Here is a 72,089-nt window from a genome sequence, read left to right as displayed (position 1 = left end):
AAAAAAAAAAAAAAAAAAAAAAAAAAAAAAGCCACCAACTTCCCTGTGTGGTTACTTTTTCACAATCCCTAGGTGTTGTAGATGGTTTTCCCTCTCCAGTTTTATTAAGGCATAAATAATGAATAACTCTTATTTCTAATTATAGAATCCAGTGTGATGTTTTGAAATATGTGTGCATTGTGTAACAAATAACCCAAACTCCTTAGTCGCCTCACACAGTTATTTCCTATGGCACTTTCAAACATGCAGCACAGCATTATCTCAGCCCGAGTCACAATGGTGGATATTCAGAAATAGATCATTCTAGCAGAATATCTTTACATTTAAACCAACTTCTTCTGTTTCCACTTCCCAATCATCTTTATTTCTACGTGGTACAACACTGCATTTACTGCTTTTAATGGACATGCCTTCTTTGGAGTCTATGTATTTTGAGATTATCAGTATTAACCTTTGTGCCTCTTTAAACACAAGTACATCAACAACCCCTATTAGGCATATTATTACAAAAAAGAATGCCCTCCCCCTTAAAAAAGCTGAAGAACATTCAATTTTGCCTGTATGTTAGTGTGTGTATGCATACAGGTCACTCAACTGTCAATAAGCACTTATATTTTTGTATTGATTATTATAAGTGCTGCTGCAAGGAAAATGGGAAGAAATTATTTGCATACGACACTGTCATTTCCTCAGGCTGCATTCGTTGTGCAAAAAGGAATCTTGTTTCATTATATGGTAACTCTAATTTAATCCATCTCTCCCTCTCTCCTTTCTTCTTTCTTCCAAAACTGTAGTCAATGCCTTACTAGGTGAGTGCCTTATTCCCAAGCTACATAAAACCACAATTTGATAATTTGAGGATGTGTCATACATTTCTTCTGTAAAGGCTACCCTAATCTATATGCATACCAACACTTTAAAGATAGATATATTTTCACATCCATTCTGAACTTTATGATAAAAAACTTTTTATCAGTATAAAGTGATATTTCACTTTTATTTTAAAGTTCACTCCTTGATATTGAGTGGTTTTCAGCTTTTCCAGATATCTGTTTGTATTTTGTTTGGTTTTAATGCTAGATTATAAACAGACTTTCATAAATTTTCTTAATATTATCTATTAATATATTCCAATAATATAATTTATGTTTTTTCTGTTTCCTTTTTCAGATAGTACTGACATACATACTAATGGGAGGAGCAAATCACTCTGTTGTGTCAGAGTTTGTATTTGTTGGACTCACCAACTCCTGGGACATCCAGCTTCTTGTCTTTGTCTTCTCCTCTATGTTTTTTATGGCAAGCATGATGGGAAACTCCCTGATCATTTTTACTGTGGCTTCTGACCCTCACTTACACTCTCCCATGTACTTTCTGTTGGCCAATCTCTCCTTCATTGACCTAGGTGTCTCATGTGTCACTTCCCCCAAGATGATTTATGACTTGTTCAGAAAGCACAAAGTCATCTCCTTTAGAGGTTGCATCACTCAGATCTTCTTCATCCATGTCATTGGTGGTATGGAGATGGTTTTACTCATAGCCATGGCCTTTGATAGATATGTAGCCATCTGTAAACCTCTCCATTACCTGACTATTATGGGTCCAAGAATGTGTCTCTTCTTTGTAGTGATTGCCTGGTTAGTTGGCCTTATACACTCTCTGGTTCAACTGGCTTTTGTCATAAACTTACCATTCTGTGGACCAAATGTGTTGGACAGCTTCTACTGTGACCTTCCCCGATTCATCAAGCTAGCTTGCACAGACATCCATAAGCTGGAATTCATGGTCACAGCCAACAGTGGGTTCATCTCTGTGGGCTCCTTCATCATACTGATCATTTCCTATATTGTCATCATAACCACTGTTCAAAAACACTCTTCAAGTGGCTCCTCTAAAGCCCTGTCCACACTTTCAGCTCATATTTCTGTTGTGGTCTTATTCTTTGGTCCTTTGATATTTGTCTATACATGGCCAGCTCCCTTCATAAACCTGGATAAATTTCTGGCCATATTTGATGCAGTTATCACTCCCTTTCTGAATCCTGTGATCTATACATTCAGGAATCAAGAAATGAAGACATCAATGAAGAGAGTATTCAAGCAGCTACTGAGTTATAGAAAGATATCCTAAGTGCTTGCCTTGTGAACATAAAAGTGCATTTTGACTAATATCGGTGAGAAATCTGCCTTTCTACACTTTGTCTATATACATCAATATTTATTCTATTTTTCTACTCAGAAAGGTAGTAAATTCCTTCTGAAAATAGAGAAGGAATTATGAAATCTTTACAAAGTAAAGATTATAATAATACTGACCCTCAATTCCCAAGGAATATTTTTGATCTAAAATTTTAGATATAAATAACCTGAAAACCTATACTAAGAAATTTAAAACAAAGAAAACCAGAATTAAAAAAAATTACATTTAGGAAATTCGGGTAGTATTTACTGGTGATACTTGTTTGTTTTTAAAATCTATAATTTTTTTTTTACTGTTGAGAATTTCACACATGTATTCAAGGAAATATGATCTTATCCCTGCTTCAACTTTTCAAGAGGATTTCTTCTCAATTTTGTTTATTTTTGATAACCTATTAGGTCATGTTAATGCTGTCCATATGTATAGGTATAGGGCCATCTACTATAAAATGGGAAGCCCTACAATGGTAACATTCTCAAAACAACAACAACAACAACAACAACAACAAAAAACCCAAACCAAACCAAACCAAAAAAACCAAACCATACTTCCACATTTCCTAGGAGCTACCAAGTGTCAATAGCTTCTCAATAAGCAGTGAGTCCTGATATGTATCCCTTCCATGTATTCTTGAGTTTTGTTGGCTTGCTCTCTTGTACAACATGTGCAAGTAACCGGTAGGAAGTCATGAGTGTGAGATTTATGTCATTCCAGAAGATAGCATTCCCAAGTAACTGGTAGGAAGTCATGAGTGTGAGATTTATGTCATTCCAGAAGATAGCATTCCATTGACTCTTCCCCATCCTTCTGATCTTACAGTAATTTGGCCTCTATCTCCATAATCTTTTTTGAGCCTTGGCAGTGGGATGGATATTGAGAATTATGCTCCATTTAGAGATGAATTCTTACACTCACATTATTGCCACTTTGACAAGTCTTGCATCTTACAATTGACTTGCCCACTGCAAAAGGATACTTCTCTGACCAGTCTGTATCTATGGATATAGAGATAACTATTTAGAATGCAATGTGAATGTATAAGCATTGAGAAGAACAAAATAGCCAGCTGTACTCTAGAACTCATGAGCACCCTAAGCATGAGTTGTTGATGAGGATTATGCTATCATGCATGCATATAAATTTCTTGTGTGGAAGTGGCATCCATCAGGGGGCCATTAGTTACCCATACAACAGCAGTGTCACTATAACACCAGTGCCTGGCATGTCATTATTAGAATATTCAAGGTCAACACTAGTTAAAACCATTGCTTTTTCTTTTAATTTCTACAAGCCTACATAACCCCTTCTCGCATTGTAAAATCTAGCTCTCAAGAGAGTTTCCTGGTCAGTTCAAGATTGATTCCTCTATACACTTGAACCAAAGTATTTGATGTCTTCAGCAATATGGCTCTTACCATATAGCTGTGGAGGGTAACCAAAGGCAATGACTATAGCCTTGTTTTGGAGTTCATTCATTTTGAGAGTTCTGTTTATTATTATCAACCTACATGAACACTTATGTATAACCCCTTAAATAGAGTGTAATATATCTTCCCAGATCTCAACCAGTTCCTTATAGCATCTGAAAAATTGTGGAGAGAATGTGCAGCGATCTACATTAAAAACAAAACAAAACAAAACAAATACATATAATCTAAAGCACAAGAAATGTCTGGAAGAATATATACGGCACAACCCTTTTCACTATAGAAAGATGCAGGGGACATGGATTAAAGGCTATGATCAGCTGGACAGTGGTGGCGCATGCCTTTAATCCCAGCACTTGGGAGGCAGAAGCAGGCGAATTGCTGTGAGTTTGAGGCCAACTTGGTCTATAAAGCTAGTCCAGGACAATCAAGGCTACACAGAGAAACCCTGTCTTGGAAAACAAAAATAAAAAAATAAAAAAACAACAAAAAAGGCATCTTTGTGGGGGGTTCCAAGATAGTGTCGACCAGTATGCACCATATCTGATCTACTATGAGGAGGCCAGGGACTTGAATGGAGCCACAGACTGCTAGATCTTGAGAACTGTAGGTGAGTGGGGTCCCAAACTCCGCAGACGACCGGTGGGCCTAACCCCGGGACGTGCAACAGCCTGGAGGTGCTAAACACACTCCCCAGACTCTGGAGTGGAATCCACATGTGAGCTGCAGCCGGCATATAAAGCACAAACTCGCTGTGTGGGGAGGCGGTTCTCCAGAGCCCCCGGCCTGGGGAGTCTCAGGGAATAGGGCAAAACTGCACTTGGATCCCTCCACCCACTCCATGCCAAACTGCAGAGGTCACCCATCCAGGTCGAGTGGAAACACAGGCAGGGGGCCCACCAAAAACAGCTAGAAAGAGCATGCAGCTCGCGGGCGGTCCTGAGCCCAATCTAAAGCCAGACACAACGATCTGAGCCTGCAAACAGGGGCAGTTAGAAACCAGCTTGGACTGCTCCTACAGGCCCAGCAGGATCTCCCACGCTTTCGGGAGATGTGGGTTGTGCCCGTAGTGTCTGAGCATCCCGGCTTACAAGGGCGTGAAAAGTGCTGCTACTTTGGATCCTGCCAGTGGCCTGAATCCATATTGCCTCTGGCCCTGCACTCTACAGCAGACAGAACCTAGCTGGTTCACCTCCCACAGGCCTGGCAATATCTCCCATGTTCCCCGGGGAGGCTGGACACTTCTACAGGGTCCCCTGCCTGTGTTTCCACTCGGCCTGGATGGATGACCTCTGCAGTTTGGCATGGAGTGGGTGGAGGGATCCAAGTGCAGTTTTACCCTATTCCCTGAGACTCCCCAGGCCGGGGGCTCTGGAGAACCGCCTCCCCACACAGCGAGTTTGTGCTTTATATGCCGGCTGCAGCTCACATGTGGATTCCACTCCAGAGTCTGGGGAGTGTGTTTAGCACCTCCAGGCTATTGCACGTCCCGGGGTTAGGCCCACCGGTCGTCTGCGGAGTTTGGGACCCCACTCACCTACAGTTCTCAAGATCTAGCAGTCTGTGGCTACAAAGTGACAGGAAGGATAGGCAGCTGGGACCATCTTACCCAACCAGAGTGCTTGTGTGCTGTCCTTGTTCTAGGTCCCCAAACTGCTGATCTGAATTACAGCAGTAAGGTGAAAGGGTCCAAATGGAAACCTACTTTGGCTGACTCAGTCTGGAGCCTAAGGTGTAGAGAAAAATCTCCAGGAGTGGAAACCAGATCACCTGCCTGTTCCAGGGAAAGACTCCCTGATCCCCACAGGCAAGGGCACCTGACCTATAATCAGTCACTAACTATCCACTCTCAACCAGTGAATGTCACTAGAAGCTGCCTCCCAACATCAGAGACACCAAAATGACAAGAGGACAGTGAAAGAATGCTTCCAAAAACCAAAACAATTTGGCATTTCCAGGTCCCAGCAGTCCCAATGAAAACAACTTAGAGAACCCAAAAACAATCGATATACAAGAAAATGACCTCAAGTCCTTAGTAAGGGAGGTGATAATGGAAGAAACAAATAAAATCTGTAAACAACTGCAGGAGGAGGCAAACAAGAGGGCTGGAGATTTAAAAGTCATATAAAGAGGAACTTGAAGAATTTAAGAAAAATACAAATAACCAGATGAAGGAACTCATTAAAACAGTTCAACCCCTGAAGATAAAAATGGAAGCTATAATAAAGGAACACACAGAAGAAAAACGTGATCGAGAGGCTTCAGAGAAGAAAGCAAGCATCTCAGAGGTGACCTTATCTAACAGAATGCAAGATATGGAGGAACGAATATCGGGACTTGAAGATACATAGAACTTGAGACAACCATCAAAGAAAATGCTAGATCTGAAAAGTTCCTGACACATACCATTCAAGAAATCAAGGACACCATGAAAAGATGAAACTTGAGAATAATAGGTATTGAGGAAAGAGAGGACAACCAAATCCACAGCCCAGAAAATATCTTTAATAGAATCATAGAAGAAAATTTCCCCAATTTGAAGAAGGAGATGCATATGAACATACAAGAGGCCTACAGAACACCAAACAGAATAGACCAGAAAAGAAAATCTTCCTGCCACATAATAATAAAAACACAAAATATACAGAACAAGGAAAAAAAATCTTAAAAGCGGTAAGAGAAAAAGGCTGAGTAATGTACGATGGCAAACCTATCAGAATTACTCCCAACTTTTCAGCAGAAACAATGAAAGCCAGAAGGGCCTGGACAGAGGTCTTGCAAATCCTAAGAGAACACAGATGCCAGGCAAGATTACTATATCCGGTGAAACTATCAATAACCATTGATGGAGAAAACATGATATTCCATGACAAAAACAAATTCAAATAGTACCTAGCCACAAAATCCGGCTTTACAGAAGTTACTAGAAGGAAAACTCCACCCGAAAGGGTCAAACTACAACCAAAACTACATAGGAAATAGATAACTACACCACCGCAAAATCACAACCTCACAAAATCTCGACTGTAACAAATAGCAAAAATGAAGGGACTTAGCAGTCACTGATCATTAATATCTCTTAACATTTATGGTCTCAATTCTCCAATAAAAAGACACAGACTAGCTGAGTGGATGCATAAACATGACCCAACATTTTTCTGCATTCAAAAAACACATCTCAACCACAAGGACAGACATTGCCTCAGAGTAAAAGGTTGGGGGAAAATTTTCAAGCAAATGGTCACAAGAATCAAGCTGGGGTAGTCATTCTAATATCTAATAAAATAGATTTTCAACCAAAATTAATCAAAAGGGATGAGGAGGGACACTTCATATGCATCAAAGGTAAAGTCAACCAAGAAAACATCACAATTTTGAACATCTATGCTCCTAATACAAGGGCACCCACATTTGTAAAAGAGCTATTAACAAAGCTTAAACCACTCATCGATATCCACACATTAATAGTGGGAGACTTTAACACCCAACTTTCACTCAAGGATAGGTCTTTGAATAAAAAACTAAGCCTGAAAATAACTTCATTAACCAATGTCATGAATCAAATGGATCTAAAAGATATCTACAGAACTTTTCACCCAAATGCAAAGGATTATACCTTCTTCTCAGCACCCCATGGAACGTTCTCTAAAATTGATCACATAGTAGGTCATGAAGCAAGCTTCAACAGATACAAGATGATTGAAATAATACCTTGTATCCTATCAGATCACCAGGGTCTAAGGCTGGACTTCAATAACAACAGAACTAACAAAAAGCCTACTCACACTTTAGGCAAGAGTAGCATGGAAGAAAGAGGAAATTGTAGGACCCACAGGGTCCTGGAAACCTACAAGAAGAACTTTATGACAGGCAGATCTGGATCCTGGGGTCCTCCTCAAACTAAGGCACCAGCCAAGGAGAATATAGGCAGTAAGCTTCGAACCCCTACCAAGACCTAGCCGACGAACAGGTTATTCTCCACTGTTGAGTGGAAAGTGAGATCTGACTCTCACACGAACTCTGGTGCCCCTTTTCTGACCATGTCCCCTGGATGGGGAGACCTTGTGGCACTCAGAGGAAGGATAGCAAGTTACCAAGAAGAGACCTGATATTCTAAGAGCATATATAGGGGGAGGAGGTCTCCCTCAATCACAGACATAGGGGATGCGAGAAGGGGGGAAGTGGGAGGGAAGGGAAGAATGGGAGGAAACAGGGGAAGGGCTAACAATCAAGATGTAATATGAATAAATTAATAAAAATAAAAAATTAAAAAAAAAGCCTACTCACAGGTGGAAACTAAACAACTTTCTACTTAATGACACGTGAATCACAGAAGAAATAAAGGAAGAAATAAAAGACTTCCTGAAATTCAATGAAAATGATGGAACAACATACCCAAATTTGTGGGACACATTGAAAGCAGTGCTAAGAGGAAAATTCATAGCACTAAGTGCCTTTAAAAAGAAATTGGAAACATCCCACATAAACAACTTACCAACACATCTGGAAGCCCTAGAAAAAAAAGGAGCAGAAACATCCAAGGGAAGTAGATGTCTGGAAATAATCAAACTCAGTGCTGAAATCAATAAATTAGAAACAAAGAGAACAGTCCAAAGAATCAACAAAACCAAGAGCAGGTTCTTTGAGAAAATTAAGAAGATAGACAAACCATTAGCCAAACTAACTAAAAGACAGAGAAACACTATCCAAATCAACAAAATCAGAAATGAAAAGGGAGACATAACAACAGACACCGAAGAAATACAAAGAATCATAAGAACCTACTTTAAAGGCATTTATGCCACAAAATTTGAAAATTTAAGGGAAATGGACAATTTTCTGGACAGATTCCATTTGCCAAAATTGAATCAAGATCAGTTAAACAAATTAAATAGCCCTATTTCATCTATAGAAATAGAAGCAATCGTTGATAGTCTCCCAACCAAAAAAAAAGCCCAGTACCAGATGGCTTCAGGGCTGATTCTACCAGTCCTTCAAAGAGGAGCTAATACCGATACTCTTCAAGCTACTCCAAAAGATAGAAATGGATGGAACATTACCAAATTCTTTCTTTGAGGCCATAGTCATGTTGATAACTAATCCCCCCCTAAAACCCAACAACAACAACAAAAGAATTTCAGACCAATTTCTGTTATGAACATTGATGCAAAAATATTCAATAAAATACTCGTAAAACAAATACAACAACATATCAAGGACATTATTCACCATGACCAGGTATGCTTCATTCAAGGCATGCAGGGATGGTTTAACATACGTAAATCCATCAATGTAATCCACCATATAAACAAACTGAAAGAGAAAAATCACATGATCATCTCCTTAGATGCAGAAAAAGCATTTGATAAAATCCAACACTCATTCATGTTTAAAATTCTGAAGAGATCGGGAATACAAGGCACATACCTAAACATAATAAAGACTGTATACAGCAAGCCAATAGGCAACATTAAATTAAAGGAAATCCCTCTAAAATTGGGGACCAGACAAGGCTGTCCACTTTCTGTATATCCCTTCAATATATTTCTTGAAGATCTAGCCAGAGCAATAAGACATCAAAAGGATCCAAATGAGAAAGGAAGAAGTCAAATTATCTCTATTTGCAGATGATATGATAGTGTATATAAGTTACCCCCAAAATTCCACCAGAGAACTCCTACAGCTGATAAACATCGTCAGCAAATTGGCTGGATACAAAATTAACTCAGAAAAATCAGTAGCTTTCCTATATACAAATGACAAGCAGGCAGAGGAAGAAATTAGGAAAAATACACACTTCACGATAGCCACAAGCAATATAAAATATCTAGCAGTAACTCTAACCAAGTAAGTGAAGGACTTATTTGAAAAAAACTTTAAATCTCTGAAGAAAGAGATTGAAGATGACATTAGAAGATGGATTGATCTACCTTGTTCGTGGATCGGGAGAATTAACATAGTAAAAATGGCCATCTTACCAAAAGCAATATACAGATTCATTGCAATCCCTACCAAAATACCTACAAAATATTTTGAAGATATTGAAAGATCAATTCTCAACTTCATATGGAGAAACAAAAAGCCCAGAATAGAAAAAACAATCCTATACAATAAAAGATCCTCTGGAAGAATCTCCATACCCGATCTCAAGCTGTACTATAGAGCAACAGTAATTAAAACAGCATGGTACTTGCACAGCAATACACTGGTGGATCAATGGAATCGAATTGAAGACCCAGAGATGAATCCACACACATTTTGTCACTTGATTTTTGACAAAGAAGCCAAATCTATTCAATGGAAAAATGATAGAATCTTCAACAAATGGTGCTGGTCTAACTGGATGTCTACATGTAGAAAAATGCAACTAGACCCCTATTTTTCACCATGCACAAAACTCAAGTCCAAGTGGATCAAAGGCCTCAACATAAAACCGGAGACATTAAATAGGTTAGAGGAAAAAGTGGGGAAGAGCCTGGAACACATTGTCACAGGAGACAACTTCCTGAACAGAACACCAACAGTCCAGGCCGTAAGGTCAACAATTAACAAATGGGACCTCATGACGCTGAGAAGCTTCTGTAAGGCAGGAGACACTGTCAAGAGAACAAAGTGATAGCCTCCAGACTGGGAAAAGATCTTCACCAACCCTTCATCTGACAAAGGTCTAAATATCCAAAATATATAAAGAACTAAAAAAATTAAACACCACCAAACCAAATAACCCAACTGAGTAATGGGACTCAGAACTAAACAGAGAATTCTCAACAGAGGAATATCAAATGGCTGAGAAACACTTAAAGAAATGCTCGGCCTCGTTAGTCATCAGAGAAATGCAAATCAAAACGACACTGAGAGTCCATCTTACACCCATCAGAATGGCTAAGATCAAAAACTCAAGTGACATCACATGTTGGCGAGGATGTGGAGAGAGAGGAACACTCTTTCATTGGTGGTGGGAATGCAAACTAGTACAACCACTCCGGAAATCTATCTGGCACTTTCTCATAGGGCTTCCTCAAGACCCTGCGATTCCACTCCTTGGAATATACCCAGAAAATGCTCTACCACTCAACAGGGACATATGCTCAACCATGTAGAAGAATGGATAAAGAAACTGTGGTATATTTACACTATGGAATACTACTCAGCTATTAAAAACAAGGAAATCCTGAAATTTGTGGACAAATAGATTGACTAGCAATTATCATAATGAGTGAGTTCACCCAGAAGCAAAAAGAGACAAATGGTATATACTCACTTATATCGAGACACTAGCCCAAGGGGCATGTCCCATGAATGACTTTACTTACCAGGAAAGTGTTTCAGATGGGAGGACATCCTATTGGGACTTTAGGTGAGGGAAGTATGGGAGAATGGGGAAATAGAAGGATCCAGAGGGTCCTGGAAACTTAGAAGAAGCACATTATGATGAGTGGATCTGGGTCCTGGGGTTCTTCCTGCTCAAACTATGGCACCAGTCAAGGAAAATATAGGCAGTAAACTTTGAACTCTACCCAGACCTAGACGATGGACAGGACATTCTCCACCTTTAAGTGGTGAGTGAGGTCTGATTTTCATACAAACTCTGTGGTCCCATTTCTGACCACGTCCCCTTGATGGGGAGGCCTGGTGGCACTCAGAGGAAGGATAACAGGTCACCAAGAAGAGACTCGATACCCTATGAGCATATACAGTGGGAGGAAGTCCCCCTTAGTCACAAACATAGGGGAGGGGAGTGGGTGGGAGGCAGGAGGGAGGGAGGAATGGGAGGATACAAGGGATGGGCTAACAATTGAGATGTAATATGAATAAATTAATAAAAACAAAAAAATCATACCAAATAATGCATTATATCTGTTCAGGAAAATTAAATTAAATATAGAAGTATAGTTTACTTAAAAAATAAATTTTGAATTTTTTAATGCATGTAAAGCATGGTCTCAATGTTTACTGAGGATTTCATTGAATCTGTAGATTTATTTTGGTAGGATGTCCATTTTCACGTTGATCCTTCTGATCCTGAGAATGAATACTATTTCTATCTTCTTATTTCATTCCCAATTTCTTTCTTGAATGTCCTAAAAATTCTGTAGTAGAAGTTCTTCATTTCCTTGATTAGTTTTCTTCACCTAAGTATGTTTTTGTTGTTGCTTGTTTGTTTTGGCTACTAATAGGACTGTTTTCTGCATTTCTTTTTCAGAATTTTTGTCATTGGCTTCTTATTTTTGCACACTAATTTTGCATGCTGTCACTTTGTTGAAAGTGTTTATCAGGTCTAATAATTTTTAATGGGGTCTTTAAGGTCACTTATGTATTCACTTGTGTCATTTGCAAAAAGGCTCTCTTGATATGTAGACTTCTTTTTCTGTTGGCATGTCCTTCCTTCATTCCCTCCTTTTATTTGTCTGTCCTTTCTTTCTCTCTTTCTTTCACTCCCTATCTTTTGTGTTATTGATCTAGTCAAAACTTCAAGAATTATATTAAATTAGAGTGGAGAGAACGGGCACACTTGTCTTATTACTGCTATTAGCCCCTCTTTTTATTGGTGGGTAGTTTAATTATTCTATTCATTTTTGAGTTTTATATTTTCTGTGAACTTCTACACAACTAAATGTATATACAAGTTTGCAATTATATAATATATAATAATGAAAGTTTCATAATTATTTATTCTTAAAATATACTAAGGTGATTAAATGACTGTTATTAGCCAAGGCCAAGCCAACTACCTATTTTTAGAGACTAATTACAATGGCTAGTTATCAATATTTACAATAAAATATCAAAATTATATAAGAATTTCCATTTGTCATTTCACAAAATCTAAAATCTTTAGTTGCACTGGACAAATCAAATGGTTCTCCAGGGAAAATTCAGAAGTTCAAGCACATTTAAAAGCATCTACTGTTTTCAGAATCCTTTGCTCATTGGTCTCTTGAGGTTTGACTAATTAGCTTCAGATATTTAATGTTAGGGTATTATTTGGTATTTTAGGCTAAAGAAATCAGGAAAGCCAGTCTGTGAAGATGCTGTTCTCTTTATACAGGTAAAATATACAGGTCTTTAAACAGTGAGAATTATGGCTTTATTTGTAGTTATGTTTCTTGTTACAAAAGTGCTACAAGCATGGATCATACCCTAAAGTGTTTGTGTTTATCTAAACCAAAGTAGCTATCATCCTGTAAAAGGAATTGAATAGCATAGAAAAACAATGAAGAAAAAAATGCTGAGATATATAAGAAAACTTTAATTGAATTTGGCTTTGAGCTAGAATAACACTGTGCCCAAGGAGAGTTAAAAGTCACTGGAAAACATCAAACAGCTTTGTAATATTTTGAATATACTCTACATGCAATTTTCCAATACACAGTCATTTTGCAGTGTGGTGTGGAGAATTTGAAAATGAAATAGTACTTACAAATCATAAATTAGACTTATTTTTCCCATTTCATCCTGCTTTAAAAAGATTTGTTTATTTTTATTTTATTCATATAAAATTTTCTGCTTTCATGTATGTATGTGCACTTCTTGCGAGCAATGCCCAAGGTGGCCAGAAGAATGCATTGGATCCTGTGGAACTGGAGTTACAGATAGATGTGAGCTGTCACATGGGTCCTGATAAACTGAATCTGTTTCCTCTGCAAGTGCAGTAAGTGCTCACAATTACTGAGCTGTTCCTCTAACTCTGTCTCTTGTGGTTTATGACAAATATTTGTTCTAATTTTACTTTTCAGATGTAAGTAAGACAGTTAAAGAGTATTAAGAAAGAGAAAAATTCAAATTTTCTTGGGTGATAGAAAGTAATAACTGGAATCAAAGTAATTGAAATGAATTGTAAAAATTGTTGAGCTGATTGAATCTTCAAATTCAAAAGCTATGGGGTTACTTTGTTTCATTCCTGATTATAAATAGTTATTTGAAAAGGATGTAGATTATTTGTATTTTCTGCAATTACCAATAAAAGCAGCAGTTGCTCTTAAATTATAAGGGTTTGGGTTTATTTGCATGTGAGACAGGTTTCATATCAATTTGAGAAGTAAAAGTCCGCAGTTTGCCTTGTGAAAATAATGAACTTATAATATTTATCAAAATAGGAGAAAATATGCATAGATGATGGTTTTGATGGGTGCTTTGCTCAAGCCTACCAGTAAATATAGGGATGCCTGTATACTGCTGTATTAGGAAACTCATTACCAAGCTGGGCGTGGTGGCGCACGCCTTTAATCCCAGCACTTGGGAGGCAGAGGCAGGCGGATCGCTGTGAGTTCGAGGCCAGCCTGGTCTACAAAGTGAGTCCAGGACAGCCAAGGCTACACAGAGAAACCCTGTCTCGAAAAAAAAAAAAAAAAAAAAAAAAAAAAAAACCAACAAAAAAACCCCCCAAAAACCCCCAAAAAACCAAAAAAACCAACCAACTAACCAAACAAACAAAAAAACAAAACAAAACAAAAAATGAATTAGGTGTCACCAAATCTGTTTTGGAGATTCTATATATGACATACCGAGGATTGTATAAAGGTGCAAACAAAGGAACTACTTACAACATAAATAAAAAAATTAAGTCTGGCCTTGTGAGTGTTTAATAATTTTAAATGAATATACATTATATGATGAACAAGAATGATTTAGAAACCCAGCCAAGTGTAAACTAAGATGATTTAAGAAGTCCTCTTCTGTGGTTTATAGGTAAACAAATATTATATCCTTTAACTTCCATTTTTAGACATCTATGTGAGTCTTCCTGTGGACTTAATTTGTGCACTACTCTGTGTCAAATGAATCTAAGCCTACCATGTCCAAACTTAAGCTGTTTCTAAATTCTGTGTTCTTTTGGTATAGTTACAAATTATTCTGTTCTAAACTCAAAAACATTTCTGGGTTATTACAAGGTGATGGAGATAGGCTTTCCAAAAGACAATTCACAAATACAGTTTCATTGACCATATTTCGCATCTCTTTAGCACTTTACAGCTTGAAAGCACTGTGACTGGCTGTAGCTCTACAGTCTTTGAAGAACTGTCAAAAGCAATGCAAAGTAAATAAAGTGCTTTTCACTTAAAAATTTTCCTCTACAACACACACTTTGCAAATCGCACTGCTTTTAAAATTTCCATTTAGTGTCATTGTTTTTTCATTATTTTATAGCTGCTTAACTTCTTCTTTCTCTGTCATTTTAGAACTCTGCAAGTCTCCTTTCTATTCGTTAAACCTATAATCATGCATAGTTTCTCATGTGCTTAAAATAATCAAAACACGTCTTTTATATGTTTCAGCAAACACTTATATGCATTATGTTACAATTCTGAGTTTTAGGATGGATATCACAAAATACAGTTGTAGTCCTTAAATCTATGGCAGTTGTGTCTAGTTGAGAGGAACATTTAATGAGTTGCATTTAGCTAATTACGAGTACCAAGAAGACATAAAGTGTTCTTTGAAAACAATACATTTAAATTACGGTGAAAGCCCCTTTTGAGTACTAAGTAACTTGAATACTAAAATCTATTATTGAATAGGAGGTACTTATCATATTTTGAAGAATCTTTTCTGAGAAGGGGATTGTTAATATATTTTGAAACATCTTTCAGAAATAGAATTTCATGCTGTTTTATGATGTCATCTCTTTTTTATTCATTTATTTTATCTCATGTATTCACAGTATTATGGAAAAACTGAAAAAAATAGGTTAGTATTAACATTTGTTAATTATTTCATATAGAACACTTATATACTGAATACATGGTTTTTAGCTTTTGTTATGTTTAAACTGTAATATAAAATGGCAGTTTTTAATTTATACAATGGATTAATAAACTATATCTCTGGAATAAATTGCTAGTGGCTGAGCCATGGTATTCATTTTGTTTTTATGAATTGAAAGCCCATCTTCTGTCTCCTACATTGTTTATTCTCTAAGGAGAAGTAGACCTGCAACATAATATGATAAATTCTTTATTTCAAAGTTGAACAAAATGTTTTCTCCTACAGCATGGTTACTTTCAGAGGAGTAAAATTTTTGTTGATGAGCTGAGCTCTCCAAGACAGTGACTTTCACCTATGCATTATAATTTATGAACAAATACTTAACTAGAATGTAAAATCAGACATTAGATTGTTGTTTTGTATACTGAAGGCCACCACTGTAATCCAGAGTATTACATGGAATAGTACACTACATGACTGCCACCAGCTTCACTGTGTAGTCTGTATTTCAAAATTCTATGGGCATAATAGGTAGTTTTTCCCTTTCATGTTTCATATAGGCACATTTTACAAATAAACATTGTATGTGGTAATTTAATTTATATAATATAACATATTAATACACGTTATGTTATTTTATTTTAATAATAATAATATTTAATATATATTAGCATATAATTTTATTTATATAATATATAACAATATATTTTATTACATTATGTATCTTAAACTAATAAACATGTTTACCTCACATATTTATCTGTTGTAATAACATTGATGATTGCCTCACAGCAATTTTCAAGCTTGCAACTCACTATGATCATTGCCCATAATCATCAAGATACAGTAGATTTCCAGGAAGCAACCACCATGTCAATGAGCTTTGGTGTTTTTTTTAAACCATCATTTTGCTCAACACCCCATGCAATTTTTGCTTGGACCACCATCATATACTTTGTTTGAATGGTCATAACTCCTATGTATTTTATATGTACAGAGGATCTTTCAGAATTTCTCTTCTTGTGTCTCTAGTTTCATTTAGCACAATGACTTTCAGGCTCATTAATGTTATTATGAGACACAAAATTCCATTTTAAATTATGATGGAATAGTCTGCTATATGAGTACACACACATGTATATATATATATTTATGTATATATATGTATGTATGTGTGTGTGTGTGTGTGTGTGTGTGAGAGAGAGAGAGAGAGAGAGAGAGAGAGAGAGAGAGAGAGAGAGAGAGAGAGAGAGAGAGGGAGAGAGAGAGAGAGAGAGAGAGAGAGAGAGAGAGAGAGAGAGAGACTATATACATGTCTGTGCATTATGCTTATTGTCCACTCACCTGTAAAGGAGCACTTTCTATATTTGTTACTGTAAATGAGGTTTCAATGCTCATGGGTCAATACAGGATTATTTCTTCTGAAAGATTAGTTCCATAAATGATGTTAGTTAATAATTCTTTCTCTCAGTTGTTTGTCTCTGTCTATACCTTTATTTCTTTCTGTCTCTGTCTCTTTTCTTTTACATTTCTCCAGTTTCCCATCTCTTTCTTTTCTTTTTGTCTCCATTTCCATTTATCCATTTTCTGTTTGTTCCTATCCTTTTTCTCCTCCTTTCCTCCTTCTTTCTTTTAAAGGTATGAAATCCAGGGCCTAACACATTTGAAGGCACGTGTACTACTCTGATTACATATCAAGGCTTCATTTTAAAATTATTATAGAGATGTCTGTATTTTTCTTAAATGAATATACTAATTTATGTTCCCAACAACTCTGTACAAGGTTTATTTTTTTTAACACCCAACCAAAACCTTTTATTTTTGAAACTTTGATAAAATCTCTTTAAACAAGTATGGAAGTATTTCAGATGTTTGTAATTTGCAGTCCCCTGGTAAATAGCCATGTAAGCACTTGCTCGTGTACTTGTTCATCTTTATGATAAAACTTTACTGCTAAAATGAAAATAGATTTTCATAACCTTGAGTTCTGCCCTTTTGGGCTATTAATATAATTATCATAACTTTCAGTTTCTTCTGTTGCTGTCTTTCAGGTAGCACTGCAAACAGCAACAATGGAAGGAACAAATCACTCTGTGGTGTCAGAATTTATGTTTGTGGGACTCACTAACTCCTGGAAGATGCAAATACTTCTCTTTGTGTTCGCTTCAGTGTTTTATATGGCAAGCATGATGGGAAACTCCCTGATCATTTTTACTGTGGCTTCTGACCCTCACTTACACTCTCCCATGTACTTTCTGTTGGCCAATCTCTCCTTCATTGACCTAGGTGTGTCATGTGTCACTTGTCCCAAGATGATTTATGACCTGTTCAGAAAGCACAAAGTCATCTCCTTTAGAGGTTGCATCACTCAGATCTTCTTCATCCATGTCATTGGTGGTGTGGAGGTGGTGCTGCTTATAGGCATGGCTTATGATAGATATGTAGCCATATGTAAACCTCTCCATTATTTGACCATTATGAATGCAAAAATGTGCCTTTTCATCTTAGTGGCTGCCTGGGTGATTGGCCTTATGCATTCCCTGGTTCAATTTGTTTATATAGTAAATTTACCTTTCTGCGGGCCAAATATTTTGGACAGCTTTTACTGTGACCTTCCTCGGTTCATCAGACTTGCTTGCATAGATACCAACCAATTAGAATTAATGGTTTCAGCCAACAGTGGATTCATCTCTGTAGGCTCCTTTTTCATACTGGTCATTTCGTATATTGTCATAATAGTCACCGTTCAGAAACATTCCTCAAGTGGTTCCTCCAAAGCTCTGTCCACACTTTCTGCTCACATATCTGTTGTGGTCCTGTTCTTTGGTCCTTTGATATTTGTCTATACATGGCCTTCCCCCTCCACACACCTGGATAAGTACCTGGCCATATTTGATGCAGTTGGTACTCCTTTTCTGAACCCTGTGATATACACACTGAGGAATCAGGAAATGAAGACAGCAATGAAGAGAGTGTGCCGACAGCTACTGAGGTATGGGAAGATCTCCTGAAGGATTGCCGTGTGAGCAATCGTCACTGCACACTGTTGTTGATCAAACTCAGTAAAAATTGCTTTCCCTGAGAGGATTTGTTTACCTATACTGATGGTTGAGTGACTTTTGTCTTCTGCTAGGAGAGATTTAAATTTGTTCTAACAACAGAGAAGGAACTATATATTTATTAAACAAAGGTTATAATAATGCAGAGCTCAATCCCCAATGAATAATTTACGTGTTTAGTTAACTTTTAATTTTACAAAAGGTGGACGGGTACTTTAAGGCCTACAAAAGAAAGGAAAACACATTCTTTCTTTCTGTTTCTGTCTGTCTGTCTGTCTCTGAACATACATTTTCTCACACACAGTACCTTCTGGCAGCACTCCATGGGGAATTTAGAAATTGACATTGATCTGGGTCAGCTTTCCTATTTTCTGTACATTGCATGCACTCTGGCCACTCTCTTGACTGTTTGCCTGGTCATTCAATAAGTCTGGAATCTGCAAACATATACACTTAATAGTCATGAATATAAGCCATTCAGTTAACATTATGATAGTCAAATCTATTTGAGTTTTCTTATTTCATTTATATTTTTTAATATTATTTTTTTCTTAAAATATTTCTATGTCAGAGTTCAGCACAAAACTGTTGTGTGATGTTTTATAGATGCAAATGAAGCCATAGAATTTTATTCACCAGTTGGGACAGTGCAGGCACCTTGGCACCTCACAGACACTCTATAGTATGGTAGGTCATCATGAAACTATGGAACAGAGGTGGTAGTGTAGTTTTGCTTCCCTTTTTGTATCCCCTTTCAAGTCCTCCAGGTGTCAAGCTAGTTGGGAATGTATCATTATGATTATATTCACTAGGCTAGCCATCAACTGCACTATTGAAATTGGAGGGATTGAGAGATACAGTATTAATTATCCTTGGTCTCCACTTCATGTCCATTTTTCCTTATCGGATCCTACCACTTCTAATTTTGTATCTAGAAGGAGGTTACAACTTTCCTGGGACAGCTTTGTGGGTTTAGCATTAGATGAATCTAGGTCCTGTGAGCAATAACTTACTGTATATCATTCATACCTATTCTATTTCACTGATTAAACCATGAGTGAGATAAACCCTACATATATGCTAGCTTAACAATTTGTGGGTTTATAGACTGCTTCATCCAAGCCACATTATACTTACACAAGGTAGTGCTTGACCAGGGGAGATATTTTATACCAATTGAAGCATAGCACAAAATTCACTAGTCTACATAGTGCCCCCTTGCGAGCAATTGACTTTGCAGATTTTGTGACATAGTTTGCTAAAGGGCAGTTACAATGGTAATTGTGGCATCACACCTCAGGGTTCTGTGCTCTCCAACAGAACATCAATAAATCCTGTTATAACCTTCAGAAAGAGTGGTGGTACTTTCCTATTTATACCCCCTATTGGCTCATCCTGTTCTGGAACTATATATTTGACTTATGATCCTAGGAATCCCCAGAGCCCTGCTGCTGTAGGAGCCCCTTGCTGGTCCTGGGTTTCTTTACAATCTTTTTGTGTTCTTATAAATCTTCTCAAACTATTATATAATTACTTCAGTTGATTATCTTGTTTTTAATCAATAGAGCACGGTGTGTCTTTTTACCTGGACCGTGATTAATTTCTCACAAAACCTGTAGAACAAGGAAAAGAAAGTGAGTCCACATGCACTTATAAAGGCATACCTACGTATTATAAATGCAAAGCCCCCAAAAGACCTAGAAGAGTATATACTATAGGATGCCATCTGAGAAATATAGGCAGAGCCCTTCGATTATGGGCCACAATACAAAAGTGTTTGACTTTATTTGTGATATAGTTTTAAAATAAGAATAAGACACCAAGAAACAATGCCTTCTAAACACAGCAAGACTGATACACACATGGGTTTACCAAGACTGTGGTATCATGCACAGGGCTTGCACAGATGGGCCAGGTAGAGTTCCAGTACCAAGTGAGGAAATGGACATACTCACTCATTCCTACCCCAGAAGCTATATCTAATTGACAATCACTCACAGATGAAAAAAGTAGTTTTCTTTAAGAGTCTCACTGGGTATAGAAACCACTCTTAAGGCCAGATCTCATGCCCAGCAGCAGATGCCAACACAAAAGGAATCCGATGACCTTTTGGGTATTTGTCTCATAATATTTGTCATGGCTTTTTTGTTTGCCTGCTTTTTTAAACCTTATAGGTCCTTTGCATATATTGGTTTCTGGTTTTGTGTTTTTATGGAAATTCAGTGTGAGTGAATGTGTGTGTCTCTACACATTTTTCCCTTTGGCTCTGTTTTCTCCCTGTTTGTTTCTCATTATTTTATTTTATTTTTACTACTACTACTACTACTATTTGCCTGTTTGTATTCTAAAGAGAGAAGGAAAATGTATGTATTTGGCTGGGAAACTGGGGAGGATCTAAGAGGAGTTGGAGGAGGTGAAATTGTAATGAGAATATATTGTATAAAAAAAACTATTTTCATAAAAATAAAAAGTACAGAAAATTGACAGGAACATATCTGTACATTTTAAAATTGACTTTGCTTTGGATGGAAACATTTGAAAAAGAGATTACCCATCTTAGACTTTAAAGGTAGAGTCAGTCTGTGAATGCAACTCTGAATATGCTAATGAGTCTAGATCCTCAACTCTGAATATGCTAATGAGTCTAGATCCTCATTGCCATTATGAAAGCACATGTTCTGGCATCTTTCCTATTGTTATGCTAACATGTTCAATTAAAATATATTGTAGAAAACAATTATATTAGGATTACATTATATATACAAATGTATTAAAATCTAGGTATAAATATCAATATTTACAGAGCTTCAAAAATGTGCTTATACCTTGATAATTGGAAAACATTCAAATAGTGTGATAAAATATGAGGTGGTATGATTTATATATTGATACATACAGGGTGGGAAACCTTGGTGTACATTATATACACTCAATATTTTTTATTTATTTTGAAAATTTTGTAAAAAATGTAATATTTAAATTATGTAGAAAATTGTTCTTAGGTAAGTCAGCAAAAAAATAAAAAAGATCATTTGAAAAAAATATAGATTAATAACACATTGTGTTATTTAGAAATCATTTTGAAAACTTAAACTATTTCTGAATGATCATTGTTGCCATCAAAGCAAGCCATGCTATGATGATTTATGGAGGACTATGAATTTTAGAGTATCATCCGCTAGTCTTAAGATAAGAATTTTATTAGCTGTAATGTATTAAACACTTGTTTGCAGAAGGTTTTGAAAGCGAGTTTGTGAGTCATAGAGAGCAAGGACTTCAGAGGTGCCCATGGGAGAAGTCAGATGTTGTTGCCCCACTTTGCTGCTATGTATGTGTAGGGTCTCTTGTGAAGAATTTGGAACTTTGAAGGCAGTGTTATGAATTACTGTGGACTTTTAAACCTAAAATTCATGATTGAACATTTTTATCATGATTTGTAGCTTAAGATGCTTTTATTATCTTTATGCATTAGTTGAAATTAATTTTTCTGCAGTTTTACAGATTTGTTTTGCAAAACAAGTACTCACTGAGTGCTTACATCTTAAGGAGCTGTGTGAACATAGAATAGTATAAGGCAATGCTCCTTCTCTGGGTACATTTGTATTTTTTAAGGCAATAAAATGAGAAACAGAGTCTCAATGTCAGTATTTTTGTGTGGTGGAGAAGTAGGCACAGAGGTAAAAAACAAACAAACAAACATACATACATATATCAGACAGGAGCGCCATAGAGCACATTTGTGTATCAAGTCACCTGAGGCACTCCCAAAAACTACAGACAAAAGTCATCAATGTTTTTCAAGAAAACAAGAAGCTTCAATGTGAGAGTTGTAATTACCAGAAACAAAAGATACAAAGTAACTTAAACAATTCTGAAAACTGAACAACAAATTCACATGTAGAGCTCAGAATTTATCAAACACAGAACACCAGAAAGAAAAACAGAACAAGAAAGAGGGAAGGAATTTGCTATTGAAGACGTGAGGCCATTGTGCAATTTTCTCCTCCTATCACATTTTCATGTGGTCAAAATTTTACCATGCATCCAATATCCACCTCAGTACCTTTTATAAAAAGCTCTCTCAGCACAAGAACAAAAGTCACAGCTTCTCGCTTTATATTCCTCCGCTTGCCTATCACATGTATACAAGAAATACATTTTCCAAGAACTGATAAAAGTGTGGGATAAATTAAAGGGAATATAATTTATTTTCTTTCAGTTAAAGTTTTACTCTATAACTCAGTGGTTCTCAACCATCCCAATGCTGTAACTCCTTTTTTCTTTAAACACTCATTCACTGATTCATTATTCAATTTTTGAAACATTTTTATTGATCATTGGTGAATTTACATTATGCACCCGATCACGCCTGCTTCTCAGTCCTTCAAGGTCTGTCCTCCCTCTCCAGCATATGATCTTCCCCAAAGAATAAGAATAAAATAATAAGAATAAGAATAAAAATAAGAAAGAATAAGAATAAGAATAAAAATAAGAAAGAATAAGAATGAGGACAAGGAGGAGGAGGAGGAGGAGGAGGAGGAGGAGAAGTTTCCCAATTATTGCTGCCTATATACTCCCTGGAGAATGGTCAAATACCCAGTGGCCAGTCCCTTTTAGGAGGTGAGTCCTGTGCCTTTAATCCCAACACTTGGGAGGCAAAGAGGCAGGCGGATCACTGAGTTTGAGGCCAGCCTAGTCTACAGAGCAAGTCCAGGACAGTGAAAGCTACACAGAGAAACCCTGTCTCAAAAAAAGAAGAAGAGGAGGGGAAGGAGGAGGAGAAGGATGAGAAGAAGAAGAAGAAGAAGAAGAAGAAGAAGAAGAAGAAGAAGAAGAAGAAGAAGAAGAAGAAGAAGAAGAAGAAGAAACTGAGTCCTTCCTCATCTGTACCCCTGCCAGAAGCATCAACCTTGGAGAGCTACACTTCAGTATTCCTATCACAATTTTTAAGAGTTGTTTTTTATGGCTCCTGTCTCAGCTGTCAACCTTTTTAAATTTATGGTGGTGTGGGGATTGGAGCAGTTACAGAGGCTTTATCTTTTTACAATTTTATTTACTATAATTTACTCACATTACATCCTGCTTGTTATCCCCTCTCTCTTATCTTCCTGTTCCCACGCTCCCTCCCTCTTCTGGCATATTCCTTGCCACAGCCTATCAGTTTTTGTCAGGACAGCCTGTGTCCCTTTCCTCTGTGTGTCTGCAAGGCTGTACTGCTAAGGGGTAGTGATCAAATTGTGGGCACCAGAGTTCATGTTTGAGGTTCAGCTGCAGTCCTCCCTCTATGCCCTCCCCGCGAGGGCGAATGTCCCTCTTTCTCAACTGTGAGTCTGCAGCCATTGATACCACTGCAAATGTAGCTTCCTTGTTCTTCATAGTCAGTGGAGGAGGAATCATGGACTTCCACATGGTCTCCAACATCAGTAGGTGCGTAGGAGCTTGGCATGGCCTCTGGTGGCAGTTCAGACCACTGACATCAACATGGTCCTCTATTGTAACATGGGCCATAGACATCATCACAACTCATGGCTGCTGTACAGGCCAAGGACAATCCCATGGCATCAGAAGCAACATGGGCCAGAAACAGTAATATAGTCCTTGGCAGCACCCTGCTCGTGGATATCAGTACGGCTTCAGGTGGCAGCACAGACCATGGACATCCACATGGTTTTCGGTAGTTGCAAGGCCCGTCGATAGAGACATGACCTCAGGTGTCAGTACAGACCATGGACATCTGCCTGGCCTTCTGTGACAGCATAATCTATGGACAATAACATGATCCTGCTTGCAGAAGGACCATAGACCCCAACATGGTCCTCTGTGGCAGCACAGACTATGGACATCAACATGGTCTCAGGTGGCTGCACAGACCACTCACATCAACATGGGCTCAAGCAACACCTGGAGAAAGGGCTCCAATATGACCTTCTGCAATAGCACGGACCATAGACATCCACACGAAAGTAGCGCTTCAATATGGCCTGGAGCAGCAGACCACAGCAAACAACAAATAATCCAGGGCAGCATGGATCATAAAGGTCTTTCAAGGCAATCCAATCCAGAATGAAGTATTCTTCATCTACAACATACTGTCGCTTCCCAGATCCAGGGTGATCATGTGGCTGGACACAGTGTTTGGGGGCTGAGTCTACCCAAGCTCCAGGTTGTTGCACACTACCCTGTCAGCCCTACTCAGCAACAACATGTTCTCCTTGTCCACTGTAGCCTTCTTCTATTCCTGTCACCACTGCCAAATCTCCAGTTTAGCCTCTCTCTACTGCACACTCACTACTCTCTTCCTCCATTTTGTCCACCTCTCCATCATATATTTATCATAGTGGCATTGGAAATGCAGTGTGCCACACAGTTTTTCTTTTTCTCAAACACCTTTCCCTGCAAATATTCATTACAATCAGTTTTTGATCTGGTTCAAGGTTTCTGGTTTCTGAAGTACCATAGATACTGGACCATTGCAGAGACTTGTCTCGGATATCCAGAGTCAAGGTGAGGTTGCAACAGAGTATCAGGGCATTGGTTCTCTGTGAGCTCATGGCTTCTGCTCTCTTCCTCGCCCTTGATATCTGCTTCCTCAGGCTTGCCTGGCTCTACTTTGTGCTTGAAGTCTACGGTCTGACACTCAGTGGCCCAAGCTATATAATTGTCACCATTCTCTGCTGCACAAGGCTCTGTTCCTATCTTTCTTTCCAATTTTGCCAATCACCTTTTTAAAAGCATCTTCCCATAAGACTTGCCTTTTCCCCCCTCCAGTTTTCTGGAACTACAGTGGACTCTGCACAGTTACTTTTCGGAGCCTCCAGGGCTCTCTCAGATTCTTTGGAACTCTGTCCTTTGCTTTCTTTTTTTACTTCATTGAGCAAGGCTTATATATGTACCAGGTAGTATGCTGAATACAAAGGAAAAACCATGAACAAGACAGATTTTATACCTTCAGTTCATGAACAATTTGTTTCACATGTGGTTTCATGATACTCCTTCAAAGAAACTTAATTTCACGGGCAGAGTGGAGCATGTCATTCATCTCAGCCCTTGGGGGGCAGGCAGAGAAAGGTGGATCTCTATGAGTTCAAGGCCAACCTGGTCTACACAGTGAATTCTAGCCAAAGGTACATAGTGATACCCCATCTCAAAAAATATAATTTCTCATTATGAGAACTGCTTATGAAACAAAGAGTATTATGTTATTTTCTCAAGTAAAAATGATTGTACCCAGTTAGTAATTTTGAATGTTAGGGCCCAGGTGATAGTGTTGAGTCTGGGGAGTAGTTAGTCCTTCTCAGGGTGGGTTACACTTTGACTCCACACTGATATTCACCCCGGGAATAAAAGGACAAAAACAGAACAAAATCCCTTCTAGATGCCAATCACAGTGGCATTCTAGGTTAGTGTACACATATATTTTTGTTTCAAGAAGGGCCAATAGAAGCCACCAAGGAGAAATCTAAGTCTTTAGAAACCATAGCGAGCTGGAATGAGAGTTCATTATCTGTTCTAAAACTAATTAGGACACAGACATGAGAAGTCAATGCATATTTAACTATTTAAAAATTTTATTTTATTAATTTATTCATATTACATCTCAATGTTTATCCCCTCCCTTGTATCCTCCCATTTTCCCTCCCTCCCATTTTCCCCTTACTCCCCTCCCCTAAGACTGTGACTGAGGGGGACTTCCTCCTCCTGTATATGCTCATAGGGTATCAGTCTCTTCTTGGTAATCTGCTGTCCTTCCTCTGAGTACCACCAGGTCTCCCCATTCATGAGACATGGTCAAATATGAAGCCCCAGAGTACGTGTGAAAGTCAGACCCCAGTGTGCACTCAACTGTAGAGAATGTCCTGTCCATTGGCTAGATCTGTGTAGGGGTTTGAAGTTTACGGCCTGTATTGTCCTTGGGTGGTGCCATAGTTTGATCTTCTTGTAGGTTTAGGATCCTCTGGATCCTTCAGCTTTGCCATTCTCCCATGCTTCTCTCATCTAGCGTCCCAATAGGATGCCCTCCCCTCTGTCCCAGTTTCCTGGTAAGTGAAGGCTTTCGTGGGACATGCCCCTTGGGCTAGTATGCAGATATAAGTGAGTATATACCATTTGAGTCTTTCTGCTTCTGGGTTAACTCACTCATTATGATCATTTCTAGTTCAATCCATTTGTCCACAAATTTCGGGAATTCCTTGTTTTTAATAGCTGAGTAGTATTCCATAGTGTATATGTACCACAGTTTCTTTATCCACTCTTCTACTGAGGGACACTTAGGCTGTTTCCATGTTCTGGCTATTATGAATAAGGCAGCTATGAACATGGTTGAGCATATGTCCCTGTTGTGTGGTAGGGCATCTTCTGGGTATATTCCAAGGAGTGGAATAGCTGGGTCTTGAGGAAGCCCTATTCCCATTTTTCTGAGAAAGCGCCAGATAGATTTCCAAAGTGGTTGTACTAGTTTGCATTCCCACCAGCAATGAAGGAGTGTTCCTCTTTCTCCACATCCTCGCCAGCATATGGTGTCAGTTGAGGTACTGATCTTAGCCATTCTGATGGGTGTAAGATGGAATCTCAGAATTGTTTTGATTTGCATTTCCTTAATGACTAGGGATGTTGAGCATTTCTTTAAGTGTTTCTCACCCATTTGATATTCCTCTGTTGAAAATTCTCTGTTCAGTTCTGAGCCCCATTTCTCAAATGGGTTATTTGGTTTGGTGGTGTTTAATTTCTTGAGTTCTTTATAGAAAACCTTTTCTTTGTGCAGAACTAATGTATAACATACCCTTATACCAATGGCAGATATCAACTTGATAACATGATCTAAGAATTCATACAATTTTACTTTCTAAAACTGTCTGAAAAAATTGTCTGAAACCTGTAAACATGCTTTTTACTTTAAAAATTTTTTGAAGTGAACACTTTTTATATTTTTACTATAACTCTCAAAACCATATCTCTTTTACATCAAAACTCTATACACAGCAATGTCTACATTTTTAAATGGTTGCTAATAAATTCAGGGACACCCTGATGATTTTAACAACTTTATTATAAATATGTGAGGTATAAAACTTTGCCCTTTGGAAGATTTTTTTATTAATTTTTTATTAATTTATTCTTGCTACATCTCAATGGTTATCCCATCCCTTGTATCCTACCGTTCTTCCCTCCCTCCCATTTCCCCCTTATTCCCCTCCCCTATGACTGTTCCTGAGGGGGATTACCTCTCCCTGTATATGCTCATAGGGTATCAAGTCTCTTCTTGGTATCCTGCTATTCTTCCTCTGAGTGCCACCAGGTCTCCCCCATCCCAGGGGACATGGTCAAATATGAAGCACCAGAGTACATGTGAAAGTCATACCCCACTCTCCACTCAACTGTGGAGAATGTTCTGCCCATTGGGTAGATCTGGGTAGGTGTTTAAAGTTTACTGCCTGTATTGTCCTTGGCTGGTGCCTTAGTTTGAGTAGGACCCCTGGGCCCAAATCTGCCTATCATAATGTTCTACTTGTAGGTTTCTAGGACCCTCTGGATCCTTCTACTTTGCTATTCTTCTGTGCTTCTCTCATCTAGAGTCCCAGTAGAATGTCCTCTCCTCTGTCTCAGTTTCCTGGGAAGTGAAGACTTTCGTGGCACATGCCTCTTGGGCTAGTATGCAGATGTAACTGAGTATATACCATTTGACTCTTTCTGCTTCTGGGTTAACTCACTCATTATGATCATTTCTAGCTCAATCCATTTGTCCACAAATTTCAGAAATTCCTTGTTTTTAATAGCTGAGTAGTATTCCATAGTGTATATGTACCACAGTGTCTTTATCCATTCTTCTACTGAGGGACACTTAGGTTGTTTCCATGTTCTGGCTATTATGAATAAGGCTGCTGTGAACATGGTTGAGCAAATTTTCTTGTTGTGTGCTGGAGCATCTTCTGGGTATATTCCAAGGAGTAGAATAGCTGGGTCTTGAAGAAGCCCTATTCCCAGTTTTCTCAGATAGCGCCAGACAGATTTCCAAAGTGGCTGCACTAGTCTGCATTCCCACCAGCAATGAAAGAGTGTTCCTCTTTCTCTACATCCTCACCAGCATGTGCTGTTGCTTGAATTTTTGATCTTAACCATTCTGATGGGTGTAAGATGGAATCTCAGAGTTGATTTGATTTGCATTTCTCTGATGACTAAAGACATTGAGCATTTAAGTGTTTCTCAGCCATTTGATATTCCTCTGTTGAGAACTGTCTGTTTAGTTCTGATTCCCGTTACTCAATTGGGTTATTTGGTTTGGTGGTGTTTAATTTCTTGAGTTCTTTATATATTTTGGATATTAGACCTTTGTCAGATGAAGGGTTGGTGAAGATCTTTTCCCAGTCTGTAGGCTGTCACTTTGTTCTCTTGACAGTGTCTCCTGCCTTACAGAAGCTTCTCAGTCTCATGAGGTCCCATTTATTAATGCTTGACCTTAAGGCCTGGGCTGTTGGTGTTCTGTTCAGGAAGTTGTCCCTTGTGCTAATGTGTTCCAGGCTCTTCCCCACTTCTATCTGACTTAGTGTCTCTGGTTTTATGTTGTGGTCTTTGATCCACTTGGATTTAAGTTTTGTGCAAGGTGACAAATATGGGTCCAGTTGCATATTTTACACATGGACATCCAGTTGGACCAGTACCATTTGTTGAAGATGCTATCCTTTTTCCATTGAATGGATTTGGCTTCCTTGTCAAAAATCAAGTGACCATATGTGTGTGGATTCATATCTGGGTCTTCAATTCAAGTCCACTGATCAACCAGCCTGTTGCTGTGCCAGTACCATGCTGTTTTAATTACTGTTGCTTTATAGTACAGCTTGAGATCAGGTATGGAGATTCCCACGGATAATCTTTTTTTTGTACAAGATTGTTTTAGCTATTCTGGGTTTTTTGTTTTTCCATATGAAGTTCAGAATTGAACTTTCAATATCTTTAAAAAATTGTGCAGGTATTTTGATAGGGATTGCATTGAATCTGTAGATTGCTTTTGGTAAGATGGCCATTTTTACTATGTTAATTCTTCCGATCCATGAGCAAGGAAGATCATTCCATCTTCTCATGTCATCTTCAATCTCTTTCTTCAGAGTTTTAAAATTTTTTTCAAACAAGTCCTTCACTTGCTTGGTTAGAGTAACTCCTACATATTTTATATTGCTTGTGGCTAATGTGAAGGGTGTGGCTTTCCTAATTTCTTCCTCTGCAAGTTTGTCATTTGTGTATAGGATGGCTACAGACTTTTTTGAGTTAATTTTCTATCTAGCCAATTTGTGAAAGGTGTTCATCAGCTTTAGGAGTTCTCTGGTGGAATTTTGAGGGTCACTTATGTACACTATCATATCATCTGCAAATAGGGATAATTTGACTTCCTCCTTTCTCATTTGGATACCCTTGATCTCCTTTTGTTGTCTTATTGCTCTGGCTAGAACTTCGAGTATTATATTGAAGAGATATGGAGAGAGTGGCAGCCTTGCCTTGTTGTCGATTTTAGAGGAATTTCCTTGAGTATCTCACCATTTACTTTGATTTTGGCTATTGGCTTGCTGTAGATAGCCTTTATTATGTTGAGGAAAGTGCCTTATATTCCCGATCTCTCTCAAACTTTAAACATGAATGGTTGTGGATTTTATCAAATGCTTTCTCTGCATCTAAGGAGATGATCATGTGGTTTTTAATTTTTAGTTTGTTTATATGGTGGATTACATTGATGGATTCCTGTATATTAAACCATCCTTGCATGCCTGGAATGAAGCCTACCTGGTCATGGTGAATGATATCTTTAATGTGTTCTTGTATTCGTTTTGCAAGTATTTTATTGAGTATTTTTTCATCAATGTTCATAAGAGAAATTGGTCTGAAATTCTCTTTCTTTGTTGGGTCTTTGTGAGATTTAGGTATCAATGTGACTATGGCCTCATAGAATGAATTTGGTAATGTTCCATCCATTTCTATCTTTTGGAGTAGCTTGAGGAGTATCGGTATTAGTGCCCCCTTGAAGGTCTGTTAGAATTATGCACTGAAAACATGTGGCCCTGCGCTTTTTTTGTAAGGGAAATGGGACTATTTAGCTTGTTTATCTGTTCTTTACTCAATTTTGGCAAGTGAAATTGATCAAGAAAGTTGTCCATTTTCCTTAGATTTTCAAATTTTGTGGCATAAATGCCTTCAAAGTAGGATCTTATGATTTTTTTGTATTTCTTCAGTGTCATTATGTCTCCCTTTTCATTTCTGATTTTGTTGAATACGATACTGTCTCTCTGCCTTTTAGTTAGTTTGACTAAAGGTCTGTCTATCTTGTTGATTTTCCCAAAGAACCAGCTCTTGGTTTTGTTGAGTCTTTGGACTGTTTTCTTAGTTTCTAACTTGTTAATTTCAGCCCTGTGTTTGATTATTTCCAGACATCTACTCCTTTTGGGTGTTTCTGCTTCTTTTTTTCTAGGGCTTCCAGTTGTGTCGTTAAGATGCTTATGTGCGATGTTTCCAATTTCCTTTTAAAGGCACTTGGTGCTATGGATTTTCCTCTTAGCACTACTTTCAATGTATCCCACAAATTTGGGTATGTTGTTCCTTCATTTTCATTGAATTTCAGAAACTCCTTGATTTCTTTCTTTATTTCTTCTGTGACCCAGGTGTCATTTAGCAGAGAGTTGTTTAGTTTCCTTGTACATGTAGGCTTTTTGTTATTTTTGTTGTTGTTGAATTGCAGCCTAAAACCATGGTGATCTGATAAGATACAAGGAATTATTTCAATCCCCTTGTATCTGTTGAGGCTTGCTTTGTGCCCCACGGTGTGATCAATTTTGGAGACTGTGCCATGGGGTGCAGAGAAGAAGGTATATTCTTTCTTGTCTGGGTGAAAGGTTCTATAGGTATCTGTTAGATCCATTTGACTCATGACATTGGTTAATGATGTTATTTCTCAGCTTAGTTTCTGTTTCAATGACCTATCCTTCCATGAGAATGGGGTATTGAAGTCTCCCACTATTATTGTGTGGGGATCGATGTGTGGTTAAGCTTCTTTAGCAGATCTTTTACAAATGTGGGTGCCTTTGTATTGGGAGCATCGATGTTCAGAATTGTGATGTCATCTTGGTTGATTTTACCTTTGATGAGTATAAAGTGTCTTTCCTCATCCCTTTTGATTAATTTTGGTTGAAAGTCTATTTTGTCCCATATTAAAATGGCTACATCTGCTTGCTTCTTGTGACCATTTGCTTGGAATATTTTTTTATAATCTTTTACCCTGAGGTAATGCCTATCATTAAAGGTGAGAGTGTTTCTTGAACGCAGAAGAATGTTGGATCTTGTTTATGCACCCATCTAGTTAGTCTGTGTCTTTTTATTGGAGAATTGAGACCATTGATGTTGAGTGATATTAATGACCAGTGACTGTTAAGAGTCTTAATTTTGATGTTGTATCCAGTTGAGTGTTTGTGTAGTTGTGTTTTTGCAATGGGATTGTTATCTAATTCCTGAGTAGTTTTGGTTGTAGCTTGACCCTTTGGGATGGAGTTTTCCTTCTAGTACCTTCTGTCAAGCTGGATTTGTGGATAGGTACTGTTTGAATTTGTTTTTGTCATGGAATATTTTGTTTTCTCCATCAATGGTTATTGATAATTTTGCTGGGTAAAGTAGTCTGGCCTGGCATCTGTGGTCTCTTAGGATTTGCAGGGTCTCTGTCCAGCCCCTTCTGGCTTTTATAATCTCTGCTGAGAAGTTTACCATTAAATGTTATTTGGCCCTTTTCCCTTGCAGCTTTTAATGTTTTTCTTTGTTCTGTATATTTGTGTTTTAATTATTATGTGACGGGCAGTTTTTCTTTTCTGGTCTATTCTATTTGATGTTCTGCAGGCCTCTTGTATGTTTATAGGCATCTCTTTCTTTAGATTGGAAAAACTTTCTTCTATGATTTTGTTGAGACTAGTTTCTGGGCCTTGGAGTCTGATATCTTCTCTTTCTTCTATTCCTATTATACTCAGATTTCTTCTTTTCATGGTGTCCTTGATTTCTTGGATGTTTTGTGTCAGGATTTTTCCAGATTTAGCATTTTCTTTAATGGTTGCCTCAAGATCTGTGATTATATCTTTTAGGCCTGAGATTCGTTCCTCCATCTCTTGGATTCTGTTAGAAAAGCTCGCCCCTGTGTTGCTCACCTTCATTTCTGAGATCTCACGTTCTCGTTTTTCTTCTGTCTGTTTATCATTGAATCCATTTTTATTTTCAGATCTTGAACTGATTTTTTGATTTCTTTCATCTGATTGTATATTCCTGAGTTTCTTCCATTGCCTCTTTATAGGTCGTCAGAGCTTGAACCGTTTTTTTTTGTTTTGTTTTGTTTTTTGTTTTTGTTTTTTCTTTTTTTTTGATTTCTTTAATCTGGTTGTGTGTATTTTCCTGGAATTTTTCCAGTTCCACTCTATAGGCTTCTCTTATTTCTCTCACCTGTTTTTCTGCATCTGCCTGCATTTGATTATGAATTTTATTTGTTTCTTTCATTATTATCCTCATTACTAAGGATTTGAAGTCATTTTCTTGTATTTCCATTGTGTTTGAGTTCTCTGGGTTGTTTTCTTTGGGATAGCTAGGATCTGGAGAAGCCATAATTTTTTTTTTTTTTTTGGCGTTTTTTGCATATGCTTTTACACTTTCCTTTAGACATCTTGGCGTCTCTGTTTGTGTTGGCTAGCTTCCAGAGTTGGGTGAAGGGAATCTGATAATAGATTCACTTCTTTTCTCACGATTTCCCTAGGCTGGAAGCTCTAATGCTTCAATGGTGTGGATGGCAGGAGGTTGGCCCTGTCGTTTTGGACTCTCACAGCCAGTAATCCTCAGCTCCCCTTTACTCTGGGTCCTGCAATCATTCTGGGTCTCTGAATGAGCGTTGGGTCAGGCCAAAGTGTCCACAGCCTTCGGGTTCCCCTGCCAAGACCAGCCATGGACACTGGGCCCGAACCAGGCACCGAACTCAGCTAGATCTCAGGGCCTGAACCATCTGCCAAGCTCCCCTAGGGACTCTGGTCCCAAAATGCAGAGTGTCTGGGCTGGGACAGCACACCAAGCTCAGCTAGGGGCTTTGGACCCAAAAGGTGTGCCATGGTCAGTTATATTCTGAGGGCCTGAACCTTCTGCGAAGTTCAGCCAGGAATTCTGGAGTCAAACTGCGCACCTGGTCCAACCAGAGTCTCAGAGCCGGGACTACACCAAAAGCTCAGCTAGAGTCTCTGGGCCCAATGTGGCCGCCAAGCGCAGCTAGGGACTTTGGCCCCAAACTGCACGCTGAGTTCAGCCAGAGTCTCACGGGTAGAATTGTGAACTGAGCACAGCCAGAGACTCTGGACCCACACTGTGTGCTGTATTCAGCCCGGCACTCTGGGCCTAAACTACTCAGAGAGTCCAGCCAGAGTCTCAGGGCCAGACCTGTGTGCAAAGCTCAGCTAGAGTCTCTGGACCCACCTGCCCAGCAGGTCCAGCTTGGGACTCTGGGCCGAATCTGCGTGCTGAACTCAGCCTAAGTCACAGCAGCAGAACTGCGTGGTGAGCTGAGCTAGTGTCTTGGGTGGAACTGCGCACTGTGCTGAGCTTGGGACTCAGGGCTGAACTGTCCGCCGAGTCCAGTTTGGGTCTCAGGGCACCGCATGACCCAAATCTTGCCCAGAGTCCCCTCTACCACAGCAACTCCCACCGGCCACCACCAATCGTCTCTGCCAGAAGGCTCCGAGCTGCAAACCTCAGCCACTGCTGCTGCTGTCGCTGCCACCGCTGCGGCTGCTGCCTCTGCCGCTGCTGCTCCAATCCAAGAAAATCTGTGCTCCTCCCATATGCAGGGGCACTCAGGTCCTCTGCACCCTGGTACCTTTGAACTGTGGAGCACTCTTGCTGCAGTGGTGTGGGGACCTCAGTGTTCCTGGTTCAGAATTCTGTGCAATTCCCTGAATTGCTTACTGGAGCTTCTAAATACTGTCCAAACTGCTCACTGCCTTCTTAGATCCCCGCACATTTAACTTTTTAATTTGTGGTTCCAGGAGATTTACAGCCCAAGAAGGTTTCAAACTTGGTCTGTACACCTAGAAGTTTTTTTTTTTTTAAAATCAGAAACATCAGATTATAAATTGTTAATTATTAGAGTAGAAGAGGTATTATTTTGTCACGAAGTTTTCAGTGAAAATTATTTTTTATTTTTTAATGGTATCAAGCTTTATTAAAGATACCTTTCATAAACAATCATGTGATTTCAGGCTAGACATGGGCAGATAATCATTAACAGTATACAAGAACAGTATACAAGAATTCCCTTATTGTATAGAATACCAAAACCAGAAAGCTACTATAAAACTCAATGAAGACTTTATTCAAAGCTTTAAAAAAGGAGATGTAGCTTGGAGTGAGGGTTGACATTTCACATTAAAAATGCTGTTTAACAACTTTTCACAAGCTGACTACAACTTTCAGGAAATGAAGTGGAAATGGGAGGATTATCAATCTGAAGATCCACAATCTTTTATAAAGGAACCGCTGCTCTTCTGTGGACACTCAGTGATGTTATTGCAAAGTCCAGATGTGCTAATAGAGTGGAAAACCAATTTTAGGGGTCAGGTTCCAACATGTGTCTTGTTTTAAAGCAGTTATGGCAATGTTGATGGTTTGGAGGAGGATACAAAAATGAATTTAGAGTTTTCCCACACCATAATGGCCACATATGTCAACATCAGAACATCTTTCCTGGGAGCCTACAGTCTTTCAAAATTATCAGGGAAAGATGTTTTACATCATCAATCCAGCTTGAGATATATTTTATTAGTGAAACATACTCTTTCCCTCCCAAACAATGAACTGTTCTGTGTGCTAGCATCATAGCTTAAAAAAAGGCAGAGCAAAAATCTGCATTTTTATAAAACTTGATAAAAATAGTATTTCAGACTGTACAGTCACCAGACGTACACAGTTAGTAAAAATGAACACATGTCATTTGGCATGTCTAGTACCTTCAGTTTTCTGTGTGTTTTGGCATCTCCATTTTCCACAGGATTAATTGTATCCTTACTTGCATCAACTTTCCCCTTCTTCCTCTTGGGTATCTTCTTTCTATTCTTGACAGGGGTGTTTCTAGGGGTCTTTGGGCTCTGTCTTTGGAGAAACAGATTTATCAGACAACCTTGCAGATCTTCTCTGTGGCTCAGTCTGTCACTTTAGCTTTACCTCTTTTAGTGTCCCCTTCGGTTGTTCTTTTGGGCATGATGACAATGGGGGGATATAGATGCTGAATGCTGTACAGAAGCCCACGGGTTTGGTCTGACCAAGATCATTCTTGCAGCTTCTTCATACTGCTCCTGAAATTGTTTCTGAGGGGTGATGAGAGGGACTCTAGCAGAAACTCCTAGTAGCAGGAACCATAGACACTGAAGAGGACACGAACTAACCAGACAAGTCTAATAAGGTGAGGGGAACACCAACTCACCTAAAAAACCTATGACTCAAAATTCACCCTGCTTATAGGATATGAAGGGATAAAGATAGAGCAGATAGAGCAAAGACTGAGGAACTTCCAACCGATCTCTTGCCCAACCTGAGACCAAGCCCATGGGAGAGAGATAACCCCTGATCCCAACTAACAAGGACAGTATATTATGCTTGCTGACAAGAGCTTATCAGAATTGTCCTCTGTATTCTGGAAATGCCTGGAAACAGATGCTGAGGCTCATAGCTAAATGTTAGGCAAAGTTTATGGAGTCTAGTGGAAAAGTAGGGGAGGGAGAAAAGGACCTGGAGGCAACAGGAGCTTCACAAGAAGACCAACAGAGCCAACTAATCATAAGCACTAACCAAGGACCATGCATGGACTGGACCTAGGCTCTCTACAAATATATAGCCAATGGGCAGCTCAGGCTTCATGTGGGTCTTCTATTAAGGGGAGTAGGGGCCATTTCTGACATAGACTCACTTGCCAGCTTTCTCTTTACATCACCCCTGGAAGGACTACTTTTCCAGGCCACAGGGGAATAGGGCACAGTCCTGATGAACTGGAGTGGTAGGAATGGGGCCCCCTTTTAATGAGGAATAGGGTAGGGGGGAGAGGAAGGGCAGATGATACTGGGAGTTGATGAAGTAATGGGGCTATTACATGGATGTAAAGTGAATGAATATGAATGAATAAATAAAAAACATTAAAATGTTTTTAATCATAGTTTGTGGGGTATTTTTCATATTCTTACATTTTTTCTTCACAGTCTTACGACCCTTTTTTCTTATATCTGTTGCTGGGACCACAAATAAATACAACCAATATGTAGACCCATAGATTCCTTAAAAATATGCTGCAAATGTAGCACAGTGAGAGGAATGGGGGGGACAACTTGCTCAAATGATGTTTGAAAAAGGCACATGGAAGCTTATGTTATAAACTCAAACAAACGTGATTCTCTCTCTCTCTCTCTCTCTCTCTCTCTCACACACACACACACACACACACACAACCATATATTTATATCCATACATGCATACATACAAGAGTTTAAGTAGAGTCAACCATACAAAGGGAATAATCTTCCCAGATGTTCTAGGTTGTCAAATAAAAACTCTAGTTATAGGTGTGTGGTCCTAGAACCACCCGCAAACAATGCAATCTCTTGTCATTGCACATAGTTACTCACCTGAAGATTCTATTACTGAAAACACTACATAGTTTTCTTCTGGACTTGAAGAAATTACACTTTAATAACTCAGAAGCTTCTTCTCTCCTGGCCAGCTTCCACAGTACCAGGAAAGTCTTCGAAGGGTAATAGGGTACAAATGCCATTAGTAGTCCTATCCAGCTGTGAGACTATGAGTTACAATGACAGCTTGCTTGGAAAGTTATGCCATTGGTTCAATAGGGGCATGAATATTATGGGGGTAATTAATTGCTTTGTAATCATATTTAAGGCCTGCTCCATAGGACAAAACTCTTGCCTGGTATATAAATCTGGCACTCTGATAACAAAATGTGATGGTTGAATGTTTTGGTCTAAATGGAACATTTATAGCAACACTTTCAAGGCTCAGGTAATGCTGTTGAAGACAGGATAGAAAGAAGTAGCAGCTAGCAGAAAAAGAGAACAGTATAGAATGCTAACCTCTAGGCATGACATGAACTCACAATAGCCAAGAGTGCCTGCATAAAATTGGGCCTATCAATATCCTGTCATGGAAAAGGAAGGAAATTATGAGGGTCCATTACTTCTTGAAGATTTTTATGTAGTTAATCATTGCGGGGGTTGGTATTTTTGCAGTAGTGTTGCTGGTAAGGCACTTATATTCTGTAAAATTCATCCATGCTCTTATAAGCACCCCTACCAAAACTCATTTTGTAGACAACAGACACACACACAGACACAGAAACAGGCGTACAGACACACACATGCGCACATGCACAATATGAAAATACAAAGGGGACTAGTTGGGAAGAGAAATATGATCAATGAGAGTGAGATAGGCAAAAGAATAATGGAAGAAATATGCTCAAAACATATGCATGTATAAAAATGTCATAATGCAACCCATTATTTATGATTAATTATAATATTTTTATTATAGACAAAAAATGAAAGAATATTCAAATAAAATATATTAGTAATAATATATTAATAATAAATATAAATATAGTAAGGGTAAAAAAGTTTTTTTTAGAGTAAAAGAGTTTATCACAAGAGTTTCACTATAATCAAGAAGATCATTAGATAATATTTTGAAAACTTATACTCCAATAAGTTGGAATTGAATAGATTTCTAGATACCTACTACGATTGAACCAAAAGCATATAGTCAGCTGAGGTAGATTTATAGTAAGTAATGAGATTGAAACAGTAGTAATATCCTGTTGTGAAAATGGGAATCCTACTAAACCAACCTACATATTCAATGCAATCCTAATAAAAATATTACATAATTTTTCAATGAACTAGAAAAACAAATATGAAAATTCATATGTGCACCCCAAGATCAAAGATAACTAAAACAATGCTGAACAATAAAAAGATTGAAGTATCAAAAGCTCTGACTTCAAGTTCATCACAGTAATAAAAATGACATGGTGCTAGCATACGATTGGACTCAATGAACACTGGACTAGAATTGAGTATCTACGTCTCAGCTCACACTCATTTAGCCACCCAAATTTTAACAAAGAAATCTAGAATGTATACTGGAAAAAAATAGCATCTTTAACAAACGATGCTGGTAAAAACTGAATAAATATGCAGAGAAAACTGAGTCCAGATCCTCAACTATACCCTGAACAAATCTCAATTCCAAGTAGACATAAGGCCTGATATCCTGAATCTGATAGATGAGAAAGTAGGAAATATACTCAATATAGGGGAAATGGGACAATGATAATGCCTTATAGTGCAAGAATTAAGAAAGCAATTGACGAATGAGCTCTTGTGAAATGAAAAGCTTCGCATGGGTAGTTTGAATATCAGAGTAACTGTTGCACTTTATAAAGTAACTGGGCAAGGCTCTTTCTGTTCATAAGGGCAATCGGTAATTGTCTTTGTTGAGTCTTTGTGTGGTTTAGGTACAGGAGTGACTGTGGCCTCATTAAATGAATTTGGCAATGTTTCTTCTGTTTCTATTTTGTGGAATAACGTGAGGTATATTGGCACTAACTCTTCTTTGGACATCTGATAGAATTCTGCACTGAGTCCATTTGGGCCTGGGCTTTTATTGGTTGTGAGATTTTAATGGCTGCTTCTATTTCCCTAGGGGTTATAAGTCTTATTAAATTACCCATCTGATCTTGGTTTAACTTTGGTAAATGGTATCTATTTACAAATTATCCATTTACTTTAGATTTTCCAACTTCATGGAGTACAGGTTTTCAAAGTATGTCCTTATGATTTTCTGGATTTCCTCAGTGTCTTTTATGTCCTTTTTATTTCTCATGTTATTATTTTGGATCCCTCCTCTCTGCCTTTTAGATAGTTTTGGTAAGGGTTTGTCTATCTTGTTGGTTTTCTCAAAGAGCCAATGGTTTCTTTCATTGATTTGTTTTGTATTTTTGTTTGCTTTTATTTTATTGATTTCAGCCCTGAGTTTATTATTTCTTGTCAACTACTTCTTCTGTTTGTATTTACTTCTTTTTTGTTCTAGAGCTTTCAGGTGTGGTTATAAGTTGCTGGTATGAGATCTCTCTATTTTTTTTTTTAATGCAAGCACTTAATGCTATCAACTTCTTTCTTAGAACAGCTTTCATTGTGACCCATAAGATTGGGTATCTTGTCTTTTCATTCAATTTTAGAAAGTCTTTGATGCATTTATTGATTCTTGTTTTCACCCATTTTCCAAATCTCTTATGATTGATATATACTGAAGTGTAGATTTGCTTACATTTATATGCATAACAGTTTTCTGTGCACCGTTGTGCTGTTAACTTTATGCTGAGAACATATGGTTGTCTTTATAAAATTTGAACTTTCTTTTTAGTGACTCCAGGGAATTTTGATGAGCATTTTATAATTTCTTAATTTTAATTTAAAAAGGTATTGTGTATGAGTGTTTTGCTCACATGTATGTCTGTGCACCATGTGTTTTTCTGGTGCCAGTGGAGATCAGAAGAGGGTCTCAGATCTCCTGGAACTGGAGTTGTGGACGGTTGTGAGCTGACATACAAGGTGTGTTCAAAAACAAGTGCTCTTTAACATTGAGCAATATCTCCAGTCCCCTTTAAAAATTTGGTAGATTCTTTAGTAACTTTTTTCATGTTATTTACTTGATTGAACTGTGCAAAGAAATCTATGTCCACCATTATACAGATTGTTATATTACTCGAGTACTTACTGAATAGACCTTTAACTCTCAAATTATGCTATGAACTTGGCATACATTTTTAGAGTTGTGTGATTGTTTGCCATTGACTTATGGCAATATTGAATTATTATTAACTTATAGTCAGAGATTTATTAAAATGAATAATCATCATGTATTAAATAGTATAACAATACTACAATAATTCTACTTCTTTTCCTCTGTAGCATCATATTATGAATTTCAACATCTTTGCATTTCACTGGCCAAAACAAATGGTTCTCTAGAGAAAATGTCCCTGATCTATAAGCTCCTTCTAAACTATGTGTTTGCAGTGTTTCTTGGCCACTGGCCTCTTGAGGTATGTATAACTGGCTTTATACCTCCCTATGGTAGGATATTGTTTGGCACTATGTTAGAGAGCACATGATATCTGAGTCTGTAAAGATGCTGTTCCTTTTACACAGGTAAATACAGGGAATTAAATATACAAGAGTGGCTTTATTTATACACAATGATGTTGTTGGAATTGTGATGAACATGGTCATATCATGAAATTCACAAAGGAGTCAAAGCAAAGCAGATAGCATCCAAGAAAGAAATTGAGCCTCATAGGAGAATCATTGTATGAATAGTTAATGTCTTATTGGGAAAGGGTAGCAGGCTTCTTGAGATAGAGGTACTTTGTACCTGGGGAGCTGTGAGATTGGAAATAGCAAACAACTTTATCATGTCTTGGGTTTATCATAGGTTATAGTTAAATACTCTATTCTCTGATGATTTCACTAAGACTCTTAAATAAACAAAGATTTGATGATACATAAAACAAAAACCACAAGGATGATGTATTTTGTTCGTTAGCTTTCAAAAGTGATGGGCACAAAGTGGTTGTCTCATCAAATAGAATAAACTTTCCTAGGAACTTGTCAAGTATGCTCTATGGAAGTCTCATTGACACCTGGGAAGAAATAAAGATTAAGATGGGAATGAAAAGACTCAATGTGGAAGCAATGTTTCTTATTGTAATTTCACTTAGAAATGTGATATGGACAATTTCAAAACAATATACTAATCTTCTAGATCTAGGATTATGTTTCCTACTTTATTCATAACTGTTTATATTAATTTTATTTTTAATTTGTTAGTGGAAAAAAGAATTTAAATAGTTTTGACAATCTGCATTTTTCTAGTTGTGATAGAGAATGAGAAAGAGAATCAGAGTAAAAAAGTATTGTTAAAATGAATGAGTTTCTTGACACCATTGGGTAACTTTGTTTAATGTACATATTTACATATTTAAGTGATATACAATTATTTATATTTATCATAATAAATAAAAATAAAGATGCTTATGAATTAACAGGAGAGGCTTTGGCTTTGCTTGTATTTGGAAGCTAGTGATACAAAATGCTTGAGCCAGGAGCATAATGAACTCGCAGTGTTTGAAGACAGAGTGGAAAACTGAAGAGAATGGATGATTGCTGACACGACCGCTTTGTTTAGTCATTGGTGGTGGTATGTATTCCATTTCACCCAAAGCTTTATTTGGAAATAATTATCAAATTTGCCACTTATGATGACTAAAAGTCTGAAAATCTGTTTAGGAAATTTCTGAATTCTGAGCAAATCAAGAAAAATAAACCTACAATACAAGGTAGAGGCTTTAGTAACACTGAGACCTGACATGTGCATCTGGAAACTGTTTAAAGACCATTCCTCTTAACTGTGATTGGAATTTGACTCTGCCTAATGTTTTTTTTAAAGATTTACTGTCAAATGTTTGCAGTTTCTTTATTTTTTGATATTTGAATGTGTTCCAGAATTAGATTTCATTTTAACTTCAACTTCATTAAAAAAATCAAAATATTGTTTAGATGGTGAGAACTGGGAATCTGACAGATTGATAAATTCCCAGCATGCACAAACCAAGTCAGAAATAGTTACTTGAAAAATACTTGGAGATAGGAGAATATAGGCAGTAAGCTCGAACCCCTACCAGGACCTAGCCGACAAACAGGATATTCTCCACCGTTGAGTTGAGAGTGAGATCTGACTCTCAGGAACTCTGGTGCCCCTTTTCTGACCACGTACCCTGGATGGGGAGACCTGGTGGCACTCAGAGGAAGGATATCAAGTTACCAAGAAGAGACTTGATATTCTAAGAGCATATATAGGGGGAGGAGGTCTCCCTCAATCACAGACGTAGGGGAGGGGAGAAGTGGGAGGGAGGGAAGAATGGGAGGAAAGAGGGGAAGGGCTAACAATCGAGATGTAATATGAATAAATTAATAAACACAAAAAGAAAAATACTTGGAGATATAGTATAATTTGTTATTTCTGAAGATTTGGACCAAAAGCATTGCAAATTTTATTTCATAAATTATTTCAATTAGTGTAAATATGATAGTTTCCCTTTTCTTTTCATGGTTATATACATTTCAACCTATGTAGTTCTTAAATTTTCTTTACTCATTTTCCTCTTCTTTCTCTTTCTCATAATTCTCCTTCCATTTTCTTATCTCAGATTTTTTGTCACTTCTCAACTCTCTCAGTTTCTTTGCCTGTCTCCTTTACTTTAGCATTCATCTATATTTTCATGTGGATTTTAATGATTCAAATGCATCTCTCATTCATCTGTAAATACTTGATTGTTCCTGTTTTATAGCTGTTGCAATTCCGTGCTTTGAGAGTCTGATAAGTATACACACTTAGTTCTTTCCTTTATGGAGTTACTATTTAGTTTTGGGGAACTTTATCAATGAATTACATCAGTAATAGACACTATTTAAGGAACAGTGTTCCATGAGAGAAATTATATTAAATGTATAATTTAAAGTTCATATTTTTACCACTAAAACAATACAAATAGAATAACATATTACTGTATAAAAAGATTGAAAAACATTTTAAAATATATATATTTGATTTGTAGTTTTGATATCCTATTCTTTTTTTTAAAATTTTTTTTACTAATTTATTCTTGTTACAGCTCAATGTTTATCCCATCCCTTGTATCCTCCCATTCTTCCCTCCCTCCCATTTTCCCATTATTCCCCTCCCCTATGACTACTCCTGAGGGGGATTACCTCCCCCTGTATATGCTCATAGGGTATCAAGTCTCTTCTTGGTAACCTGCTGTCCTTCCTCTGAGTGCCACCAGGTCTCCCCCTCCAGGGGACATGGTCAAATGTGAGGCACCAGAGTACGTGAGACGTACTCTGATATCCTATTCTTACTTATAATATTTTTTATTAGTTAAAAATTTGAATCTTCTGGGTAATATCAAAGGTAAATGAAAGAAATATTAATATTTACCTAACTCTTATGTATAGAATGCATACACAGTGCATGTATTATTATTATTATGTCTTTAGCTGCTTCACCCCAAATCTTTTTTTTTCCACTCTAAATCTTTTTTTTTTATTAATTTATTCTTGTTACATCTCAATGTTTATCCCATCCCTTGTATCCTCCCATTCCTCCCCCCCCCCCATTTTCCCATTATTCCCCTCCCCTATGACTGTTCCTGAGGGGGATTACGTCCCCCTATATACTCTCATAGGGTATCAAGTCTCTTCTTGGCTACTTGCTGTCCTTCCTCTGAGTGTCACCAGGTCTCCCCCTCCAGGGGACATGGTCAAATGTGAGGCACCAGAGTACGTGAGAAAGTCATATCACACTCTCCACTCAACTGTGGAGAATATTCTGACCATTGGCTAGATCTGGGAAGGGGTTTAAAATTTACCTCCTGTATTGTCCTTGGCTGGTGCCTTAGTTTGAGCGGGACCCCTGGGCCCAAATCTGCCTATCATATTGTTCTACTTGTAGATTTCTAGGACCATCTGTATCCTTTTATTTTGCTATTCTCCCATGCGTCTCTCATTTAGAGTCCCAATAGGATGCCTTCCCCTCTGTCCCAGTTTCCTGGTAAGTGAAGGCTTTCATGGGACATGCCCCTTGGGCTAGTATGCAGATATAAGTGAGTATATACCATTTGATTCTTTCTGCTTCTGGGTTAACTCACTCATTATGATCATTTCTAGCTCAATCCATTTATCCACAAATTTCGGGAATTCCTTGTTTTTAATAGCTGAGTAGTATTCCATAGTGTATATGTACCACAGTTTCTTTATCCACTCTTCTACTGAGGGACACTTAGGCTGTTTCCATGTTCTGGCTATTATGAATAAGGCTGCTATGAACATGGTTGAGCAAATTTTCTTGTTGTGTGCTGGAGCATCTTCTGGGTATATTCCAAGGAGTGGAATAGCTGGGTCTTGAGGAAGCCCTATTCCCATTTTTCTGAGATAGCACCAGATAGATTTCCAAAGTGGCTGTACTAGTTTGCATTCCCACCAGCAATGAAGGTCCACTCTAAATCTTAAGAGAAAAATCTAAGTGCAAGTGTATTTGACAGGTAATTGGAGGATCAAGGGTATAAGTAATCTTGGTAATTTGAACGCAATGAGCATATTCTGTTTATTCTGTCATGTTTCTTTACCAGACACAATTAAATATGTAATATATTGTAGTAATCCCTTATATCAAGTGTTGAACAAAATACTTTGTATGATATCATGGTACTTTAAGAGGCTTGATCTTGAAGACTGTGAACTGAATAAAGCAAGGCAGTGATACTTCCTGACTCCTGGTGCTGTATAGAGGGGCATTTTATTAGAATGGGTAATCAGACATTTGATTTTTGGCATAGTGTCAAATTTCTAAGTAAGTTTCTAAACACCTGACACTTCTGTGTCTAACATGATAAAAACTGGGAACTAAGAGTTTGCTGACATACACTGCTTAGTGGCTCATGTGGCATCTCATAAGGAGCATCACTGTACCACATTTGGAAAGAAGCATGATATTAAATTCAGAAACATTAAGTGGAACAGAACCATCAGATGTGGGAACCACTACCTTCTCTGTACTGTCACCTTTTCAAGGTTTATGGATGTACTCCTTTCTATTTCGGTATGTTATAATTAACAAATAGACATATTATGTAACATTTCAGAAAAATAAAAGAAAATTAAATCAGTGTAGCTAACATATAAATCATCTTATGTGTGTATTTGGGGTAAAATAAATTGAAATTCTACTCTTAAATTTTTTCAGCATGCAACTTGTTGTTATTAACTGTAGTCAGTATAATGTATAGTTAATCTGCCCAAACTAATGATCCCATCTCATTGTTTGTACCTTTTGTCCAACATCTTCTCCTGCTGTCTTCACAGTTCATCTCTTTTATTGTATGATCCACCCATGTGTTCTCTGCTTCTGTTACTATGAATCCAGACTCCACATTTCAGTGGGACCTTGAGTATTTTTCTTGCTCCTTGATTGCCCTTAGCATAATGATTTACAAATTCATTAACATGATTACAAAACACAGAATTCCCCCTTTCCATGTGGAGGAATATTTCAAGGTGTGTTTGTTATCATGATTTCATTAGTGCATACATGTTGTTTTTATATATTACTTTCTTGTAAATTACATACCTCTCAAAGTAATATCGCTAGATCTCAAGTTGTATTTCTTTTCCATTTGTTTTTGTCTACTATCTTCTTCTTTCTTTCTCTCAATACCTATACATTTCCAATAGCTCCTCAGGTATGGATGGGACTTCATGGCCACTTCTTTGAGGTTTAGTGTGGCTTGAACTTTTGCAGGTGTTGTTCATGTTGTTACAGTCTTTGTGAGTGAGAGTGCATATGTGCAACTGCCCTTCTGTGTCAGGAAAACACGTCTAGGTTTAAATATTTTTCTGCCCTTCTTCTGAAATAATTTTTGAGACTTAGGAGGAGAGGTGTGGTACAGATATCTTTTTTTTTTTTAGGGCTGAGAATTCTTTAGTCTCTGGTTGTTTTCATCCTGGTCAGTTGCGGATCTCTTTCTTAACAGTCATTTACAGCAAAACTTAGCTGCTTTGATGAGGGTTTTGAGGAGTATTAGTCTGTGAGTATAAGAAAAAGTCATTAGGCCTCTGTTTAATACTGTCATTTTTATAGAGTAATAGTAGCAGCTTAGCCCCTCCAACTGGTGACCTTGCTAGTCATTAGCTCTTGGCCTTGTTTCAAGTTGGGAAAAACGACCTAACATTTACATGGAAGCTTCACCCTTATTAGCTTTCATAGTCATGAAAGGTGCAATGCGTACTACTAAAGGAGAAAAGTAGTCATTAAACTTGTTATATTTAGACTTTTTGATAATACTACTTTCAAGAAGTATGAAGTGATCTTTCAGCATGATTGAAATTTGTACTTCTCTGTTAATTAGTCATATTCTGTCTTTGTTCAGTTATCTCTTTGTCTTTAGATTGGTTGCAACATTAAAATAACAAACAGATTTCATGCATTTTATATTTTATCTTCTAGTCTATTAATACAACTATCCTAATTTGCATCTTTCCCCAATTCTCCCTTAGTTAGTACTGACAACAAAGCCAATGGAAACAGTGAATCGCTCTGTGTCCTCAGAGTTTGTGTTCCTGGGACTCACCAACTCCTGGCATATCCAGCTGCTGCTCTTTCTGCTCTCCTCAGTGTTGTATGTGGCAAGCATGATGGGAAACTGCCTAATAATTTTCACTGTGGCTTATGACCCTCACTTACGTTCCCCTATGTACTTTCTTCTGTCCAACCTGTCCTTCATTGATGTAGGCATTTCTTCTGCCACTTCACCCAAGATGATTTATGACTTATTCAAAAAACAGAAAGTCATCTCCTATCAAGGTTGTGTTATACAAATTTTTTTCATCCATGCCATTGGTGGTGTGGAGATGGTTCTGCTCATAGCCATGGCCTTTGATAGATATGTAGCCATATGTAAGCCTCTCCATTATCTGACCACGATGAACCCCCAGATGTGCATCTTCTTTTTGATTACTGCGTGGGTGGTTGGTGTTATGCACTCAGTGATACAACTGGCTTTCATAGTAAATTTACCTCTCTGTGGTCCTAATATATTGGACAGCTTCTACTGTGACCTTCCTCAGTTCATTAAACTTGCTTGCATGGACACATATAGACTGGAATTACTGGTCTCAATCAATAGTGGATTCATGTCTGTGGCCTCCTTCTTTATACTGATTATTTCCTATATTGTCATTATATTTACTGTTCTGAAACATTCTTCAAGCAGTTACCACAAGGCTCTGTCTACACTTTCAGCTCATGTCACTGTGGTGGTCTTGTTCTTTGGTCCTGCCATATTTTTCTACACATGGCCTTCTTCCTCTACACAACTGGATAAGTTTCTGGCCCTATTTGATGCAGTTGTTACTCCTTTTTTGAACCCTGTTATCTACACATTGAGGAATCAAGAAATGCAGATGGCAATGAGGAGAGCATTCAGTCAACTAATGGGCTATAGACAAATCTCTTGAATAACTACATTGTGCATAGTCTTAATTCAGCATGGGGATTCATTGTTGACCAATTTCATATGAGGAAATCATTTGTTTGCATGCATTTGTATGCAAACCTGCTCATCTTGAGTCTTCTGGCCCAATATATCTGACAGACATATTTATGAGGCAGAAACTATTGGGGACTTGCTTACCCTGTCTTGACAGAGTTTGGTATCCACTCTGCCTGCATCCAAGGTTGCCTACTTTTAGGCAGAATTCTGTCAGTGCTTGAAATAAGGACATTTTTTCCAATGGTTGTTTGTCACATTTGAATCCATCTCCATAAGGGGGTTCTTTGATGATGTTCATCATCTTCTTTGAGGTAGGCTGGGTGTTGCCAGGAGTTAAACAGTCTTATTGTCAAAGAATCCTTAAAACAATAAAAACATCTTTTAATACCATAATCTGTAGGACTCTGAGGTTTTTGAAGATTTTATCTAACTTGTTTAAGGGTAAATATATTTTTAGGTCTAGATAGATGTTTAAAGTTGAGTGAGATGAGATATTATAGATATTTATTTATATTCAGAATTGTAGACTCACCAAGATAGGAAAATGTTTTTTTACAAGATTGCCAAATACAAATAGCCAAAACACTATGAATGTAAGATTAATGTAATTCCTGACTGTTTTGAGGTTCTTCTTGCTCTATGTAGTTTACGTTGTATGTGTATAATAATATAGTTGTATATGTAAAAATGTTATTAAAAAAGAAAAAAAAGAAAGGAAAAAAAAAAAACCTTCTCAGTCTGTGCAGTGTTACTTGTAGAGATGCTTCCAGAACTGACCGTTTGGTATTAGACAACCAGTTAGTGTGCTTTTACTGGGGAAGACTCACTCCTCCTTCCTGTAACACAGATCCATCTTCTCTATCTTCACAATGATTTCTACAACCTTCACAAAACCACTTTCTCATTCACCATTTTTCTTCTCTTTGGATCATCAGAAGTCCTATTTGATGCTACTTTCATATTATTTTATGTTTTTATTAAGTTATTTATTTACTTAACATCCTGATCACAGCTTCTCCTTTTTTCTCTCAACCCCCCCCATCACTTCCCCTCTCCTATCCACACCTCCTCCTCTTCTCCTCATAAAAAGGGAGGCCTCCCTTGGATATCAACCCATTTTGTCATTTTAAGTTGCGGGAAGACTAGGCAAACCTATTGAGGTTAGACAAGGCAGCCCAGTTAAGGAAAAGGATTTAAAGGCAGGCAATGCAGTCAGAGACAGCCTCTGCTCCTACTTTGGGAGTCCCACATGAAGACCCAGATGTGCAGTGTAGAGGGCCTAGATTCTTCCCAGGCATACTCTCTGGTTGGCAGTTCAGCCCTATGAGTCCCTATGGACCTAAATTAGTTGATTCTGTAAGTTTTCTTGTGGTGTTCTTGACCCCCTCTTGCTCCTTTAATCTTTCCTCCCACTCTTCCACAGGATTCCCCAAGCTCCACTTAGTGTTTGGCTGTGGGTTTCTGCATCTGTTTTCATCAGTTGCTGGCTGGAACGTCTCTGATAACAGTTATGCTAGGCTCCTGTCTGGAAGTATATCAGAACATTGTCATTAGTTTGAGGAGTAAGCTTCCTCTCATGGCATGTGTCTTAGCTGGTTAGTTGCTGGTTATATGCTTTCCTCAAATTCTGCTCCATCTTATACCCCTGTGCATCTTATAAGCAGGACAAATTGTTAGCCTAAGATTCTGTGGCTGGGTTGGTGTCCTAATCCCTCTATTGGAAGTCTTGCCTGTTACAGGAGATGGTCATTTTAAGCTCCATATCCTCCACTGTTAGGAGTCTTTGCTAGGGTCACTTTCATAGATTTATCCTGAGAGTTTCCATTGTCCCAGGTTTCTAGCTCTTCCCAGAGATGCCCACCCCTAGTCCAGTTCTCTCTCCCTCTGTCTTCTCAGAAACCTGATACAAACTCTTAGACACACAGAAGATGAAACGTTATTTTAATTAAAATTTTTTAAAAATTAATTTATTTTTGTTACATCTCAATGTTAATCCCATCCCTTGTATCCTTCCATTCTTCCCTCCCTCCCATTTTCCCATTATTCCCCTCCCCTATGACTGTTCCTGAGGCGGATTACCTCCCCCTGTATATGCTCATAGAGTATCAAGTCTCTTCTTGGCAATACGACTTACAGAACAGGAGAAATTTTTATTTTGAATAGAAAATACTGTCATAAGCTGTAATTTCTGGCTATATTACATGGAACATCCATGTAGAGACATTGAACTGAGCAATTTCCCGTGTCTGTATCTTGTACACATTCTTTCCCAATTTTGTGGACTTTTGTAGTATTGGAAGAAGGTTGGCTTGGCTTGCTATATATTGCCTTTATTGTGTTTAGGTATGCATCTTTTATTCCTTATTTCTTTAAGGACTTCATTATGAAGGAGCATTGGGTTTTGTCAAAGGTTTTTCAGCACCTAATGAGATGATCATGTGTTTTCCCACAGCAATTTGTTTATATGATGGATTACAATTATGAATTTTAGTATGCTGACCCATCCTTGCATCTCTGGAATGAATCCGGCTTTTCATGGTTTGGGAATCACAAACTTTGAACACCCTCGATTCTTCCAAATACTGGAGCTAGTGAAGGTCCCCTGGGAAACAGAGGATAGGTCAGCGATACCTTGGAGTGAACAGACTGCCAATCCAAAACATAGTCTTGGGGCTAAGATGTTTTTATGTCTAGATAGATGTTTTAATTTGATAGAGATGAGATATGATAAATATTGATTTACATTCAGAATTTTATACTCACCAAGATAGGAAAGATTATTTCTTCAGGTTTTCCAAATTCAAATAGCCAAAACACTATGAATGTAACATTAATATAATTCCTGATTTTTTGTAGCTCTTCTTCCATTATATAATTTGTTTCATATATGTAATAATATATACATACATAAATTAAAAATATTTTTAAAAAGAAAAAAAGAATTTTTTTTAGTGACAAGAAAATAAAATGAAACCCATATGCTAATGGCATAAGTTTCTTGCTTAAAAAGATGATTAAAAATCACTCACTTAATGATCTAGGAAGCATCAGTAATGTGGGAAGAAAAGTTTTGGTAGTATTTATGGGGGAGAATCCTGAGTGGAAGATGTTTGTTAGAAAATAAGAAGAGAACAATAAAAAATAGATTGGTGGCAAGTATTTTATAGATTTATTTTTGGTGGTGTTCAATGAACTTTAGAGTTTTACTTAGATTTTAGTAAGAAAGTAGACAAAACTTAGTTTGATGCTGGAGGTTCAGATGCAATAGTGGAGGAACATGGGTGATGTGAAAGTGAGAAAAAGAAATACTACAGCAGGTCATGGGTTGTGTACTTGTTTTCTTAGGCTTTCAAGTGACCAGTGTGGTCTTCAATAGGAGGAGCTGTGATTTCACTCATGAAACTTTCACTAGATTGCACCTGTTAGCATTGGGATTAAAGTTATACACCACGATGGCCAGTCATAATTGTTAACTTTTATATCCACATAGGCTAATGATACTACAACAAAAAATAAACCCAGTTTTCTTGTCATCTTTCTACTTAGTGCTATACTGTGAGTTGTAGAATTGTTTCATCCCATAGGCCGCACCATGTAAATCTCCAGAGAAGAGAATCCTTCATCTGTGTGACTCTTCTAAATTACCATGTTTTTGCACTAACTCTTGGTCAGTGGCCTCTTGAGGTATATGTAATTAGCTTCTCTCCCTAATGGAAGATTCTATGTGGCATTTTATGTGAGAGGACACAGAAAAACCTGAATGTCAAGATGCTATTGCTCTCATTCAGGTAAATGGATGGGTGGAAGCAAACTTAACAATTATTGAGTGGCTTATTGTTATATGTGAGTTTGTGTTTGGAACTGTTGTGGACTGGAGCCCTCTCCTAAAGTGCTTGCTGTAGCCTAGAGCAGCTGAGAGCAGCCAGGAAAACGACATGAACTGTACAAGAGAATGGTTGTTAAACACCAATTAAAGTATTGGAAAAGGCTAAGAACCTGAGTACCTTTGATCTAGAATCACATTGTAAGTGGCCTTGAGAAGTCAAACAACTTTATGCTATTTTCTACTAAGTTTATATTATAATGAACCATTCTGTGCTCATTGCTGATTGATTGAATAATCTAATATCCTATGACCAGATAACTAAGGAAAATATTAATATACATATACATAAAATGGGCAAATGTGTATCTTTCTCTTCACTTTTAAAAACAAGTAGGGTATGAACTATTAATCTTTTGTGAAACATTTGGTGAGTGTTCTGTAGAATAAAATCAAATGTCTAGACATTTTTGTTTTTAAATTGGAAGAGTCCTATAAATACCTGGTCAGAAGTAAAAATTAAACTGAGTCCAAAAGTCCCAATGCTGAAAGCAGATGTTCCAATAGAATGTCAGTTTTTAATTTCAAAACAAAATGGTACTTAAAATAGAAACAGTTTAATTTATTTTTCTCATTTTCATCTATGGTTTATAGTTGGAGTTTCTGGATTCATTTGAGCCTGATCAGTGGTATTATCTGGAAGGTTTTTAAAAGAGGTATGAGGTGACTTACACATAAATATTTATTTGAAAAGCATACAAAACTATTTATATCTCCCAAAGTATTAATAGTATTAATTCAATTAGGAGGGCCCAAATTGGCTAGGTTTAAGGAAGGGCTTGAAACAATCTGCAAAATGAAAATATGGGCAGATTCATTTGGGGAATATACATTTATAATTCAAATAGTTTATGCCTAATTACATTAAGCCTTCTCATGTTCTTTTCCCAGTTATGTGCCAGATTGTCAAATATGTATATTTTACACCATCTAGTTCTAGGTTATGCTTTTCTTCTTATTTTCTTTATTATCACATTTTTGAAGCTTGAGAATAAATTTATTATTTTTTTTAGAAGAAAAACACCCCAGAGAAGGCCAGTTTTAAATATCAGTGGTACTTCAGGGGAAAAAGGAGGTGTGTGTGACTGTGGTGTGTGTGTGTGTGTGTGTGTGTGTGTGTGAGAGAGAGAGAGAGAGAGAGAGAGAGAGAGAGAGAGAGAGAGAGAGAGAGAGAGAGAGAGAGAGAGAGAGAGAAGTTAGTTACCATAGCATGAAAATGATGGTCAGGCACATGGTGGAGAGGAGAACTCTAAAGAAAGATAAGGAACCCGAGCAGCATGTTTAGGACAAGTTTAGGGTAGAGTTAGAAAGATTATAATTCATGTTTCTATCACTTCATAACTCTACTCAATATTTAATATTATACCATCAAGCATATTTTACATGCTTTTTAAGAACATAAATACACAATTTTCTGTTTTAACCAAATGTTCATTTCCCCTCATCTTCTGTGTTTTCTTATTCTAAGCTTTGGGATAGACTAATAATGAGAAGACAGGTGTAAATTTAACTGCATAGGGATTGCAGTTTCATGAAGGAATTAATCAGTGAATTAATTTTGCATTGAGAACTAAACAGATATGGTGTTTCATGAGAACAAATGTATTAAATTTACATTTGAATTTTGGTTTGGTCAATAATGCAATATGAATAATACAATGTGCTACTGAATGGAGAATAGTTAGTACATTTTCAAACATATTTTGGACATAGGAGGGTGATGTCCTCTGCTTATGTACTTTCAATATTGTTTTTGAATAATTTATCTCATGAGTTAGTCACTACTATAAGCAAGAGAAAGAAAGGCATTGATATTATTGACGTTTATTGAGCACCCACAAGTGAATCACCTATCTATTGAGGTCATGAGTGTGTCCATGGTTATCCTGCTCTTATCTCGCCCAGTCTTTGTAGAACACATGATTGTGATATTGGTTTTACTCCTCTAACTTAACTGAAGCAACCATTTTAATTTGTTTAACAGAGAAATAAAATAAAAAGTTCGGGTTTTAGTATCTTTTCTGATAGTAGACAGTTCATAGTTGAACCATGAGATGAATTCTAGGTCCTCAATCCAAAGCCCAGATGCTGTCTACTATGCTGTTTCTTCTCCAAATAAAAAGAAACTTAGCTGGATGTGGTGGCACATGCCTTTAATAAAAGCAATGGGAGAGGAAGAGGCAGGCAGATCTCTTTGAGTCTGAGGCCAGCCTGGTGTACAAAGTGAGCCTAGGACAGCCAAGTCTAAGCAGAGAAGCCCTCTTTTGAGAAACAAAACAAAGCAAAAACAAAAAAACAAAACAAACAAACAAACAAAAAACCAACCAAAAACAAAAACAAAAAAACCCCACAACATAATAAATCTTTTCATAGTGATGAAAAATACTCATATATAATTGTGTTGTGTGTTTGTGTGCCTGAGTATGTGTGTTAATAATGCATGTGTCTATCATATTTTGACATGATAATGCTTTATTCTGTATATACCCCCTTAAAGTGAGAATTTCTATATATTGTGTTCTATTTTAATATTTTGTATTTTTCTTTTGTGTTTTTTATTTTATAATCCTCTCTGTTCTCTTCCTTTTATTGTACTATTGTGAATAAAATCCAGTGTCTTAAACATGTTAGACAAGCATACAAATACTGTATTGCAAATCCACCTCTAATGTAGGTTTTGAAAAGTCTTTATGGGGTCCTCCTCAAACTAAGGCACCAGCCAAGGAGAATATAGGCATTAAACTTCAAACCCCTACCAAGACCTAGCCGACGATCATGATATTCTCCATCGTTGAGTGGAGAGTGAGATCTGACTCTCACACGAACTCCGGTGCCCCTTTTCTGACCATGTCCCCTGGATGGGGAGGCCTGGCAGCACTCAGAGGAAGGATAGCAAGTTACCAAGAAGAGACTCAATATTCTAAGAGCATATATAGGGGAGGAGGTCTCCCTCAATCACAGACATAGGGGAGGGGAGAAGGGGGGAAGTGGGAGGGAGGGAAGAATGGGAGGAAAGAGGGGAAGGGCTAACAATTGAGATGTAATATGAATAAAATAATAAAATGGAAAAAAAAGAAAAGTCTTTATACTTTTTCTTTAATGGATGTGTTAATTTATATTGTCATTAACAATTTATAAGATACTATCTATTTAAAGAACATTATAAAGGTTTATTATACACATATGTGTATGTATCTTTGTGCCCTATTTTATGCTCTCTGTTTTTGGAAATCAAGGCATAGCATTAGATTACCTGGTACTAGAATTCCTTACAACTAAATGCGCTGTAAGTGCTTTATGTTGATGCTGAGAACAAAACTAGGGTCTTTTTGGAAGAGTAGAAAGTTCTCTTAACTAATAAACCATCCTTCTAGGCCCTAATATCCACTTAAAATATCAATCAAACCTTATTATCTTTTGAGTTTTTCATGAAAGCTTTTGTTATAGATGTTAAAACATATTTCAACTAATTTATAATTTTCTGATTATTGGCTCTGTATAGAACTTTCTTTCATATCTCTCTTTAGGTAGTTGAAATTTTATAGTAAAAATATATTTTCATGACTTGGAGAGCCTCCTCTTCTTTTAATACAATTATAATTTACAGTTTCTCCCATTTCCTCCTTCAGGTAGCAATGCCAACAGCGTCGATGGAAAGTCTGAATCAGTCTGTGGTAACAGAGTTTGTGTTCCTGGGACTCACCAACTCTTCCCACATCCAACTATTCCTTTTTGTGTTTGCTTCCATATTTTATGTAGCAAGCATGACAGGAAACTCACTCATTGTGCTCACCATAGCTTCTGACTCTCACTTACACTCTCCCATGTACTTTCTGTTGGCTAATCTATCCTTCATTGACTTAGGAGTTTCTTCTGTTATTTCTCCCAAGATGATTTATGATCTGTTGAGAAGGCATAAAGTCATCTCCTTTCAAGGTTGTGTCACTCAAATCTTCTTCATTCACTTCATTGGTGGTGTGGAAATGGTCTTACTTATAGCCATGGCCTTTGACAGATATGTGGCCATCTGTAAGCCTCTTCATTACCTGACCATTATGAGCCCGAGGATGTGCATCTTCTTTTCTGTATCTTCCTGGGTAGTTGGCTTTATGCATTCTCTGGTTCAAATTGCTTTTGTAGTAAATTTACCTTTCTGTGGACCAAATGTGTTGGACAGCTTCTACTGTGACTTTCCCCGGTTCATCAACCTAGCCTGTATAGACACACACAGACTGAGATTTCTGATCTCAGTCAATAGTGGATTCATGTCTGTGGGATCTTTCTTTATATTGATCATTTCCTATATTGTCATCATATTTACAGTTCAGAAACACTCTTCAAGTGGCTCCTCTAAGGCTCTGTCTACACTTTCAGCTCATGTGACTGTGGTGGTCTTATTCTTTGGTCCTCTCATGTTCATCTATACATGGCCTTCTTCTAACACACACCTTGATAAGTTTCTGTCCATATTTGATGCTGTTGTCACTCCCTTTCTTAACCCAGTGGTCTATACATTCAGGAACCAAGAAATGAAAATGGCAATGATGAGAGTATTTAACCAGATAATGGGTTACAGACAAATTATTAAATATTTTCACTGATGAATTTTAGTAGGATATAGACATTCATTGTTAGACAATTTCTGGGAAAAATTTGTGGTTGTTTTGATATATGTATACTCATGATATTTTGTCTTATATTTAGTAAGGAATAACAATGTCTTATGAAAACAAGATTTATCTTTTTTATATAGCAAAAAGGCACAAACCTAAATTCCTACAGAATATTATTTTCTTGAAGATACCTCTTAGATATAGAAGAGGGATTGTTGCCTTAAGATCTTCAAGGAAAGGAACAGTTTTTACTTTTCTTTTCTAATAATTAAAAATTTTAAATATTATGTGTATTTGCATGTTAAATGTTCACATGTAAATACAAAATATTTGTAAGCAAAATTCAAGAAGTATCTAAGTTATCTGGAAGGACCCATTTTTCTTCACTTATAAGAAACAGTATGGTTCTATATACCTTTTAATAAATGCCCATTGCATAAATAGCCTCAAAGTTAAAAAACTGCAAGATCATCTCTGTAAATGCAGAGACAGCCTTTTAAAAATCTCACCACTTCATGATAAAAGGTATGACTATGCTAGTGTTAGGAAGAAAATAACTCAACACAATTAAATCTGTATTCTGTAAATCTGTAGCCAACATCATGCTAAGTGGAGAAAAACATTGAAGTACCCCTGTAAAATCAGAAGAAAGAACATCACTCTCTCACTATAGGGATTGGATTACAAGCTAGAGCAATAATACAACAAAAGTGCTAAAATGGACTTCAAGCTCTGAAGTTTTCAGAGGAAAAAGTAGGTAGTTTTATTAGTTACTTAGTTGTTATAAAATACCGTGAACAAAACCATGTAGTGGAAGAGTGTATTTTGGGTTATGCTCCCAGAGAGGATGTGTATAAGAACAAGGGAGATACAGAAGCAGGTGTTACACCAGGAAGCTGGGTATCATGTCACCAGTTATATACACAAAGTCAAAAAAAGCAGTGCAAGTGGCGTGAGGCTGTAAACTCTCCAAGTCATCTCCAAGAATGCATTTCTCTAGCAAAGGTCTATATCCCAAGTGTTCCCTAACTCTCCAAGGAGCACCACCACCTGACCAAGTATTCAAATACACGAGCCTTTGGAGATCGTTTCTCATTCAAAGCTCATTGTAATACACTATATACTATAGACTAGGGAAAGGTTTCCTAATAACCCCAATCCTAACCCTAACCATATCTCTAATCCTAACTCTGCTCAGTGAATAGAAACAACAATTGGCAAATGGGTGTTTAGTAAATTAAAAGGCTGTACTTCAGAGAGAATTGTCAGTTGAGTGAAGAGGTAGTCTACTACATGGAATAAAATCTTTTCCAGCTATATATCTGACAGAATATTACTATTCAGACTGTAACAAGACCTAAAATCTCTATGAAGAAAGAAATCTAGTAAAAATGGACTCTAGTGGTAAGCAGCACACTTTCAAAAGGGAAGTTGAAATTTTTAGTAAATATTCTGAAGGACATAAATCCAGATCTTGCCTTCTTCTATAACCAGCCTAGATTATAAGTGATGGAACTGGGGGGAACAAGCTAGCCACAAAAAATGTAAACACATAATATGTCATTCCTGCAAGATGCCCTCTGGCAATGGTGGCTCAGAGCCCATGGGATTGGTCAACCAATGAGTGATGAATGGTCTAACTTGAGGCATAAAGCACAAGAAGGAACCCATGCCATACATTGCCTGGATGTTCAGGAATGGAAAGCTGATGTCTCTGAGACATAGGGTAGAACCAAACATGACTGACAAAAAAGTCAATGAATGACTCTTAATAATATTCTGCTGTACTCATAGATTGGTACCTAACCCAAATAGTCAGCAGAGAGCCTTCCTCCTGCAACTGATGGTAGCAGATACAGAGAACCACAGCCAAACATCATGCAGGCATCTGGGAACACCACAGAAAGTGGGGAGTAAGAATTGTAATAGCCCAAGAAGTCAAGGATACCAGGAGAATGCAGCCCACAGAATCAACTAAGCAGGGCTCATAGGGGGGTCACAGAAACTGAAGTGAAAATCATAGAGCCTGCACAAGTCTATGCTAGGTCCTTGGAACACATGCTGAAGTCGCTTTACTTGGGGTGTTTGTGGGACTACTAACAGTAGAAATTGGTTTATCTATGAATGTTTTGCTTGCTTGTGGGACTCTTTTTTTTTTTTTTTACTGGGTTTCTTTGTCCATCCTAGTCTTAATGAATTTTGTTATGCCATGATTAGTTGATATTACAGAGAAAGCCTGCTCTTTTCTAAAGGGAAAGAGAACAGAAGCAGATCTGGGGGAGATGGGAGGTGGGGGTGTGATTGGGAAGATAGGTGGCTGTGGTCAAGATGTATTATATAAGAAAAAAATGTTTAGAAATGTTCAACCTCGTTAGATACTACGGAAGTGAAAATTATTACTGCTTTGAGATTCCATCTTACTTCAGTCAGAATCTTTATCAAGTGACAATTGTTGGTGACAATGTGAGGAATGCTGTCCCTATTCACTCTTGTTGGGGTTATAAATGAAGTCATTCTGGAAATCAGTGTGGATGCATCTAAAAAAAATACTGACCTGGGTTCACAGCACTGGAAGGTACTATGCGAACTACTGGAGGATAAAAGTAATAATTTTACCCAGCCACAACCCTGTGAGTTACAATAGCAACTTACCTGCAAGACATACCCATTGATGCAATAGTGACACAAAAGTCATGGCACAAAAACATCATTTGATTGGAATTATGACTTATTCCATGATATGGCACCCATACCTGATACTTTAAATTGTGTCCAGAACCTGAGATATGCCACAGACCCTAGAAAATTCTACTACTATTACTCTGGCAATAAAATGACTCTTAATAACATATTACTATATATATATATATATATATATATATATATATATATATATATATATATATATATATATATATATATATATATATAGAGAGAGAGAGAGAGAGAGAGAGAGAGAGAGAGAGCAGTGCACCACTCAACTATCATGAACAAAATTTGTTCTTACAATAGAGTGTATTGAACCCAGAGTGCCACAACTGAACAATTGCACATTGTGAGAGACTTTGGCTCTGAAAATCTCGCTGTCTTCTCTTCCACTCAGATATCTGAACCTTGAGAGAAGAGGTATGCTGTAATTATTTTATTTAGGACTGCTTGATCCAAAGTCTCTGATCTGTTCAGGAATTTGTCTCCTGTGCCAATATGTTCCAGGCTCTTCCCCACTTTTTCTTCTAAGTGACTTAGTGTCTCTGGTTTTATGTTGAGGTCTTTAATCCACTTAGATTTGAGTTTTGTGCAAGTTGACAAATATGGGTCCAGTTGCATTTTTTTACACATAGACCTCCAGTTAGACCAGCACCATTTGTTGAAGATGCTGTCCTTTTTCCATTGAATGGATTTGGCTTCTTTGTCAAAAATCAAGTGACTATATGTGTGTGGATTCATATCTGGGTCTTCGATTCGATTCCACTGATCAACCAGCCTGTTGCTGTGCCAGTACCATGCTGTTTTAATTACTATTGCTTTGTAGTACAGTTTGAGATCGGGTATGGAGATTCCTCCAGAGCACTTTTTATTGTTCAAGATTGTTTTAGCTATTCTGGGTTTTTTGTTTTTCCATATGAAGTTCAGAATTGAACTTTCAATGACTTTAAAAAATTGTGTAGATATTTTGATAGGGATTGCATTGAATCTGTAGATTGCTTTTGGCAGGATGGCCATTTTTACTATGTTAATTCTCCCGATCCATGAGCAAGGAAGATCATTCCATCTTCTTAGGTCATTTTCAATCTATTTCTTCAGAGTTTTGAAATTTTTTTCAAACAAGTCCTTCACTTGCTTAGTTAGAGCAACTCCTAAATATTTTATATTGCTTGTGGCTAAAGATAGATGTTTTAATTAATAGAGATATGATAGATATTAATCTCCATTCAGAAATTTAGACCCCCAAAATAGGAAAGATATTTACTTCTAGTTTGCTAAATACAAATGGCCAAATCACTATGAATGTAACATTTATATAATTCCTCAATGTCTCATGGTTCTTCCTGCTGTATGTAGTTTATTTTGCTCATGTGTAATAATATAAATGTATATGTTAAAAAGCATAATAAAAAAGAAAAGGCACAGAGAAAAAGAGGGAGGAGAAAGACCCAAGAGGCTCAAGGAGAACAAATTCGATATGAATAAAAGAATGACTGAAGTTGGAGAAAGGCACATTAGAAAAGAGTCTTAGCATATGTCTGCATAACTTACCCATTATACCACAAGAAACTGACATCTGAAAATTGTGAAAATAGTTCTGGCAATTCAAGTCTATTGCAGGCTAACTTGGGAATATATAAGTTCATGATTGATGTTCCTCATTGCCATCTTGTCAAAGTGACTGTGAAAACTATAGAGAAATACAATCACTTCTCATGTTCTGAAATATAATTATATTCTACTTAAACTACACTATAATTAGGACATCAGTTTGATTTAACTAAGTGATGATGGTTAAACTTTGAAATAGTATTTACTTATTAAGGAATAATAGCAATGATTAATTTAAAATATTTTTGAGACAGGGTCTCACTATCTAGCCTTGGATGTTCTGAGCTCACTATGTAGATGAGACTGCCCCCAAACTCACAGTTATTTGCTCACGTCTGCCTTTGGAATGTTGGGATTAAAGTTCTACACTACCATGGCCAGCTATAATTGTTAACATTTATATCTATTTAGGCTAATAATACTACGACAACCCCCCTTTTCTTATAATCTTTCTATTCAGTGTTATAATGTGAGTTGTAAATATTTTTTTGTCCCATAGGCCACACGACATAAATCTCCAGAGAAGAGAATCCTTCATCCATGTGATCCTTCTAAATTACCACAATTTTTGCAGGACCTCTTGGTCAGTGGCCTCTTGAGGTATATATAATTAGCTTCTCTCCCTAACGGAAGATTCCATGTGGCACTTTATGAGAGAGGACACAGAGAAACCTGAATGCCAAAATGCTATTTTTCTCACTCAGGTAAACGGGTGGGTGAAAATAAACTTTGCAATTGTGAGTGGCTTATTGTTAGATGTGAGTTTGTGCTTGGAACAGCTGTGGACATGAGTCACATCCTAAAATGCTTGCTGCATCCTAGAGCAAAGAAGACAGCAGTCAAGAAAAGAAAATGAACAGCATAGAAGAATGGCTGTTAAACACCAATTAAAGTATTGGAAAAGGCTAAGGACCTGCGTACGTTTGATCTAGAATCACGTTGTAAGTGGCCTTGAGAAGCCAAACAACTTTATGCTATTTTCTACTAAGTTTGTGTCATAATTACCCATTCTATGCTCATTGCTGATTGATGGAATGACTAATATCCTTTGAACAGATAACTAATGAAAATATCAATAATACATACATAAAAGGGCAAATGTGCATTTTCTCTTTACTTTAAAAATGAGTGGGTATGAACTTTTCACTTTCTGTGAAGCATTTGGTGAATATTCTGTAAAATAAAAGCAAATGTCTAGATGTTTTCTGTTTTCTAGATTGGACAAATGCTATATATATACCTGAGCAGAAGTAAAAAATAAACTGAGTCCAAAGGTCCAATGCTAAAAGCATATGTTCCAATAGAATGTCAGTTTTAAGTTTCAATACAAAGTAGTTCTTAAAAATACTACTTTAATTTACTTTTCTTATTTCAACTACTTTTTATAATTAGAGTTTTTGTATTCCTTTGATTCTGATCAGTGATCTGATTGGGAAAGCTTTTAAAGAGGTATGAGATGACTATCACATAAGTATTTATTTGAAAAGAATATAGGAACCCTTTTATTTCTCAAACTATTAAATAAATGCAGAAATGTTGTTAATTCCAATAGTCACTCCTAGTACTCTCTCCTCCCATCTCTCCCACACTACCCTACCTGATCCTTCCTGGTCCCAACACCTTTCTCCACTCTCCTGACAAAATCTATTTTATTTCCCCTTTCCAGAGAGATCCATGTATTCTCTCATTGAGCCCTCCTTGTTACTTTGCCTCTCTGAATCTGTGGATTATATCTTTTACTTAACAGCTAATGTCCACTTGTAGTGAGTACATGCCATGCTTGTCTTTCTGGGTCTGGGTTACTCTGCTCAGGATGTTCTCTAGTTCCGTCCATTTGCCTGCAAATTTCATGATGTATTTGTTTTTAACAGCTAGTAATGCTCCATTGTGTAAATGTACCATATCTTCTTTATCCATTCTTCAGTTGAGGAAATCTAGGTTGTTTCCAGTTTTTGGCTATTATGAATAAAGCCACAATGAACATGGTTGAGTGTCGTTGTGGTAGGATAGAACATTCTTTGGGTATAGCTGGTCTTTAGGTACATTGCTTTCTTAACTTCTCAGGAAATATTGATTTCCATAGTGGCTGTACAAGTTTGCAATTCCATCAGCAATAAAGGAGTTTCCTTTTGCTCCACATCCTCATCACCACGGACTGTTTGTCACTTGTGTTTTTGATCTTAGTCATTCTGACAGGTGTAAAATGGAATCTCATAGCAATTTGATTTGCATTTCCCTGATGGCTAAGGATGTTGAACATTTTTCATTTCCATCCAATACATATTTTATAGCTTTTCTGAATCTAAAGTTTGGGATACCAAGATGAGAGGACACATGTAGGATTCAACTCTGTGGGGGTTGCTGTCTTATTGAGAAATTAATCAGTAAATTAAAATTGTATTGAGTACTAAGCATAGATGCATGTTTTCCTGAGAGCAACTGTGCTGTTTACACTTGGAATTTCAGTATTTGGTCACTAAAATGGTGTGAACAATGTAATGTGTTACTGAATGGGTGATAGTATATTTTGAAGCATATTTTGGACATGGCTATATAATGTCCTTTGCCTATTTATTAATGTTTTTGAGTAACTTGTCTCATGAGTTGGTCACTATTATGAGCAAGAGAAAGGTAGAAAGTATGGATATTATTAGCATTTTTGAAGCACTAATGTATTGAGGACATGATTGTGTTGATGGCTATCCCATGCTTATCTTGCCCAATGTTGTTGAACACATGATTGTGAAATTTGTTTTATTCCTCTATCTTAACTGAAGTAACCTTTTAAATTGTGTAACAGAGAAATAAAACACAAGGTCAGGGGGGTTTCAGTATCTCTTCTGATAGTAGAGAGTCCATGCCTGAACTATCAGCTTAAACATGACTCTTGAAACCAAAGCCCAGATTTGTCTAATATGAGCTTTCTTCTCTAAAACTAAAGTTACAATATAATAGGGTAAATCATATCATAGAATTATGGAAAAATATTCTTATGTGATTTAGTCTTTGAAAAGTTTAAGTATCTAGATCATGTGGAATACAATCTATGGCAGCGATTGCATTCCTCCAGGCTTCATGGAGTGATATTCTGGAAGAATGTAAATTTTGATATTTGAATATTATTGAAATGCCACATTGCTAGAGAAATTTCCCACTGCTTACAATTTGTGTTCCTAACATGATGCATACCACTACCTGGCATTTAGTAGACTTATCCTTCTCTGTGGATCCCCATTTTCATTGTTTCAGAGAAAGAAAATGTGGGCATACCTATATTAGGAGCGTCATCTTGAATCCGGTTAACTCAACTAAAGGAAGAATAAAAATGCTAATGATATAAAGGAAGGTGTTATAGTTATGATTAACATTTGATAAAGGTTGAACTTAAACATTTTTGGACCTATGAGAAGCAAGGGCTTATATGGTAGAAGAAGCTCTGCAATTTTGGCATAGATACAGTACTGAAAACCACAAACTTTTTATACTTCACAGAACCAGACTATATATTAGTCATTAAGGAAAAACGAAAGAACTGATTTTAACTGATACTTTTCATGGTGACTGATCTAAGAAACATATTTGTATTAAGTTGAGAAATTTAGAAATTTCCATGGAACATAGCATTACACCATGACTGCCACCATCTTCTATGAATGGCCACAATCTAAAAGTGTGAGTATAAAAGCACTTTAATATTTCATTTTTTATAGAAGTTTAACAAATAAATTTATGTACATATTAATGGTGTTTAACAAGATATTTTAATACATGTGAACAATTTCTTCTGGTTACCGTGAACAAGAGTAACATCCACCTCACACGCCTATTTGTGATAAGAACATTGAAAATCTACTTGGCAATATTCACCATGCTGTGCAATAAAGCTCCAGGAGCACCTCATTTTCTTTAACTCAGTATTTTCTCCTTTGACAAATATATTCCCTTTTCACCTTCCCAGCCCACCTAACTGGCTTATGATACATCATTATATTTTCTTCTTCTATGAGTGTAACTTTTGGGAGGATTTATTTATTTCATACAATATATTTTGAATATACTCCTTACCTCCCTCAATTTTTCTCAGATTCTCACCAATACACTACCTGCCTAACTTAATATTCTGTCTCTTTCTGTAAAAAAAAAATCTGAAAAACAAAACAAGTAACTTCAAAAGACAAAAAAGTACCAAAACAAAACCAACTAGCCAACCAACCAGCCAAGCAAGCAAGTAAACAAACAAAAAGGCACACAAAAATCTGAGTGCATTTTGTTGCTCAAGTTCTTCTGAAAATGGAGCCACACTATCTTGGAGTGTGGCTGGTATGGCCAGCATCACCTTACTGGACAAAACTAAGCCTCTCCCAGAAGGTGTGAATTTAAAATAGCTTATTTATTAGGCATATCTACTTCCCCTTCTCAGGGCTAGGATTTTGCCTTGAACTTGTGCAGGTCTTATTCATGGTATCAAAGTTTCTGTTAGCCTATATGTGCATCATCCCTGTTGTGTCTGGTCCTGAGGTCATCCATCACTTCTGGCTATTAAACTGTTTCTATCTTTTCTTCCTGGCTTCTTTAGGTTCCATTTCCTTTGAGATCTTTCAGTTACTGAGTTCTCATGACTTTATTTTCACTTACCACAGTGACTTGTGGGCTTGCTCATGTAATTACAAAATATAAACTTTTTCTTTTTAAGGGTGCAGAACAGTCTGGGATGCTGGTGTGTATTTGTGAGTGAGTGAGTGAGTGAGTGAGTGTGTGTGTGTGTATCTGCTGTATATACATCTATCAATGAATGCATATCAACTGCATTTAGTGTTTGTAGATAACACTACAATAAAATGAAATAAAAAGATAATTTTTTCTCAATATCATTTCTTCTGAATATATACCCTTAAGGGGAGAATTTATTTATTATATGATAGTTATTTAATATTTCCTATCTTTTCCTTTCTCTTATTTTTCTTCTTACAATCTATGCACTTATCTTTCTGTTTTGTTCTATTGATGATTAAGTTCACAGTTTATATTTGTTAGGCAAACACAAATTTATTGTGCTACAAATTGAGTCTACATAATAATTTGAAAACACTATCATTTTTAATTAATGTATTAATTTGTATTCTCATAAAGTTTTTAATGGTATTATATCTTCTTTTAACATATTTATTTCTAAAAATGTTATGTTTATTTGGATGTCTATGTCTGTGTCCTGTGTAAGACAGTGGAGTCGTCTCTTTAAATCGACCTAACCTTGTTATCTTTTGACTTGATTTAATTTTTTCTTACAAAATATATTTTCATATGTGTGAAGTCAAAGTCCTCTGTGGTTTTAATTTATAATCCTCTTATGATTGTTCATGTTTAGCATTTGTTCATATCGCGGTTTGACTTTGGGTTAGTAGTAATGCAGAAGTAAAAATAGGATTTCATAACTAGAAGATTCTTCTATTCTATTTATACAATTATAATTTATAATTTCTCTCATTTCCTCCATCAGGCGCCACTGAAAATAAAGCCAATGGAAGGTGTGAATCAATCTGTGGTGTCAGAGTTTGTGTTCCTGGGACTCACCAACTCTTGGAGCATCCAACTATTTCTTTTTGTGTTCTCCTCCACATTTTATGTAGCAAGTATGATGGGAAACTCACTCATTGTGTTCACCATCGCTTCTGACCCTCACTTACACTCTCCCATGTACTTTCTGCTTGCTAACTTGTCCTTTATTGACTTGGGTATTTCTTCTGTGACTTCCCCCAAGATGATTTGTGATCTGTTTAGAAAGCACAAAGTTATCTCTTTCAGAGGCTGTGTGACTCAAATTTTCTTCATCCATGTCATCGGTGGTGTGGAAATGGTTTTACTCATAGCCATGGCCTTTGACAGATATGTGGCCATATGTAAGCCTCTCCATTACCTGATCATTATGAGTCCAAGAATGTGCATCTTATTTTCAGTGGCGTCCTGGGTGGTTGGCCTTATGCACTCTCTGGTTCAAATGGCTTTTGTGATAAACTTACCTTTCTGTGGACCAAATGTGTTGGACAGCTTCTACTGTGACTTTCCCCGGTTCATCAAACTTTCTTGCACGGACACATACCCACTGGAATTACTGGTCTCAATCAATAGTGGATTCATGTCTGTGGGATCTTTCTTTATATTGATCATTTCCTATATTGTCATCATATTTACTGTTCAGAAACACTCTTCAAGTGGCTCCTCCAAGGCTCTGTCTACACTTTCAGCTCATGTGACTGTGGTGATCTTATTCTTTGGGCCTGTGATGTTTTTTTATACATGGCCTTCTTCTTACACACACCTGGATAAATTTCTAGCCATATTTGATGCAATTGTCACTCCCTTTCTGAACCCAGTGATCTATACATTGAGGAATCAGGAAATGAAAATGGCAATGATGAGAGTATTTAGTAAGCTAATGAGTTATCGACAAATTCTTAAACATTTGAACTGTGAATAGTCTTAACTGAGCACAGAAGTTCATTGTTAACTAATTTCTGAGAAACATTTTTTTGCCTATTTTGATATGCTTATTATATTCACATATATGCTATTGTTTGTCTTATACTTAATAAGAAGGGACAGTAGCTTATGAAAATGCAAGTTACACATATTTGTATATCAAAATAAAATGAAGCTCAATTCCTAAGGAATAATACCTACATGATTTAAACTCAGAAACAAAAAAAATGGATATTTACATTAGGATTATCAGAACAGAATAAAATACTCTCTCTCCTTAAAAATATTTATTGTCTTAAGATTGTGTTTGTATGTTTGTGTGTGTATGTGTGTTTTTTGAATATATAAAGTTCAAGTCCTGCTAGAGTGTAGGAGAGGGTATTAGATAAGCTGGAGGTGAAGTTACAGGTTGTTTTGAACCACTTGACTTAGGTGCTGGGAACAATGTTGGGTCCTGTGTAAGGGTTATATATGCTCTTAAAAGCTGAGATATTTCTCAAGACTATTTCTCTATTTTTAATAGAACTTTGTTATGATCAGAGACTTTTTTTCATATATTCCACAAAGCATTTATTCAATGACATTGAACTAGGTAATTTTTCCATGTATGCACCTTGTGTCATTTTCTTTCCAAGTGTGAACTTTATACACTGTCTCTTTCCCCTTTGGACTTTACCAGAAATAAAAGGGGATTAGAATTTTTGAGTCCACATCAATGTCTTACATATGCATATGCATGGGTAGAAACTTTGTGAACTGTGTTTGGAACAGCAAAAAGGAGCCAAGTAAACATGCTGATTTTTTTTTTTTTTTGGTGATTATAGCATACTATGCCAAGACTTTCAATAACATTTACCCCTATTCCTATTTTTCCTCTTAATTTTTTCTTTTGGCTTTCCATGTTACTTCCAAAGAACTTTAGGTGACATTTGGATTGTGAGATACGCTTGTTTATAGGTTTATACAGTGCTGGAATCAAAACATTTAATATCCATCTCTAGTCTCATGCTGTTGCTCTATGAAATTATGGGAACACTAATCTTAGAATTTCCCTCTTTGTCTTCAGTCTCTCCCTTCAATTCCTCCATGTCCCAGGTCAGTTGCAAGTGTATCATTGTAATAAAAGTCAAAGGTATTGTGCTAGTTTGGAAACACAGACAGTCACAATATTCCTAGCCTCCTCTTTATGTTCATTTTTCCTTTCATGTTTTTGGATCATGAGCTCTAGGTCTAGAATAAGATTCAGTAATAAAAGATAAACCTGACCTTTTTTGTTTCTTTAAGACAGGGTTTCTCTGTATAGCACTGACTGTCTTGGATTCATTTTTGTAGACCAGGATTCTCTTGAAGTCACAGAGATCCACCTACCTATTCCTCTCCAAGTGCTGGGATTACATTCATGTGCCTGGCTACCTGACTTGCTTAAGGGCCTTTATATTTCATAAACTATAACTCCATTAAGGAATTTTGTATTGCATGTTATTTAGAGTAGTTTACCAAATACTCTTCTCATGAAGCTATAAGTGATACAGACTCACAACATCTTTTATTCTATTCATTGTGTTTTTGTGCCTTATCAACTCATGTATTTTGTCTGTCCTGGTCACAAAGTTCACAGCAAATGAAGTATGAAAATGAATTTTTTGTTTTTAAAATATATTTTACTAATTTATTCATATTACATCTCAATTGTTATCCCATCCCTTGTATCCTCCCATTGCTCCCTCCCTCCCGTTTTCCCCTTACTCCTCTCCCCTAAGACTGTGACTGAGGGGGACCTCCTTTCCCTGTATATGTTCATAGGGTATCAAGCCTCTTCTTGGTAGTCTGCTATCCTTCCTCTGAGTGCCACCGGGCCTCCCCATCCAGGGGACATGGTCAAATATGGGGCACCAGAGTTCGTGTGAAACTGTGAAGAGCATCCTGTCCATTGGCTAGATGTGGGTAGGAGTTCGAAGTTTACTGCATGTATTGTCCTTGGCTGGTGTCATAGTTTGCGCTGGACACCGGGGCCCAGATCTGCCCATCTTAATGTTCTTCTTATAGGTTCCTAGGATTCTCTGGATCTTTCTATTTTCCCATTCTCCCATGCTTCTCTCACCTAGAGACCCAATAGGATGTCCTTCACTCTGACCCACTTTCCTGGTGAGTGAATACATGAAAATAAGAACTCAGTGGTCTACTCATATACCTTACTATTATAACCCACCAACTTAATAGATTAATGGAGCACTCCTTAAAGTTATTGTTATATTGCTCATTGATATGGCATTTTCATGGTGATTTGGTTGTTTCCAGGCCTAATATTCTGCTGCTAACATTTATGCCTGTCATTTGAATACTTCATGTTCAGTGTATTTCTTGTAGTTAGATTGCCCATTCCTACTATGACACCAAACTCTGCCAATAAAGGTCTATGTAAAGAATGTGGTGCGCCTTTAATAGAATTCTGATGGCCATCAGGGAAAATCTTCTAAATCTATAGAAGGGTTGTTCTAGCATTCAGTAACTACATCTATTTATTGCTGCCCAGACATAACTTCTTATGCCTCTTAGACATCTATACTGAGTTGCCCCAAGACTGAATTCCAATCATTATTTACCTGGTGTTTAATATTTTAAGTTCAGGTAACAGTAAAGTTCCACATACCCATTCAATTATAGTGGAACAAACTACCCACACCAGGGGACACTACTAATGACTTATCTCCATATGCCTTGGTCCAAAGACACTGGAAGGGACACTTAAATTTTATGACAAGGTTAAACAAACTCAACAGGGCACATGGGATATATGAACAATTCAACAACAGTCCATCAAAAGAAGCCTAAGAAAATCCCACAAAACAATAAAAAACCGTAGACATTTATACACGTCTTCCAGTAATTACTCTTTTTATAATGTTTTAACTTATCCAAATAAAAAATACAGACTACTGAATGCCAAGTCCTCCTAAAGCATACCCTGTACCCTCTCCTCCTTGCTCCATTACAGCTCACAACTTTGCCTGCTTTCCTGGAGGCCACCCTGGCACCAGGGACTCCAGGCCATGCTGGTAGTAGGGACCTCAGAGGTAATGTTAGCATCCCAAACCCCAGAGGCCATGCAGGCCATAAAACCCTAGGCTATTCAGGACAGAAGACAGAGAGAAAACAGAAACCAAAAGAAAAATATTAACAAAACTACAACCCATTCAACAGAGATAAACTCAAAAATCAGCATCTCCACCTATAATAACTTCAAAACCCAGATGGCTAAACACCAGTGTAAGAACACCACAACAACCAAGGCAATATGGTATAACCAGAGCCAAGCTATCCTGCTGTAACAAGCCCTACAGCTTAACGCAGCTGAAGCATAAGCAAAGTACTTAAATCCAATCATAAGAAGAGATGAGAGGCCTTTAAAGAAGAAATTAATATATATCTTAAAGAAATGCAGGAACAGTCAAACAGGAAAAGTAATTGAATAAAACAAAACTGTACAAGACCTGAAATAGGAAATAGAAGCAATAGAGAAAACACAAACTCTGGCAATCCTGGAGATGGAACACATAGTGAAGAGAAGAAAAACAGATGAAAACATTATTAACAGAATACAACAATAGAAGAGAGGATCTCAGGTATAGAGCACGTACTAGAAAAAATTGATTCACCAGTCAAAGAAAATGTTAAATATGAAAAAAAAAATCCAGGAAATTTGGTATACTATGTAAAGTTTTAATCTAAGCATAATAGGAATAGAAGCAGTTATAGTGCTCTAGCTCCAAGAAATAGAAAATATTTTCAACAAAATCATAGAGTAAGATACCCCTGAACCTAGAAAAAGAAATGCTTATAAACATAGGACCAGAAAAGAAAATCCTCCAACCACATAAAAATCCAAACAATAATACACAGAATAAAGACAATTAAAAGCTGCAAGGAAAAAGAAATCAAGTCACTTACTAAGGCAGACCTGTCCAATTACACCTGACTTCTCAACAGAGACTCTGAAAGCTAGAAGGGCCTAGACAGATGTCATACACCCTCTAAGAGACTACAAATGTCAACCAGATTACTATACCCAGGAAAACTCTCAATCACAATAATTGGAGAAAACAAGATATTCCAAGTTTAAACATATCTATCCCCCAAATCCATTCCTAAAGAAAATACTACAAGAAAAACACCAACCCAAGGAGGTTAACTACATGGAAGAAAACACAGGAAATAAATAATTTCATCCTAACAAAAAGAAAAGAAGGGAAGCACTCACAAGCACACACCCACTAATATCATCGACATCAAAATACCCGGTATTAACATTAATTGGTCATTAATATCTCTCAACATAGATAGACTCAGTTCTCTAATAAAAATACACAGGCTAACAGAATGGATGCAAAAATGGAATCCATCATTTTGTTGCATACATGAAACACACCTTAGCAGCAAAGATAGACAGTACCTCAGAGTAAAGAGGTGGAAAATGGGTTTCCCAGTTTCCCAGTAAACTGAACCAAGAAACAAGCTGGATTAGTCATTCTAATATCTAATAAAATAGACTTTCAACCAAATTTAATCAAAAGAGATGGAGAAGCACCTTGCATACTCATCAAATGAAAAACCCACCAAAATGGTGTCTCAATTCTGAACATCTATCCTGTAACTGCAAGGGCACTTGCAATTACTAAAGCTTAAGGCACATATCAAAACACACACATTAATAGTGGGAGACTTCCATACCCTTCTATCACCAATGGCCAGGTCATCAAGACAGAAACTAAACAGAGAAATAATGAAACCAACATTTGGATCAAGTGGTTCTAACAGATGTCTACATAACATTTCATCCATACACAAAGGAACATACCTTCTTCTCAGCACCTCACGGAACCTTCCCCCAAATTGGCCCGTAATCAGTTACAAAGCAATCCTCAACAGCTACAAAAATTTAAATAATTTCCTGTGTCTTATCAAGCTACCATAGATTAAAGATGGACTTGAACAACAACAGAAACAATAGAAAGTCTAGAACCTCATGGAAAGTGAACAATTGACCACTGCATCAAGCAAGAAATAAAGAAATTAAAAACTTTCTAGAATTCAATGAAAATAAAGGTGCAAAATACCCAAACTTATGGGACATAATGAAAAAAAGTGCTTAGACGAAATTTCATAGTATTAGGTGTCTTCATAAAGAAATTGGAG

General features: G+C 37.1%; 5 protein-coding genes across 5 annotated transcripts; all 5 read left to right on the top strand.

The window, feature by feature from the left end:
• Positions 1-1,191: 1,191 nt before the first annotated feature.
• Positions 1,192-2,130, top strand: LOC127188599 (olfactory receptor 4F3/4F16/4F29-like). Its single transcript, XM_051145029.1, has one exon. It carries the CDS (start codon positions 1,192-1,194, stop codon positions 2,128-2,130), a length of 939 nt encoding a protein of 312 aa, XP_051000986.1.
• A 15,274-nt stretch (positions 2,131-17,404) lies between these two features.
• LOC127188598 (olfactory receptor 4F3/4F16/4F29-like) lies at positions 17,405-18,343 on the top strand. Its single transcript, XM_051145027.1, has one exon. It carries the CDS (start codon positions 17,405-17,407, stop codon positions 18,341-18,343), a length of 939 nt encoding a protein of 312 aa, XP_051000984.1.
• Positions 18,344-46,617: 28,274 nt separating this feature from the next.
• On the top strand, positions 46,618-47,571 carry LOC127188597 (olfactory receptor 4F3/4F16/4F29-like). Its single transcript, XM_051145026.1, has one exon. It carries the CDS (start codon positions 46,633-46,635, stop codon positions 47,569-47,571), a length of 939 nt encoding a protein of 312 aa, XP_051000983.1. The 5' UTR covers positions 46,618-46,632.
• Positions 47,572-55,124: 7,553 nt separating this feature from the next.
• Positions 55,125-56,090, top strand: LOC127188427 (olfactory receptor 4F3/4F16/4F29-like). Its single transcript, XM_051144891.1, has one exon. It carries the CDS (start codon positions 55,125-55,127, stop codon positions 56,088-56,090), a length of 966 nt encoding a protein of 321 aa, XP_051000848.1.
• A 9,847-nt stretch (positions 56,091-65,937) lies between these two features.
• Positions 65,938-66,894, top strand: LOC127188426 (olfactory receptor 4F15-like). The gene has a single exon (XM_051144890.1). The coding sequence runs from the start codon at positions 65,938-65,940 to the stop codon at positions 66,892-66,894; it is 957 nt and encodes a 318-aa protein (XP_051000847.1).
• The last annotated feature ends 5,195 nt before the right edge of the window (positions 66,895-72,089 follow it).

This window comes from Acomys russatus, chromosome 4 (genome assembly GCF_903995435.1).
Source record: "Acomys russatus chromosome 4, mAcoRus1.1, whole genome shotgun sequence".
NCBI classification, from domain to species: Eukaryota; Metazoa; Chordata; class Mammalia; order Rodentia; family Muridae; genus Acomys; species Acomys russatus.
Note: the sequence above shows the minus strand (reverse complement) of the source record. Positions and strands in the feature narration are given on the sequence as shown.

What these genes read in the sequence shown, in the direction of transcription:
- LOC127188599 (XM_051145029.1), top strand. Translation starts at nt 1,192, where the DNA reads ATGGGAGGAGCAAATCACTCTGTTGTGTCAGAGTTTGTATTTGTTGGA.
- LOC127188598 (XM_051145027.1), top strand. Translation starts at nt 17,405, where the DNA reads ATGGAAGGAACAAATCACTCTGTGGTGTCAGAATTTATGTTTGTGGGA.
- LOC127188597 (XM_051145026.1), top strand. Translation starts at nt 46,633, where the DNA reads ATGGAAACAGTGAATCGCTCTGTGTCCTCAGAGTTTGTGTTCCTGGGA.
- LOC127188427 (XM_051144891.1), top strand. Translation starts at nt 55,125, where the DNA reads ATGCCAACAGCGTCGATGGAAAGTCTGAATCAGTCTGTGGTAACAGAG.
- LOC127188426 (XM_051144890.1), top strand. Translation starts at nt 65,938, where the DNA reads ATGGAAGGTGTGAATCAATCTGTGGTGTCAGAGTTTGTGTTCCTGGGA.